The following is a 72,089-nucleotide window of genomic DNA, read 5'->3' on the forward strand; positions in this document are numbered from 1 at the left end:
AAACCATTCACAATGTAGAATACCCTTTTCACGTAAATTATACATAGTTCGATACAAAATTGAACTAATTCTATCTTTATTACCACTAACTAATCTACCCCAAAAATTCAACATACTGCTCTTGCTAAAATAAGTTGAAATGATATCACTTGTATGATTATTTTTTGACGTTAGCGATACGCGTGTACGCGGGAATTTGTCACTATGCGGACACCTCAGATTACACAGTATTAAAAAATGTTTTGTTTTTTTAAAATGTGTTGCGGAACTGACTTGATAGTACGCGTGCATCATCACAATTAAGGTAGCACACCAGTAATGCAAACCTCCACTTTAAACTATTCAATATTAATGCTTTAGCTATGTTGTTAAGCACAGGACTACAAATCTGTATAGGGTTTCAAGGTAAAGGTTCGAATCCATCAAGAAGCACCAATATTGTTTGCCCTTTTTTCTTCTTTGTTTTCATTAGCTTTCAGTTTTTACAAGAGCTTATAATGTTGTTTTTATTTAAAAGAAAAGTGAGCATGTGAATAAACAATACTGAATATCATAAAAAACATTCAAACATATCAAATTAAAGTTGATAAACATCTTTTTCTTTGATATGATCAATTCAAGAAGCAATGACAGTTGCTTACACAAAACAACATACACAAAATCAATAATCTTAAATAATACTTTTTGCTGATCTAAACAAATAACTAAATCCAAATAACAACAAAAATATAATTTATAACATTATTTTATAAATTCAAATCCGTTCAGTCAGTCAAACGCCCCGAACCTGACGAACTATTTAGCGCCTAAAACCAACCGTGCACAACTTATATCACGACCCTACTGGGGGGGGGGCAATACTCAAATTAAGTTAATCTTATGGTCATACTTCATTGACTTCATTCACTCTATTGGTCAGATAATTATTACAAGTAATCCGATTAGCTACATCGATCTTAGGTCCAATTAAGACTTACGTGTATATTGAATACCAGCCCTAGACATAACAACGAACTAAGGAAAATATCCTTTTTTCAAACGTAAAAAATTAAATCACCATCGTTAACATTCCACTGTTTTTGTTCCCGTACACATCTCAGTACTGTAGGGGCGAAATTTTAAAACCTTCGTAATGGGCTTCGTCAGTAAACACAACAAATTCAATCATTATATAAGTAATGTTATAGTTAGATGACATGTAGCAAAATCTAAATGATTAAAAAAATATGATCTGAGTGAACGTAGCGAACTAGCCCTAAATAATTATTAAAATTTTACTTCCGGTCATCTAAATGACTTAGAATAAAACCGCAAAATTTGACGCAGTAATTGTGTATCGATTGGATGGCAGTAGGCTGACTTAAAACACCCACAAAAGTTGAAAATTATAATGATTAAACCAAGATAAAGTTTTGAATGATTACGCCTAGTACTTAATGATTGCCTATCTGCAATTTCATTGGCTACTCATGAAGTTTGTATCCTAACAAACCATTAAATAAATGTATGCTAGTATACAAACTTCATTTACCGCAAACGAGGCTTGTAGCTGCTTCAAATAATTTATAGTTTTACAAATTTCATAACCAACTATTTACAATACTTTCATTCGGGCCAGTAACATTATGTCGAACGTGAATAAGTAAATAATGTGAATAAGTAACTTGAGGGAGCGGAACGCAGCGAAACGATCGTGGTGTATATTTCACGAAAAAACGTCTTAAAAGATTCTAACCGACTAAGTTTTAGCCCCTCCAATATTACATTAGCTTTAAAATTAAGGATTGCGCCTGTCAAAAAACCTGTCAATCACTGAATGACGGGGAGTGCGATAGCGTTGACACTGATATTGCGCCTTTGCAATATGCATGTTGTAGAGTAAGCGTGGCCATATGCGCATGCACCGTTATAAAAAATGACTTAAACAGGAAGAGTCGTTACGATAATAAGTAACGATTCTTAACAATTAAGAAACTAAAGATATTTTTTTATATCATCCCTGACTGGCTGAAATTGGTGGGCAACACTGACAAACATAGGCGTTTTTGAAATAACTCTGATGACTCAACCAACAATATGTATTTAAATGAAACATCACACAATGTACTATTCTTCCATCAGTTTTATATTCTAACTTAATATACACTTAATGATTGTCATGTAATAATTTCGTACTTTTCTCAGTATTTCCAAATACTACGTAAACTGATTGGCTATGAACTGGTCAAGAGTAAAGCGACAATGGTCTTACCCCCGGTTGACCTCATGTGAGGCTTGCTTGCTATTAAATGGTCTTGAGTACAGCGACAATGGTCTTATCTCCAGTTGACCTCACACGAGGCTTGCTGGCTATTTATCGGTCTTTAGTATAGCGACAATGGTCTCACCTCTGGCTCACCTTTCACGAGGCTTGCTGGCTATTAGCTGGTGTTAAACATAGCGACAATGGTCTAACCTCTGGCTGACCTCACGTTAGGCTTCCTGGCTATTAATTGGTCTTTAGTATAGCGACAATGGTCTTATCTCCAGTTGACCTCACACGCTGCTTGCTGGCTATTTATCGTTCTTTAGTATAGCGACAATGGTCTTACTTCTGGCTGACCTCAAACGAGGCTTGTTGGCTTTTAATTGGTCTTGAGTATAGCGACAATGGTTTTACCTCTGGTTGACCTCACGCGAGGCTTGCTGGCTATTAATTGGTCTTAAGTATAGCGACAATGGTCTGACCTCCGGCTGACCTCACACGAGGCTTGCTGGCTATTAATTGGTCTTTAGTATAGCGACAATGGTCTGACCTCTGGCTCACCTTTCACGAGGCTTGCTGGCTATTAGCTGGTATTAAACATAGCGACAATGGTCTAACCTCTGGCTGACCTCACGTTAGGCTTCCTGACTATTAATTGGTCTTTAGTATAGCAACAATGGTCTTATCTCCAGTTGACCTCACACGCTGCTTGCTGGCTATTTATCGTTCTTTAGTATAGCGACAATGGTCTTACCTCTGGCTGACCTCACACGAGGCTTGCTGGCTATTAATTGGTCTTGAGTATAGCGACAATGGTCTGACCTCCGGCTGACCTCACATAAGACTTGCTGGCTATTAATTGGTCTTAAGTATAGCGACAATGGTCTTACCTCCGGCTGACCTCACACAAGGCTTGCTGGCTATTAATTGGTCTTGAGTATAGCGACAATGGTCTTACCTCCGGCTGACCTCACGTGAGGCTTGCTGGCTATTAATTGGTATTGAATACAGCGACAATGGTCTTACCTCCGGCTGACCTCACATGAGACTTGCTGGCTATTAATTGGTCTATAGTATAGCGACAATGGTCTTACCTTCGGCTGACCTCACATGAGGCTTGCTGGCTATTAATTGGTCTTGAATACAGCGACAATGGTCTTACCTCTGGCTGACCTCACACGAGGCTTGCTAGCTATTAATTGGTCTTGAGTATAGCGACAACGGTCTTACCTTCGGCTGACCTCACGTGAGGCTTGCTGGCTATTTATTGGTATTGGGTATAGCGACAACGGTCTTACCTTCGGCTGACCTCACGTGAGGCTTGCTGGCTATTAATTGGTATTGAGTATAGCGACAATGGTCTGACCTCCGGCTGACCTCACGTGAGGCTTGCTGGCTATTAATTGGTCTTGAGTATAGCGACAATGGTCTTACCTCCGGCTGACCTCACATAAGACTTGCTGGCTATTAATTGGTCTTGAGTATAGCGACAATGGTCTTACCTCCGGCTGACCTCACATAAGACTTGCTGGCTATTAATTGGTATTGAATATAGCGACAATGGTCTTACCTCCGGCTGACCTCACACAAGGCTTGCTGGCTATTAATTGGTCTTGAGTATAGCGACAACGGCCTTACCATCGGCTGCCCTCACGTGAGGCTTGCTGGCTATTAATTGGTCTTGGGTATAGCGACAATGGTCTCACTCTGGCTGACCTCACGTGAGGCTTGCTGGCTATTAATTGGTCTTGAGTATAGCGACAACGGTCTTACCTTCGGCTGACCTCACGTGAGGCTTGCTGGCTATTAATTGGTCTTGAGTATAGCGACAACGGTTTTACATTCGACTGACCTCACGTGAGGCTTGCTGGCTATTAATTGGTCTTGGGTATAGCGACAACGGTGTTACCTTTGGCTGACCTCAAACGAGGCTTGCTGGCTTTTAATTGGTCTTGAGTATAGCGACAACGGTCTTACCTTCGGCTGACCTCACGTGAGAGTTGCTCGCTATTAATTGGTCTTGAGTATAGCGACAATGGTCTTACCTCCGGCTGACCTCACGTGAGGCTTGCTGGCTATTAATTGGTCTTGAGTATAGCGACAACGGTCTTACCTTCGGCTGACCTCACGTGAAGCTTGCTGGCTATTAATTGGTCTTGGGTATAGCGACAACGGTCTTACCTTTGGCTGACCTCACACGAGGCTTCCTGGATATTAATTGGTCTTGAGTATAGCGACAAGGGTCTTACCTTCGGCTGACCTCACGTGAAGCTTGCTGGCTATTAATTGGTCTTGGGTATAGCGACAACGGTCTTACCTTCGGCTGACCTCACGTGAGGCTTGCTGGCTATTTATTGGTCTTGAGTATAGCGACATTGGTCTCACTCTGGCTGACCTCACGTGAGGCTTGCTGGCTATTAATTGGTCTGGGTTATAGCGACAACGTTGTTACCTTTTGCTGACCTCACGTGAGGCTTGCTGGCTATTAATTAGTCTTGGGTATAGCGACAACGGTCTTACCTTCGGCTGACCTCACGTGAAGCTTGCTGGCTATTAATTGGTCTTGAGTATAGCGACAACGGTCTTACCTTCGGCTGACCTCACGTGAGGCTTGCTGGCTATTAATTGGTCTTGAGTATAGCGACAATGGTCTTACCTTCGGCTGACCTCACGTGAGGCTTGCTGGCTATTAATTGGTCTTGAGTATAGCGACAATGGTCTTACCTCCGGCTGACCTCATGTGAGGCTTGCTGGCTATTAATTGGTCTTGAGTATAGCGACAACGGTCTTACCTTCGGCTGACCTCACGTGAAGCTTGCTGGCTATTAATTGGTCTTGGGTATAGCGACAACGGTCTTACCCCCGGTTAACCTCACGTGAGGCTTGCTGGCTATTAACTGGTCTTGAGTATAGCGACAACGGTCTTACTCCCGGTTAACCTCACGTGAGGCTTGCTGGCTATTAACTGGTCTTGAGTATAGCGACAGCGGTCTTACTCCCGGTTAACCTCACGTGAGGCTTGCTGGCTATTAACTGGTCTTGAGTATAGCGACAGCGGTCTTACCTTCGGCTGACCTCACGTGAGGCATGCTGGCTATTAATGTGTCTTGGGTATAGCGACAACGGTCTTACCTTCGGCTGACCTCACGTGAAGCTTGCTGGCTATTAATTGGTCTTGGGTATAGCGACAATGGTCTCACAACTGTGTTACCCTCTCTCTTTTCGTCATACACACTATTTTTGATATAACATAATATATGACAATTAACTCCTACATCCTATGTATTTAGACACTTTCGTTTAATAAATTAAACAAATGCTACAAGTAAAAGAGTGACGTATTTCTAAAGCTGCCTTTCTACAAATTAATATAATGTGGCAGGTAATCTTACCTTATGAACTAACAGGGAAACGGTCTAATGTCTTTATTTTTATCAAGTATTCATATAAAGCTTTACAAATCTGTATAGTTTTTGACTTTTTGCATTCACAAAATCTAAACCTGCACAATCACGTAACGTACTACGTTCTGTTAAAAACACCGACTGCTCAAAACAAGAATAAGAACTTCGAATAAAATTATGATAAATGCAGATAACACATAAAAACATACATTTTAGATTAAATGATGTTCGATGCAGGATTAATATTTACAGCTTATTTACCACACACACGAACGTTTAATTTGGTCAGGTTATACTACAATACTTTTTTCATTGTCACATTTGGATTAATATATATAGTCGTAGGATTTAACTTTTCAATGCATATGTTAAGATGTGACCGTATGTGCTCATCTCTTTGGAATTAAACTCGATATCATTTATAATAACAATTGTTTTCGACAATTATTCATCCTTTTTGGAAAACTAAAACAGTATTATTTATATTGGTAAATCCTTTTTTGGAGTAAGAGTAAATCTTAAATGAAACAAGTGTGAATATATTAGATATGCATGATCTTGTGTCCAACATAAAACATCACATTTCTTCCAGTCAGTTTCTATTAATACAGTGCGAACTATAACACATTAGATGATCATAATATTAAGAAAAAAATATCTGGTGTGTTAAGTATGCAGTACCACTTACCCCCTATCAACCCCACCCATCCCCTAAAAAATAGAAGCGATAATATCATGTCGGTATGGCCCCACTCACAGAGCACTGTGGGTAGTATTAACAGTCAGTCACGCAGAACTATGGCTAATATTAACAGTCAATCATGCAGGACTGCGGCTAGTATTAACAGTCAGTCACACAGGACTGCGGCTAGTATTAACAGTCAGTCACACAGGACTGCGGCTAGTATTAACAGTCAGTCACACAGGACTACGGCTAGTATTAACAGTCAGTCACAGAGCACTGCGGCTAGTATTAACAGTCAGTCACACAGGACTGCGGCTAGTATTAACAGTCAGTCACACAGGACTGCGGCTAGTATTAACAGTCAGTCACACAGGACTGCGGCTAGTATTAACAGTCAGTCACAGAGCACTGTGGCTAGTATTAACAGTCAGTCACACAGGACTGCGGCTAGTATTAACAGTCAGTCACAGAGCACTGTGGCTAGTATTAACAGTCAGTCACACTGTGGGTAGTATTAACAGTCAGTCACACTGGACTACGGCTAGTATTAACAGTCAGTCACACTGCGGCTAGTATTAACAGTCAGTCACACTGGACTACTGCTAGTATTAACAGTTAGTCACAGAGCACTGTGGGTAGTATTAACAGTCAGTCACACTGTGGCTAGTATTAACAGTCAGTCACACTGTGGCTAGTATTAACAGTCAGTCACACTGTGGCTAGTATTAACAGTCAGTCACAATGTGGCTAGTATTAACAGTCAGTCACACTGTGGCTAGTATTGACAGTCAGTCACGCAGGATAATAGATAGTATTAACAGGCTGTCACACAAGACGGCGGGTAGTATTAACAATCAGTCACACAGCACTGCGGCTAGTATTAATAGTCAGTCATACAGCACTGCGGCTAGTATTAATAATCAGTCACATTGGACGGTGGATAGTATTAACAGTCAGTCACAAAGGACTGTTGCTAGTATTAAAAGTCAGTCACACAGGAATGCGGGTAGTATAAACAGTCCGTCACGCAGGACTGCAGATAGTATTTGCATTCAGTCACACAGGACTGTGGCTAGTATTAACAGTCAGTCACACAGGACTACGGCTAGTATTAACAGTCAGTCACGCAGGACTGCGGCTAGTATTAACAGTAAGTCACGCAGCACTGCGGCTAGTATTAAAAGGCTGTCACACAGGACTTCGGCTAGTATTAACAGTCTGTCACACAGGACTGCGGCTAGTATAAACAGTCAGTCACACATCACTGCGGCTAGTATAAACAGGCTGTCACACAGCACTGCGGCTAGTATTAACAGTGAGTCACACAGCACTGCGGCTAGTATGAAAAGGCTGTCACACAGGACTTAGGCTAATATTAACAGTCTGTCACACAGGAATGCGGCTAGTATTAACAGTCAGTAACGCAGCATGCGGCTAGTATTTACAGTCAGTAACGCAGGACTGTGGCTAGTATAAACAGTCAGTCGCGCAGGACAGTGTCTAATATTAACATTCAGTCGCGAAGGACTGCGGCTAGTATTAACAGTCACGCACACATGACTGCGGCTAGTATTAACAGTCAGTCACGCAGGACTGCGGCTAGTATTAACAGTCAGTCACGCAGGACTGCGGCTAGTATTAACAGTCAGTCGCACAGAACTGTGGCTAGAATTAATCGTCAGGTACACTTGACTGTGGCTAGTATTAACCGTCAGTCACACTGGACTGTTGCTAGTATTAACAGTCAGCCACACAGGACAGCTGCTGGTATATACCGTCAGTCACACAGGACTATGGCTAGTATTAACAGTCAGTCACACTGGACTGCGGCAAGGTTTGTATTAACAGTCAGTCACACAGGACTGCTGATAGTATTAACAGTCAGTCACACAGGACTGCGGCTAGTATTAACAGTCAGTCATACTGGACTACGGCTAGTATTAACAGTCAGTCACAGAGCACTGTGGGTAGTATTAACAGTCAGTCACACAAGACTGTGGCTAGTATTAACAGTCAGTCACACTGGACTGCGGCTAGTATTAACAGTCAGTCACACAAGACTACGGCTAGTATTAACAGTCAGTCACAGAGGACTGCGGCTAGTATTAACAGTCAGTCACACAGGACTGCGGCTAGTATTAACAGTCAGTCACACAGGACTGCGGCTAGTATTAACAGTCAGTCACACAGGACTGCGGCTAGTATTAACAGTCAGTCACACAGGACTGCGGCTAGTATAAACAGTCAGTCATACTGGACTACGGCTAGTATTAACAGGTTGTCACACATGACTGCGGCTAGTATAATAAGTCAGTCACACAGGACTGCGGCTAGTATTAACAGTCAGTCACACTGGACTGCGGCTAGTATTAACAGTCAGTCACACAGGACTACGGCTAGTATTAACAGTCAGTCACAGAGCACTGCGGCTAGTATTAACAGTCAGTCACACAGGACTGTGGCTAGTATTAACAGTCAGTCACACAGGACTGCGGCTAGTATTAACAGTCAGTCACACAGGACTACGGCTAGTATTAACAGTCAGTCACACAGGACTGTGGCTAGTATTAACAGTCAGTCACACAGGACTGCGGCTAGTATTAACAGTCAGTCACACTGCGACGAGTATTAACAGTCAGTCACTCAGGACTGCGGCTAGTATTAGCAGTCAGTCACACATGACTGTGGCTAGTATTAACAGTCAGTCACACTGTGGCTAGTATTAACAGTCAGTCACGCAGGACAATAGGTAGTATTAACAGGCTGTCACACAGGACGGCGGCTAGTATTATCAGTCAGTCACACAGCACTGCGGCTAGTTTTTACACTCAGTCACACAGGACTGTGGCTAGTGTTAACCGTAAGTCACACAGGACTTAGGCTAGTATTACACTACTATTAGTGTATTATTTCAAATTAATATTAACAGGCGGTCACACAGGACGGCGGCTAGTATTATCAGTCAGTCACACAGCACTGCGGCTAGTTTTTACACTCAGTCACACAAGACTGTGGCTAGTGTTAACCGTAAGTCACACAGGACTTAGGCTAATATTACACTACTATTAGTGTATTATTTCAAATTAATATTAACAGGCGGTCACACAGCACTGCGGTTAGTATAATCAGCCAGTAACACAGCACTGCGGCTAGTATAATCAGCCAGTAACACAGGACTGTGGCTAGTATTTTTACGTTCAGTCCCACATAACTGTGGCTAGTATAAACAGTCAGTCACACAGGATTGCTGCTAGTCAGTCACAGAGAACAGTGGCTAGTATTAACAGTTAGTCACCCAAGCCTCCGGTAACTATTGACAGTCAGTCACACAGAACTGTGGCTAGTATTAACAGTCAGTCACACAGAACTTTGGCTAGTATTAACACTCAGTCACACAGAACTGTGGCTAGTATTAACAGACGTCACACAGGACGGCGGCTAGTATTAACAGACGTCACACAGGACGGCGGCTAATATTAACAGGCTGTCACACAGGACTGCGGGTAGTATTAACAGTCAGTAAAACAGAAATGTGGCTAGAATTAGCAGTCAGTCACACTTGACCGCGGCTAGTATTAACAGGCTGTCACATAGGACTGCGGCTAGTATTATCAGTCAGTAACACAGGACGGCGGCTAGTATTAACAGGCTGTCACACAGGACTGCGGGTAGTATTAACAGTCAGTAAAACAGAAATGTGGCTAGAATTAGCAGTCAGTCACATTTGACCGCGGCTAGTATTAACAGGCTGTCACATAGGACTGCGGCTAGTATTATCAGTTACTCAAATAGAACTGCGGCTTGTATTAACAGGTTGTCACATAGGACTGCGGCTAGTATAAATAGGCTATCACACACCACTGCAGCTAGTATTAACAGTCAGTCACACTGGACTGCGGCTAGTATTAGCAGTCAGTCACAGAGCACTGTGGGTAGTATTAACAGTCAGTCACAGAGCACTGTGGGTAGTATTAACAGTCAGTCACAGAGCACTGTGGCTAGTATTTATAAGCTGTCACACAGGACGGCGACTAGTATTAACAGGCTGTCACATAGGACTGCAGCTAGTATTAACAGTCAGTAACACAAAACTGTAGCTAAAATTAACAGTCATTCACACAGGACTGCAGCTAGTATTAACAGGCTGTCACATAGGGATGCAGCTAGTATTATCAGTCAGTCACACAGCACTGCGGCTAGTGTTAACCGTCAGTAGCACAGGACTAAGTCTAGTATTACACTACTATTAGTGTATTATTTTAAATTAATATTACAGGCAGTCACAAAGGACTGCGGCTAGTATAATCAGCCAGTCGCAAAGGACTGTGGCTAGTATTAACGTTCAGTCCCACATAACTGTGGCTAGTATTTACAGTCAGTCACACAGAACTTTGGCTAGTATTAACAGTCAGTCACACATAACTGTGGCTAGTATTAACAGGCTGTCACCCAGGACGGCGGCTTGTATTAACAGGCTGTCACATAGGACTGTGGCTAGAATTAACAGTCTGTAAAACAGAAAATGTGGCTAGAATTAGCAGTCAGTTAGACGGGACTGCGGCTAGTATTAACAAACTGTCAAATAGGACTGCTGCTAGTATTATCAGTCAGTAACACAGGACTTCGGCTAGTATTAACAGTCAGTAACACAGGACTGCGGCTAATATTAACAGTTACTCACATAGGACTGCGGCTTGTATTAACAGGCTGTAACATCGGATTACGGCTAGTATAAATAGGCTATCACACAGCACTGCAGCTAGTTTTAACAATCAGTCACACTGGACTTTGGCTAGTATTGACAGTCAGTCACACAGAACTGTGGCTAGTATTAACAGTCAGTAACACAGAACTGTGGGTAGTATTTATAGGCTGTCACACAGGACGGCGGCTAGTATTAATAGGCTGTCACATAGGACTGCGGCTAGTATTAACAGTCAGTAACACAGAACTGTGGCTAAAATTAACAGTCAGTCACACAGGACTGCAGCTAGTATTATCAGTCAGTAACACAGGACTTCGGCTAGTATGAACAGTCAGTTACACAGGACTGCGGCTAGTATTAACAGTTACTCATATAGAACTGCGGCTTGTATTAACAGGCTGTCACATAGGACTGCGGCTAGTATAAATAGGCTATCACACATCACTACAGCTAGTTTTAACAGTCAGTCACACTGCACTATGGCTAGTATTGACAGTCAGTCACACAGAACTGTGGCTTGTATTAACAGTCAGTTACAAGGAACTGTGGCTAGTATTAACAGTCAGTCGCGAAGGACTGCGGCTTGTATTAACAGTCAGACACACAGGACTGTGGCTAGTATTAACAGTCAGTCATACAGAACTGTGGCTAGTATTTATAGGCTGTCACACAGGACGGCGGCTAGTATTAGCAGGCTGTCACATAGGACTGCGGCTAGTATTAACAGTCAGTCATACAGAACTGTGGCTAGTATTTATAGGCTGTCACACAGGACGGCGGCTAGTATTAGCAAGCTGTCACATAGGACTGCAGCTAGTATTAACTGTCAGTAACACAGAACTGCAGCTAAAATTAACAGTCATTCGCACAGGACTGCAGTTAGTATTAACAGTCAGTAACACAGAACTGTGGCTAAAATTAACAGTCAGTCACACAGGACTGCAGCTAGTATTAACAGGCTGTCACATAGGGATGCGGCTAGTATTATCAGTCAGTCACATAACACTGCGGCTGGTATTAAACGTCAGCCACACATCAATGCGCTAGTGTTAACCGTAAGTCACACAGGACTAAGGCTAGTATTACACTACTATTAGTGTTTTATTTTAAATTAATATTAACAGGCAGTCACAAAGGACTGCGGCTAGTATTATCAGTCAGTCACACAGCACTGCGGCTAGTATTAACAGGCAGTCACAAAGCACTGCGGCTAATATTAACAGGCAGTCACAAAGCACTGCGGCTAGTATTAGCAGTCAGTCACACAGCACTGCGGCTAGTATTAACAGTCAGTCACACAGGACTGCGGCTAGTATTAACAGTCAGTCACACAGGACTGTGGCTAGTATTAACAGTCAGTAACACAGAACTGTGGCTAAAATTAACAGCCAGTCACACAGGACTGTGGCTAGTATTAACAATCAGTCCTACATAACTGCTGCTAGTATTGACAATCAGTCACAGAGAATAGTAGCTAGTATTAACAGTCAGTCACACTGGTCTGTGGCTAGTTTTTACAGTCAGTCACACATGACTGCGGTTAGTATTAACAGTCGGTCACACTGTATCTAGTACTTACAGTCAGCAACGCAGGATTGCGGCTAGTTTTAACAGTCAGTCACACTGTAGCTAGTTTTAACAATCGGTCACACAAAATAGTGGCTAGTATTAATAGGCTGTCACACTGTGGCTAGTATTAACAGTCAGTCACACAGGATAGTGGCTATTATTAACAATCAGTCACACAGGACTGCGGCTAGTATAAACAGTCAATAACGCAGGATTGCGGCAAGTATTATTATTCAGTCACACAGCACTGCGGCTAGTATTAACAATCAGTCACACAGGACTGCGGTTACTATAATAAGTCACTCATGCAGGACTGCAGCTAGTATTAACAGTCAGTCACACAGGACTGCGGCTAGTATTAACAATCAGTCACACAGGACTACGGCTAGTATAAACAGTCAGTTACGCTGGACTATGGCTAGTATTAACAGTCAGTCACGCAGAACTGCGGCTAGTGTTGACATTCAGTCACACTTGACTATGGCTAGTATTAACAGCCAGTCACGCAGGACTGCGGCAAGTATTAACACTCAGTCACGCAGGACTGCGGCTAGTATTAACATCAACAGTCAGTCACGCAGGACTGCGGCAAGTATTAACAGTCAGTCACGCAGGACTGCGGCCAGTATTTACACCAACAGTCAGTCACGCAGGACTGTGTCAAGTATTGACAGTCAGTCACGCTGGACTGCGGCCAGTATTAATAGTCAATCACGCAAAAACTGCGGCTAGTATTAACAGTCAGTTACACAGGACTGCGGCTAGTATTAACAGTCAGTTACACAGGACTGCGGCTAGTATTAACAGTCAGTCACTGAGGACTGCGGCTAGTATTAACAGTCAGTCACGCAGGACTGCGGCTAGTATTAACAGTCAGTCACTGAGGACTGCGGCTAGTATTAACAGTCAGTCACGCAGGACTGGGCCTGGTATTAACTGTCAGTGACGCAGGACTGCGGCTAATATTAACTGTCAGTCACGCAGGACTGCGGCTAGAATTAACAGTCAGTCACGCAGGACTGCAGCTAGTATTAACAGTCACTCACGCAGGACTGCAGCTAGTATTAACATTCAGTACCGCAGGACTGCTGCTAGTATGACCATTCAGTCCCGCAGGACTGCGGCTAGTATGAACAGTCAGTCCCGCAGACCTGGGGCTAGTATGACCATTCAGTCCCGCAGGACTGCGGCTACTATGAACAGTCAGTCCCCCAGGACTGCAGCTAGTATGACCATTCAGTCCCGCAGGACTGCACCTAGTATTAACATTCAAGCCCGCAGGACTGCGGCTAGTATGAACATTCAGTACTGCAGGACTGTGGCTAGTATGACCATTCAGTCCCGCAGGATTGCGGCTAGCATTAACAGTCAGTCTCGCAGGACTGCGGCTAGTATTAACTGTCAGTCACGCAGGACTGCGGCTAGTATGACCATTCAGTACTGCAGGACTGCAGCTAGTATTAACAGTCAGTCACGCAGGACTGCGGCTAGTATTAACAGTCAGTCACACAGGACTGCGGCTAGTATTAACAGTCAGTCACGCAGGACTGTGGCTAGTATTAACAGTAAGTCACACAGGACTGCGGCTAGTATTAACAATCAGTCACACAGGACTGCGGCTAGTATTAACAGGACTGCGGCTAGTATTAACAGTCAGTCATGCAGGACTGCGGCTAGTATTAACAGTCAGTCACGCAGGACTGCGGCTAGTATTAACAGTCAGTCACACAGGACTGCGGCTAGTATTAACAGTCAGTCACGCAGGACTGCGGCTAGTATTAACAGTCAGTCACGCAGGACTGCACCTAGTATTAACTGTCAGTCACGCAGGACCGCGGCTAGTATTAACTGTCAGTCACGCAGGACTGCGGCTAGTATTAACAGTCAGTCATGCAGGACTGCGGCTAGTATTAACAGTCAGTCACGCAGGACTGCGGCTAGTATTAACAGTCAGTCACGCAGGACTGCGGCTAGTATTAACAGTCAGTCACGCAGGACTGCGGCTAGTATTAACAGTCAGTCACGCAGGACTGCGGCTAGTATTAACAGTCAGTCACACAGGACTGCGGCTAGTATTAACAGTCAGTCACACAGGACTGCGGCTAGTCTAAACAGTCAGTCACGCAGGACTGCGCCTAGTATAAACAGTTAGTAACGCAGGACTGCGGCTAGTATTAACAGTCAGTCACGCAGGACTGCGGCTAGTATTAACTGTCAGTCACGCAGGACTGCGGCTATTATTAAAAGCCAGTCTATGAATTTTTGGGCTGCATGCCATACAATGCTTTCCTCGCATTTTCAATTCAAACCGTTCATAATAACCACGTGGTTTACGCTTTCGGCGCGTTCAATAAATTCATCATTATAAAGTTATACAAGAGGTAGTATGATCCGTATTTTTGTAAATGCCACACAGTTCGTTAGATTTTCTGAGGTTTACAATATATCCATCTTCCTCTCTGTATGTAAAGCGAAGTAACTGCAATCAGAACTATGTCGTCTGTGAAGGATGGATTACGTACCTTTACGGTCTTAACTGTAGTGAATAAAGATTACTCATACTCCTACTTTTCACATTCTTTACAGATGACGTTTACTCACTCACGCGAACAAAGCATTTAAGATTATCATACTAACTTATCATTAATATTATTTTCCATTATTTAGTAAGTAGTTTAAGGTTTATTACTCAAAATGTATGTTTGATTTACATGTGTATGTATTGATTTTGAATAAGATTGTCATTTTAAAGCTGTACTCTCACAGATTGAATGGTTTGACAACTTTTTTAATTGTTTGTCTCTTGGAACGAGGCAATTTTTGCGGAAATCCATGGAAACGAGTTATATAAGACTGCTGACAAAAAAAATAGATTGCAGATTTTTTATATTTAGGTTCAAAAATTGATGTTTTATGCATTTTTCTTAAACCGTTAGTAACGGTTTAAGCCATAACACATTAATTTTCGAACATAAATATGAAAATCTGCAATTGTTTTTTTTGTCAACAGTCTTATATCAGTGGATTGCAGATATTTACGCAAAAAATTGCTCATTCCAAGACAAAAAAAACTAAAAAGTTGTCAAAACGGTAAATCTGTGAGAGTGCAGCTTTAATAATCAGGTCCATGTTTTCGTTGAAACTTTTACCGTTGCCGAGAGGCCTTAGAAAATGTGTTATTCGGCTTCGAATGATGACTAAAATCAAAGATTACTTTTTTCACCATTTTTAACAAACAAAGGGAAGTTAATGCCGCTTTAAGAGTCCCGCTTTCGTTTTATAACCGGAGTTTGATAAGGTGATTAGTTTCATCAACCACTTCAATAAACCTGTTCCAAAATAATTTATTAACAGTGCTCCATCAGGTGGCGGTTTTGTGAAGTGGTTTGTCAAAGTGTTTTAAAGATGCTTTATTACTCCCAAATAAGATTTACCACTATTAATATAATTATTTAAATATACCAGAAAGGGTGAATAATGTCGAAAACGATGATTCTTATGAAGGATACCGAGTTTAATTTGAAAGAAAAGTTCAGAAAACACGGTATTTTTACCTTATGAGACGATAGTAGATCACTGTAAATCTTTTAGCATTCACCAATCATTTAATATTTTTGGCTTTTCAGCTATTAAATTTAAGGTTACAATCTTGTTATCAGTAATTAATATTTTCCATAAATGCATTATTTAGTAAGTAGTAAAAGATTTATCACCCAAAATTAATGTTTGTAATAAATGTGTATGTATTGATTTTGAATAAGAGTGTCAATATAAGAAACTAAACACTCAATCAAACTCTAGTAAAAGACCAACGGCGCCATATTTAATTTCATATGATGAATAAACAGTAAAGTTATCTTTGTTTTAAGTCTTCACTTAAAACATAATATTGCCTTCCTAAGTAACATTTATGACGTAATTTATCACGTGATATACACACACTGAGTACTGTTCTCAGCGATGTGATACCTATACGCCAAATTTGTGCTCCGCTAGAGCACCGGCGAGACAACTCAGCTGTGACAGGCTTTTAAGGTTGACGTTACGTTAAATGCGTATACATGCACGTTTATACTGCAGTGGCGTTTACGTTAAAATAGTTCAGTCGTGACATGTACTCGAGAGTACTTAACAACATTAGGTTATGAGCGAGTTGGAAGTTGTATGTTTAGCAGTGACGTTATGGACTAGTTAAATCATACTACGGTATGGATAAATCCAATTGTGAGAAGGGAAATTATACGATTTAATCGTACAGATTTCTGTAAATAACGTGACCAAATAAAATGCGTGTTTGTGTGTGAATATAAGGGAAACACATTATTGTTAGACTTTTATCATGGCTGTATGATTTAATGATTCATGAGGGATTTTATGTGACAGTTGCATCAGGTTTAATATTTTGTCAAACAATTACCTCCACAGATCGTTGCAATATTTAGTGATTCATGTGTGAATATGTCAGAAATGCATTATTTTACAACTTTCATTGAACCATTACGTTCACAGTTGTAAGTTGTATTGAGTGATGCGTGTGTTTTATCAGGGCCTGTAAGTGAGGAGCGGGCTCATAACTATATTTATGCTAAAAGTTTATTCGATAAACGGAGAAAAAGTAAAACAATACTTTTTTACATCCAAGATGGCGGCTTTTTGTTTACAATTCCAATGTTACGGTGAAGTTCGTTTATCCGCCCTTTATTATTGTATTACGTGATAAATTTTCATAACTTCGTTAGTTGGATGGAGAAACTTACGAAAAAACAACATTAACAACAACAACGAAAGTGATGTTAAAGGGAAGTGCGTATTAGAGCACAGTAATTAGTGAATGTTTTCGGTGCATTAATCGCCGGTGTAAAAAAAGCTTTGGTGAGTTTGAATAAACAGGTGAGTTATGTTTGGAGTTGATTGATGATTTATCTATTAAGTTGTATACGTATGTATTTTACGAGTTAAACATTGTTTTGTATGAGATCATCACTGATCGGCCATTTTTTGAAAATAAAAAAGTATAAATCTAAACGATGAAATGGATACCAGTACAATATGTTGAGGCTTGAAAACAGTGTAAACGTATGCACTGGTCAGTTGTAAGCACGGTCCCAATGTCCGGGGGTTATACCGGGGAAAACGGGGAAAATGGGCCGTGTTTTTTTTCCTTTCAGGTGGTACCGCAGTGCCGAGTGAGTGCGGTGGTTTTGTTTTCGCGCCGAAAATAGCGGGGAATTGGCCTTACCTAGGATATCCCCGGGGTGCGGGGGCATTTGGCGGGGATTTTACTAGCAGTTTGTCCACGCAGGGTGGGGATTTTACCTGGGATTGGCTGGATCGAAAGTCAAAGTCCCCGCTATTCCCTGGGCCTGCGAGGAGTGGGGGGTGGGGGACTTGGTTACAATTAAGTGGTGCATTATCAACACCAATTTGTCAAAAAATTAGTGAATGAGAATGCAATTGAAAATCAGTGCATAAACTTTGATACATCGCGGCCATACACAAAGTCCTTTACATGTCAACACTATATAAGTTACTCACTGCAAAGTATAGTTGTAATGTTGATTTACTTATATGAACATGTAACAAAAAACAACAACTGAAAGCTTACGTGTAATGAAATATGTTCTGTTCTGTTCTGAATCGTGAAATTAACAGAAATGCTTACAACAGGTTGAAGCTTAATCAAACACTCAACCAATAACCATAATTGTTCTTGAAGGGACTAGTCACCAACTAGATGGTTCAAAAATCGGCAATTCAATATATCCTGCTGGCCCCAATTTCTCGAAACTTCTTAAGTCCCTTATAACTTATTAAGCTAATCTCACTATTTTGTTGTTCTATAAAATGTGTTATATTTACTTCTTCAAGATTTTTTTTAGAAATTATGTGGGAATAATCTGTATGATTATAAGAATAAATCATTTTTCAGTTATCGAAATTTAATTGAAGTATGTACTTCGGCTAATTGAAATAAGCAACTTAAGCCTTAAGAAGTTTCGAGAAATTGGGGCCTGAAAATTATTGTTAATACGAGCTAATTTTAGGCCGATAATACATCATTTTTATTTTCATGATTTAAATATTTTTTGTCGCTGTTAACCCGTTTAAAAATAGCGCATAATAATTTTCCAGCTTATAGTGTCTATATTTAGCATACGAAAGTCACGCGATCAGTACAGATACATATACCGATGTTTTTTTTAATCAGTGGGATGTACGTGGTAGACAGACATAGTCCATTTTCGAATTTAAAAAAAAGATTCGAAAAAACATCGAAAGATATATCGTCAGCGATGTGATACATCAGAAATTAAGATTCAATTCGTTGAACATAACCATATTCAGGGGGGTACACGTATTCAGAATCTGATATGCAAGATGGCGGCGAAACCATGACGAAATAGGATTTTTGGAACCTGTTTTCGCCTGGTAAGTGGTATAAAGTATATATTTCAAAAATATCATGACGCGCATTCGGCTCTACAATTACCATGCCTCACTCGGCTTTTTATTTCATGCGTCTAGGTTACGGAATAAAAAAGGTAATGAAGGAAAACCTTCGGCCAGTCTGTTGTTTACAAATGTGGGAAGCGTGGAATTTGATACTTTTTATGACGTTTAAGTTCCAAAAACACATATTTTTGCAATGGTTTCTGCTTTAACATTATTTAAATGTGGTATTTTAATTTCCTGACAGTTCCTTTGCTGTACAAGAGCCTTCATGGTAATTTTATTTTGGTTTAACCACCTAAATGTGTGCTGAAAATAGTTCAACCACCTTTTGGCATCTGCACTGAAAGACACTTATTAATGAAAACAAACTGTGTGACAAATTAAACTTGTGACAAACGTTCCATAATATTATGACAAACTATTTTCAGCACACATTTAGGTGGTTAAACCAAAATAAAATTACCATGAAGGCTCTTGTACAGCAAAGGAACTGTCAGGAAATTAAAATACCACATTTAAATAATGTTAAAGCAGAAACCATTGCAAAAATATGTGTTTTTGGAACTTAAACGTCATAAAAAGTATCAAATTCCACGCTTCCCACATTTGTAAACAACAGACTGGCCGAAGGTTTTCCTTCAATAACTTTTTGATTCCGTAACCTAGACGCATGAAATAAAAAGCCGAGTGAGGCATGGTAACTGTAGAGCCGAATGCGCGTCATGATATTTTTGAAATATATACTTTATACCACTTACCAGGCGAAAACAGGTTCCAAAAATCCTATTATGTCATGGTTTCGCCGCCATCTTGCATATCAAGCTCCAAAACCTCACGTAAACCCTTGCAGATTCTGAATACGTGTACCCCCCTGATATTAGTTTTATATAAGTTTTGATATTTTTTTTCTTGCAGTTGTATCATCTGGTGTCTAGTCCCTTTAATAGCTTAATGGTTGACATTTGTCCAAGCATATGACCAGTAAAATGCGATGCTTGTAAAGGAAGGCTCACTTACAGTCCTAACATATTTTTATTTTATTTTGTTCATTTATTCAGCCGTTGTGGCCTTGTTCTTTATGTGATAAATAAAAACTTTATATTCGAACCTGTGGGTCGTAAAACACAAATTCAACACATAATCTTGATACTAACATTATTCATTTCTGTACGACTCATTTTTCTTAACAAATAGTACACATTTACATGTCTGTATCATTTTGCAACCGCCCTTATAATTTATCTTTGAATACAGATACCAATGGAAGGTTATTGCTTTAAAACGAAGTCATAAAATGAATTATACGACTATACCCCCAGCAGAGCAGTTGAAAAAGCGTCTTCTTACGGTTGTAAGCGAGAATTTCGAGAATCCCACCAGCCGATACATTGTATTTAGAATTTTTATAGGCCATGATATTAATATAATGTTTATCTTTCAGAAAAATATTTCTTTTTATCTATTTAAAAATCTGTTGTTGTTTTTTTATTCATGCATTTATTTGATCACCGTAATATATGCACTACACTTATCGTCGTGTTGACTTTCCCTCTTGAAGTTGTACCTCTTGATTGTGAGAGTCAACATTTCAATGCAAATACTGATTTCGAAGCATGCATGAAATGCGAATATTGGAAATTATAATGTGACTTTACTCATGGCAACATACTTCCAACAGATGCTGACTGTTGTTCTATTGATCGATAGTGAAGGTTAAATGTGCGGCTTGTGTAAAAATTGCTTTTAAGTGTAAGAGCACAAACATATGTTGATTTGTAGATGGAACTTTAAAATGTTAAAGGTAGGTGAACAGTGAAAATCTGATCAACATTCAATTTAAAGGATAGCGGTCGGGCACGTAAGCAAATGCTTTTGTTTTGCTTTCCCGTTCGTTCGTAGCGCATACAAGCGGGGAACCAAAGCTATTCGTATTCATTTGGAACACCGCGGTCAATTTCCATCGAAAACAACAACGGATGTATATGGACTGTTTACCGTGTCAGAAATCTTAACATTTAACTACACTCTAAGTAGCTCGCATATTGATTTCAATTTAACCGTTAAGCGTTATGACTTAACTCTTTGGATCTTAATTATTCATGCAATAGTCCCTTCACTGGCAATCAATTTAAACTTAGTTCGACAAAATACATATTAAACACTACAAAGAAGAAATACTATTATTTAAACTTTTACGAACTACGTCTACTGATGTACAGGCATACAACCGAGGTTGTTTTCAATGGAAAATGGCCGAGGAGTTCCGAATGCTTTCATTAAGGCTAACGGTGGCCTGTGTACCAATTGTAGGTTATCTTTACGATTATTGAAGTGTAGGGGACATCATTATCGTTTGTGAGTGTGTGTGTGGGCGTGTGTGTGTAAAATGCGTGCATTCATGAATGTGCGAGTGTTTCGGCTGTGTCTGTGTGTGTGCGCGCACGTATTCGTGCGGATGTGCGTGCGTGCGCGTGCTCGCGCGCGTGTGTGTGTGTGCGTGCGTTCGTGTCTGTGCTTAACCCAACCAACTAGAGCAAAGCATAGACCTGTTACAGTATTTAAAGATAAACAGGTATGCGTTTATTTGTACACTATATGAAAAAAATGAGACAAAAAATATGGCTTATGACTAAGCAAACTGAATTGTTTTGTTTATCCGTTCTATCGTAGCGCATAAATTATACAAGCGAGCTAAATCATTACCTGAATTCAGGACAGTTCAGTCGCTCACACGTTAGCAGACATTTTTGTTATGTATCCCTAATCTATCGTGTCACAAACGATTCAAGCAGAGAACCAATTCGCAAACGTTAGCTACCGAGAGCGTTAGCAACTGTTATCCCTAACTGACACAGGGCTGTTTCATTGACCGCTTCAAGGTAGAAAAAATATACTCATATGCATTGTGTGTCTATCCATGTTGTTTTGGGACGTTGGATGACTCATGGTAAGTGTCCATTAGGACCTAGCCTTGTGCCCCCAAACAGGGTGTCCGTACGTTAAGTGTCCATTAGGACTTAGCCTTGTGCCTCCAAACAGGGTGTCCGTACGTTAAGTGTCCATAAGGACCTAGCCTTGTGCCTCCAAACAGGGTGTCCGTACGTTAAGTGTCCATTAGGACCTAGCCTTGTGCCTCCAAACAGGGTGTCCGTACGTTAAGTGTCCATTAGGACCTAGCCTTGTGCCCCCAAACAGGGTGTCCGTACGTTAAGTGTCCATTAGGACCTAGCCTTGTGCCCCCAAACAGGGTGTCCGTACGTTAAGTGTCCATTAGGACCTAGCCTTGTGCCCCCAAACAGGGTGTCCGTACGTTAAGTGTCCATTAGGACTTAGCCTTGTGCCCCCAAACAGGGTGTCCGTACGTTAAGTGTCCATTAGGACCTAGCCTTGTGCCTCCAAACAGGGTGTCCGTACGTTAAGTGTCCATTAGGACCTAGCCTTGTGCCCCCAAACAGGGTGTCCGTACGTTAAGTGTCCATTAGGACCTAGCCTTGTGCCTCCAAACAGGGTGTCCGTACGTTAAGTGTCCACTAGGACCTAGCCTTGTGCCTCCAAACAGGGTGTCCGTACGTTAAGTGTCCACTAGGACCTAGCCTTGTGCCTCCAAACAGGGTGTCCGTACGTTAAGTGTCCACTAGGACCTAGCCTTGTGCCTCCAAACAGGGTGTCCGTACGTTAAGTGTCCATTAGGACCTAGCCTTGTGCCCCCAAACAGGGTGTCCGTACGTTAAGTGTCCACTAGGACCTAGCCTTGTGCCCCCAAACAGGGTGTCCGTACGTTAAGTGTCCACTAGGACCTAGCCTTGTGCCCCCAAACAGGGTGTCCGTACGTTAAGTGCCCACTAGGACTTAGCCTTGTGCCTCCAAACAGGGTGTCCGTACGTTAAGTGTCCACTAGGACTTAGCCTTGTGCCCCCAAACAGGGTGTCCGTACGTTAAGTGTCCATAAGGACCTAGCCTTGTGCCCCCAAACAGGGTGTCCGTACGTTAAGTGTCCACTAGGACCTAGCCTTGTGCCCCCAAACAGGGTGTCCGTACGTTAAGTGTCCACTAGGACCTAGCCTTGTGCCCCCAAACAGGGTGTCCGTACGTTAAGTGTCCACTAGGACTTAGCCTTGTGCCCCCAAACAGGGTGTCCGTACGTTAAGTGTCCACTAGGACTTAGCCTTGTGCCCCCAAACAGGGTGTCCGTACGTTAAGTGTCCATTAAGACCTAGCCTTGTGCCCCCAAACAGGGTGTCCTTACGTTAAGTGTCCATTAGGACCTAGCCTTGTGCCCCCAAACAGGGTGTCCGTACGTTAAGTGTCCACTAGGACCTAGCCTTGTGCCCCCAAACAGGGTGTCCGTACGTTAAGTGTCCATTAGGACCTAGCCTTGTGCCCCCAAACAGGGTGTCCGTACGTTAAGTGTCCATTAGGACCTAGCCTTGTGCCCCCAAACAGGGTGTCCGTACGTTAAGTGTCCATTAGGACCTAGCCTTGTGCCCCCAAACAGGGTGTCCGTACGTTAAGTGTCCATTAGGACCTAGCCTTATGCCCCCAAACAGGGTGTCCGTACGTTAAGTGTCCATTAGGACCTAGCCTTGTGCCCCAAACAGGGTGTCCGTACGTTAAGTGTCCATTAGGACCTAGCCTTGTGCCCCCAAACAGGGTGTCCGTACGTTAAGTGTCCATTAGGACCTAGCCTTGTGCCCCCAAACAGGGTGTCCGTACGTTAAGTGTCCATTAGGACCTAGCCTTGTGCCCCCAAACAGGGTGTCCGTACGTTAAGTGTCCATTAGGACCTAGCCTTGTGCCCCCAAACAGGGTGTCCGTACGTTAAGTGTCCATTAGGACCTAGCCTTGTGCCCCCAAACAGGGTGTCCGTACGTTAAGTGTCCATTAGGACCTAGCCTTGTGCCCCCAAACAGGGTGTCCGTACGTTAAGTGTCCATAAGGACCTAGCCTTGTGCCTCCAAACAGGGTGTCCGTACGTTAAGTGTCCATTAGGACCTAGGCTTGTGCCCCCAAACAGGGTGTCCGTACGTTAAGTGTCCATTAGGACTTAGCCTTGTGCCTCCAAACAGGGTGATTGCTATATGCTTGGTTATTTTGTAACTCCCAGAAGTTTTCATGTTATTTATGTATATGCGTACAAGTGCTTATTTATGTCGTGAACTTTTATTAGGGTCATTTACAAGCTGTTCACAACTAGTTTTGATATATTGGAAATTCTCCAAGCGAGGAACAGACGTGGAGAAAACAAATACAACTAGTCATTACCATGCCAAATAAAACGTTATTTAAACAATATGAAAGTGCTTTAGAAACAATTATCGGTATGGTATTTATTATTAGTGTTTTACACGAGGGATACAGTAAATGTCAAACCATTAGATTCATTCCATGAATTCCTCTGACAGATTTCTGTTTATGCAGATTACTCTCTGTGGTAAATTAAGCAGTTGTTAAAAAAATTAAAAAAACATTGTGTGTGTGCTAAAATATGTTGTTTAAAACCCTTGAAGCTTTAAACAGAATGTTACTCTAACACAATTCTCCAATGATGCCAAAAACGTTCTTACATAAAGCCCCCCCCCCCCCCCATAAATTCTACCTACCGTACTTACCTGTTTTGTTTTTTTTTAAATTGATGTAAAACCTAAACACACCAATTTGTTTTTGTCCCTACGCATGGTAAACTGTTTTATAGGGTAAGGTGGATCTACTTACCGATCTGCATTTATAAGGTGTCAAACTCGATGTAAAAACGATAAAAAATCGTTGGGTTGTAAAGAATATTCTCTGCGATTTGAACGTTTTGAAAATTTGAAACGTATAAGTAACGTGTAAACGACGAATATTCCGAAACGTTTAAAATATCTATATGAATTGTAATTATTTTGAACCAATAAGATGGAAGTATATTTCAAACAACAGTCGATCCCCGTTGGCTCGAACTCGCTTGGCTCGAACTCCTTATTGGCTGGAGCTTGATATAAAGGACCGATTTCTTTATACTGAATCTAAGCATTTCCGCTTGGCTCGATTTTTGCGAGGCTCGAGGTATTTTCGCCAGTCCCTGTGAGTTCGAGCTAACGGGATTCGACTGTATTTGAATATTTTAATTCCTAGCTGCAGTAGGTTTAATAAAAATGATGGGACAAGTATGAGGTTAGGGGTATACTTACTGGTTTAAGCCCCCAGGAGACTTCCACTGAACTCTTGTTCGTGGACCGTTCCAAGCGGTAATCCAATCATTTAAAGCTGCACTCTCACAGATTTACCATGTTTGCAACTTTTTTTATTTTTTGTCTTGGAAAGATCATATTTTTGCGTTAATATCTGCAAACTAATGATATAAGATTGCTGACAATAGATCAGATCGCAGATTTTTTATATTTCCGTTCGAAAATTAATGTGTAATGGCTTGAATTACTAACGGTTGAAGAAAAATGCATAAAACATCATTTTTTAGACTTAAATATAAAAATCTGCGATCTAATTTTTCGTCAGCAGACTTATATAACTAGTTTCCATGAATTTTTGCAAAAATTGGCTCGTTCCTAGACAAAAAAAAGTTGTAAAAATTGTAAATCTTTGAGAGTGCAGCTTTAACGGTAAAGCAATTTGATAAGGGTATTGTTTGTTTGTGGTGTTTGTGATGTACAGTCGAACCCCGTTGGCTCGACTTCCTAGGGACCGGCGAAAATACCTCGAGCCTCGGAGAGTTCGAGCCAAGAGGCAATTTTTACCTTCAGTATTGAAAACTCGGTCCTTTATAACCAGTTCGAGCCAACGAGTAAATCGAGCCAAGTGAGTTCGAGCCACCGAGGTTAGCCTGTATGTTGTTCTTGTGTGTGTTTTTTCTGTGTATGCACTACGTTTGTGTCTATATTACATTGTCGTTTGAGCCCTTGCATTGTACCTCTTAACATGGCTTATTTTTGAATTTTCGATCACTGGGCTTGTCCCGGTATATTTCATTGTATTTTTAAACGTTAAATTTCCATAACTTCCTCCAGATAAACAATAACTTATCCGTAAAATTCTTGCAAAGAGATTCGAAGGCAGCTTAAATGACGTCAAACGTTTACAAATAGCTGGCTCGACACATTTAGGCCGTTCATTGAAAACAGCACTTAAAGCTACAGATTGAACGTTTTGACCACCTTTTTTATGTATTTTTTTTGTCTTGGAACGAGCCAATTTTTACGAAAATCCATGGAAACCAGTTATATAAAACTGCTGACAAAAATTAGAACGCAGATTTTTATATTTAAGTTAAAAAAATGATGTTTTGTGCAATTTTCTTTAACCGAAAGAAACGGTTTTAGCCATAAAACATTAATTTTCGAATGTAAATATGAAAATCTACGATCTGATTTTTTGTCAGCAATCATATATCATCGGTTTGCAGTTTTTTATGCGGACCAAATCGAAATGTGTCCAGAGTTAGTTGTTTTAACCAAAACATATCTTATATGAATCATCAGACAAAGGTTGATAATTTTGACCCTGAGTTCACAATTTGTTGAACCATTATCACAATGTAATTGGACTATGTAAATATATGGCGGCCATCTTCGACTTTGGCGGCCATTGCAGATCAAATCGAAATGTGTCTAGAGTTAGTTTTTTAACCAAAACATATCTTATATGAATCATCAGACAAAGGTTAATAATTTTGACCCATAATTTACAATGTGTTGAACCATATCACGGTGTTATTGGGATATTTAAACATACTGTACTGAAGCCAGTCTAAAGCTTAAGATAACGATTTAAAAGGTTTTGTTTGACTAGGAAGATAACAGAAACGGCCTAATATTGACTTAATGTTTGTAGCCGATCCTCTGTTATATTGGTGTGTGTAGTAAATGATGGACTTTTGGATTTATAAATTATCTAGATGTGACAATATGACCCTGATTTCGTGTAGTGTACGGACGTATATTACGTTTATGTGTGAAAGTGTAAGAGGTATATTTTTTAGCTGTGTCATTTATAAGCTATCTAAATATGTTCAAGGTTTCTCATAAGTACTACTGTTTTTAAAGAACATCCTTCTTTATTTATAGCCTCTTATAGAAAACAACAAAAGGAATACCATTTCAAAATATTTTGTTCAAGTGACATCCTTATTCAAAATCAATATAAAGCCAAGTATAACAAACATAATTTTTGAGTGATAAACCTTCAACTACTTAGTCAATAATGCATTTATGGAAAATATTAATTTCTGATAACAAGACTGTAACTTGTTTTAATAACTTAAAACGCAAACATATTAAATGATTGGTGAGTGCTTAAAGATGTACTGTGATCTACTATCGTCTCATATGTTAGAAATACCATGTTTTCTGCACCTTTCTTTCAAATCAAACTCGGTATCCTTCATAAAAACCATTTATTTCGACATTTATTCGTCCTTTTTGGTGTATTGAAAGAATTGAATTAGATGTGGTAAAACTTATTTGGGAATACGTGTGCATCTTTAAGCCTACGATCTTTCTGAAACGGTGTCCTAGCGGTTAATACATAATAAACTCTCTTTTTTTTATTCTAATTAGTTTTTCTCAAAGTATTATATGTTTAAAATTCGTATCAAGGAAAGAAACTCTTTTCGATTTCAATATAAAATACAACAGAAGGCGTGCACGTTGATCTAATTATGATATGGAGCATAATATAGATGAATTTAATTAAGGCAATTATAATTGATTCAGATCAGGACGCAAATTTATTTTAGCACAAAACTTTACATCGACATCGAGGAAATAACTTGTTATTACCAAGAATCGGTTAAATTACAAAACATTTTCATGGCCATGGGCGTACATGATAATACACCAGTACGCCCGGGCGTTCGAATCATTTCTGGGGCGTCCGAAATGCCAAGAGCTGAAATATCAAACTCAGGAATAACACTCGAATGCTAAGGGTGTCTAATTTATGTTTGTGGTAATTTTAATGAATGTAGGCGTTTAGAAGCTACAGAATGCTTGAATTCGGTTCTTTCATTTGTGGTTTCTTCAAAATGATCAAATGGGACAGGAGAACCTTTCCGCTCCCACCTCGTATAAAATATTGATAACAAACTGATTAAAGAAATTTTCATGTCAACACCACGCTTATGAGAACAAAGCGAAAATATCAAAACGCTTCAGGCCCTGTCGGCGATTGTAATTGAAACTCATATTGAAACAAATATAGATAAAAACACCTGTATAAGCAGAAATTATTTTACTAAACTGAAAAATAAGAAAAAGGTCAATTCCGTGTGGCGACCACTGACTGCCATTTACGTAAAATTGTTAAATTACTAAAATTTGGACAGAATCGAGAAGGAAGCTTAAAGAGGTGTCTCTATTTTGGATCTCCTTCGAGCTACTTATGCACACAGTCGAGTCCCGCTGGCTCGAACTCCTAAGACCTGGCGAAAATACCTTGAGCCTCGAAAAATTCGAGCTAAAAGGGGGTGCTTACATTCAGTGAAAAAATCGCTCATTTTCCTTCATATTCGAGCCATTGTGGAATTCGAGCCAAGCGAGTTCGAGCCAACGGGGTTCGACTGTATGTGAGTAAACATAACATAACATTTATTCAGCATTAAATGATATAACATTCATAGCCGAAATGCAAAACATATGAAATAAACCATATGAAACAAATCATCGTAAACGAAGATAAGATATGTACAATGCTTGTGTAAGGTGAATGTATAGCGCGAGATTTTCCGTTTGTAATATTACATTGCAACGTTTTATATCCTGTTGGCAGGTTATACACCGTGTTTATTGTTTGTACGTGTTTACAGTATCCCGTTCCCAAAGATACCGAACACAATATACTTGTTATCGTCTTGTTTAAATATAAATAGAGGGGATTGTAAAGTGAAAGTATGAGATTTATTAAGTAGCGTAAACAGGCGCGTAGCTGCATATACGCGAGTACGCGGCTGAATCCACATGGTTCTGGCGCAAATACATATATATCAGCCAAAGTTGCATTATTCGTACTTTACTACATGATTCTTAAACTGTCCATTTTACTAAATAAAGCATCTCAGAACGCCAAGAATGCACTAGATTGCACCATGGTTTTCAAAATCTTCCGAGGGGGCATGCCCCGATCCTCCATAGCACATTATTGAATCCACATGAATAGTGGGCTAGCTACGCTCCTGGTAAATGCTTTCAAAATTGTTTTGACTCGCCTCGTTTAAGGAATGTTTCATGTTCTCGTAACAAAGAATGTGCTATCTTGATATTGTAAATCTGTATGAACTGTTTAATAAAGTTGGTATTTTATGACCACTTATAAGACAAAATTAAATGACCATTTATGATTTACCGTACTAACGTAAATTCGTGTTCAAACCTCCTTTCATTGCAACTAATTTATTAATGATGTAGGTAAGAGCGCATACATTGCGCAAGCGGATCCAGGCAGGGGCGGACCTGCCTCCCCCAAATCGCCCATGTTTACTTTTAATTACAAAATAGGAGAAAAAAGAAATTTTAGAGAGTGTGGGCAGGGGGGGGGGGAGGGTACCCCCATTACCCCCCCCAAGACTTCGGACAAAATAAATTAAGTTTTGAGGGAGGGGCGCCCGTCAAAAGGTTACACCCATAAGATACGCCCCCTTAAATAAAATATCTGGAACCGCCCCTGCATTGGTATCTTTTGAGTGACATATAACCCCCTCCACCCACACCATATTTTTCAAGTTGGAGTTGTATTCAAGTTTGGTTTATCAAAACCCATACCATAATTTATACGCATAAGAGTTGTAAATTAAAACGTAGCAAATATTATATTATATATTACCAAAAAAACATGGAATAAATAACACATTAACTCAACAGAACATGTTCTGAAGTCAAAACCAAACATCAAATAATATGTTAGTTTATTTATATTTATATTAACTGTAAGTGAATACTAGAAAATTTAATACAGTCGAAACCCGTTGGCTAGATTTTGTTTGGCTCAATATCCTCGTTGGCTCGAACTCGATATTAAGGAACGATTTTGTATTACTCTTTGTAAGCATTCCCGCTTGGCTCGATATTCGCGAGGCTCGAGGTACTTTGGCAGGTCACTTGGATATCGAGCCAATGGGGTTCGACTGTTTAAAGTAATTTACTGAAGAACCCTTTAAAAAAATTGAATTCTTCTTCTTTATGTTATTTTCAGGGATACAAGAAAAATACAAGGTTATAACTTGGCACTATTTTCAGTTAGTCTATATAGACACCGTCCACATGGTATGGAACGCTAGAATGGCATCTGTTTGTTCTAAGCTTTGCTTTGTCATCAAAATGACTCATATGAGGTGTACTAGGAAATACTCTGTTCTAATCAATAGAAGATGCGAAATTCTAGTTGCGGTGCGTGATCATTAAATGCTAAGTATCAGGATGTGGTCCAGGGTGCGCTCCCTTTATGGGTATTTAAAATCAATACATACAAATTTATTATAAACATTGATTTTGAGTGATTAACCTTTATCTACTAACTAAATAATGCATTTAAGGAAAATATTAATTACTGATAACAAGATTGAAACCGTGTATGTAATAGCAGAAAACGCACAATTATAAAATGACTGGTGAATGCTTACATACTTACTGCGATCTACTATCGTCTCATGAGATAGAAATACTGTGTTTTCTGCACATTACTTTCAAATTTAAATACAGTATTCTTCATGAGAACCATTGTTTTCGATATTCATTTATCCTTCTTGGTAAATTTGAGCAATTGTTTTAATTGTGGTATTACTTATTTAATACATCTTTAAATGCAATAAGGCATTCCATTCCCACCATTTAAAGCTGCACTTTTTTTATTATCTTGAAACGAGCTTATTAACGCGAAAATGCATGGACACCAGTGATATAAGACTGCTGACAAAAAAGGGGTCGCAGATTTTCATATTTAAGTTCAATAATTGATGTTTATTATATTTTTTGGTTCGGAATTATAAGGTTATTTATATTTAAAAAAAAAAAATGATTGAGTTTGAAAATCCGGTGCCAGTGTACTTGACATGCAGTCCTGTAACTGCACTCAGAGAGAAAAAATTCTCAGAGCTATACCAGAACCAGGTTGCCTTCTGGCCTGATGCAGTATGGATTTCTGTAATCATTAACGGTTCTGGACTTCAAACTGAGATAATGTGCTTAGGAGAAACGCGACATATCCATTTTATTGTTTTAATCAATTAGGTTTGAACTGAATTTAAAGGAAATGCATGGTTTTCATTTACGTGAAGCGCAAGAATTTTGATTGCTAAATTTCCTTAGAATGGCATTTTTTCCCAATCTGAAGTGTTGCCTGTTTTCATGTTTAGGGAAATTTATTAGTAGTGTGCATCCTTGTTAATTTACGCGTGAACTATTTTATGAACTTGCTACGTCATCTGTACATGTTAAAAGGACCATAAACATTAAAAAAAAAATCAAATGAAAAATATATTTTGAAGAAAATGAAAACTATTTATAAAAAAAAAACAACAACAAAAAACAACAAAACAAAGAAACAAACTTATCAAGATGAAATTTAAGACTTGAGCTTAGGTTCAATAAAATAGTAATCAAAATAAAAAGGGATAAGTTTGAAATCAAAGAAACAAGCAAAAAATATCTGCAGCTAGCCGGATTTGAAGCCGGTTTAATCTGGGACTGCATTCGGGAGAACATATCCATTTCACCTCTGGTACTTTGAGAGGGTTTGGTGTAAGATATAAACACAATTGAAAAATTGTCAACATTGAAAATAAATCTTTTTAATAGTTGAATGTTAATCTCATTGCTTTGAAAAAAACTGTAGTGGTTTTTTTCAAAACAAAGTTATCATATTTTTTGGTTATCATCCGGCTTCTTTTCTATGAGATGGTTGAGTAATGAGAAGGTTTCAAGACGCCTTATTCAACCTTAAATATAAACAATGCACTCGCTTAAGCCAAAACCAGTCCGTTTTAAGCGACTTGATGGTTTACAAACGACATGCAAAATCAAATTTATCGCAGCGGTGACCTCCCTTTGCTGACGTCACGCCAATCACGTGACGATCCTTAAAAAAATCGAGAATACTTCATTGAAAAGTGTTTTTTTTTCTCTCATTTGAAACGAATGTTGATTTTTTAACCTCGAAATCAACTATCATTTATAGCGGTGTGTTAAATGTTATTTAAGAAAAGTAAGTATCTTAAATACACTTATTTTTAGTGGTGGCAGAGGTCGTCTCTGCTCGTCAACTTTTGCACATACTTAAAGTGGTAATTTTATGTTCATACACGTGGAAAGCGTTTTCATGAGTCTCAATCACCATCAGAGACTTCTACATAATTATATCAGTACCTAAACAAGAAAGAAACAGCGTGCTAGGGGCGTTGCTGGTCCTCTATTCATGTGGACTCATAATTGTGCTAGTGGGCCCTGGGGCATGACCTCGGAAAATTTTGAAAACCATGGTGCAATCTGGGGCATTCTGTGCGTTCTGATGTGCTTTATTTAGGACTGGAAAATGGGCAGTTTTAGAATCATGTAGTCAAGTACGCAAACTGCAACTTTGGCTGTTTTTTTTTTTAATTTGTTTGATATAATCATGTGGATTCAGCCGCGTACTCGCATATAGGCAGCCACGCGCCTGCGTGTGTAGTGTTTTAGGAACTCACGTTCTACGCTTAAATTAAATGACCGCATTTTCTTTCACAACACATATGGATATGCCGCTCTCGCCTGATTTATAGTTGAATATTTTTCGAAGATTGCGAAAAGTTCGTTCACCTTTTCATCGGTTATCAAATAAAATAAAATGAGGTAGGCACTCTACGAAATTGTTACAAATAATAAACCTTTTTAGATAGAATAATGTCACGTAACCGTCGTTACGTATCAACTTTAAAGTGTCACGTAACATAAAAGTTACGTATGAAACACTTTAAAGTAATAACAAAAATCAATAATAGAATTCAAAGTTTGTGACCGCCCACGGTCATCACCCACGAACATTACCATAGACGTCAACAGTGTCGACTAGGGACAATTTCAGTGACTTTTCGAAAGTGTTGACTTCATTTATTATTATTTCGGTTTTAGTGTATTGTGTTTGTTTCTATTGATTATTTTTCATATTTGGTTTCGGGTATAATTTATTTGCATGTATTTTTGTTTTCTTCATTGTTCATATCAAAAACAAAACAAACCGTCCCTTCATATTCACTAATTCTTTTTAATATTGTTTCCGATCATCTACTTATCATTAATCAATTATAGTTGACAGGTTTTTCTCGAGTTAAAATCTGTTGACACCTAATCATTAGCAAGTGTCATCATCCTCACGAGCAATTAAACTTTGACACCAATTAACCCTGCGGGTTTAAGTAATGATAGTTTCTCCGATCTTTACCGAAGTAATTATCACCTATTTATGACACTTCCTAAAAATAAGATGAGGGCGGAAACGCGTTCTTCAACGTTTGTTAGATTTAAATTGACGTCAACGCTTATTAGATTTAAATTGGCGCTTGTTAAATTGATAACAAAATATTGGAACAAATTATGGGGATAAAAGGTATAACGCAAGGGTTATTGGTGGCAAAACAAAACATTAATTTTTTTTTCTCTGGTTTCAGATATCGAAATGAAATTAAATTAAAATATATTAAGTAAGATGAAATAATCCCCATGATGAAATATTTCTTTTAAGAAAAATCGGACGAATGTCACGTAACCGTCGTTACGTATCAACTTTAAAGTGTCACGTAACATAAAAGTTACGTATGAAACACTTTAAAGTAATAACAAAAATCAATAATAGAATTCAAAGTTTATTTGTATCAAAAAGTAAATACTTCATCATGGTGATCAAATGTAGATTCACTTAGATGCTGACAGTTCGTGATAGCCGCTGGCTATTAGACCAATTAGCGTGACAGTTCATGACTGTAGAATACATCTTTTTGTATATAACAAGAAATTAGATATGCATACCTGTCACAAACTAGACGAGATCAGCAGTATATATGAACGCATGTTACTCATTTAGTTTAGGTTAGGTTTTGGGCATTAACTGGACATATAGCCCGTATGATACTTAAGAAGGTACCTAACAAAATAAAGACTTAGAACACTTGAACAGTTGTTGGTTGTTTACTGAACGAACTATCACGAAAGTTAAGTGAGCGTTGGCATTACGCGACAATAAAACCTACATTTGCAGCCAATGAAATAGCAGATAGGCATTCATTAAGTTCTAGGCTTTATCATACAGAATTTCAATTTTCGCGGGTTTTCAAATAAAGGTCCGCCCACTGCCACTAATCCGATACCAATCCCTACGTTGACAATGCGACAGCCAATGAGATTGTATTCTAAGTTGTTCCGCTCAGTCTTATTCATTTAGATTTTAATGCATGTTATTTAACTATAACTACTTTTATTATGATAAGTTTTTAATGTTTTATTTCAGGGAGGTGATAAAGGCGGGAAATGACTGATCACATGGCAAACTTGCGTCATATGACGTCACACGTACGTACGTTGTTCGTGATTGTGTTCGCCGTTGCCGTGACGATGCTGTTGCTAACAAGAAGCGTTACTCAACACTTCTCCGGTAATTTAAAATATGAAAAATGGTTTGTCACTGAATAAAATTTATTGAAGAAATGAACGCTTTAAATATACAGTCGAACCCCATTCGCTCAAATTCTCAAGGACCGACAAAATACATCGAGCCTTGGAAAATTCGAGCTAAGCGGGAAATCTTACCTTTATTATAAATACACCGGTCCTTTACACCCAGTTCGAGCCAACGAAAAGTTTGAGCCAAGCGAGTTCGAATCAACGTGGTTCGACTGTATTAAAATGCGGATTGTGCCTTAACATCACGGATTAGAAATTGTGAAATGGAATTGGTAAAGTAAAATAGAATATCACGCAATTCCGGGATTAATTGTTAATATTATTCCGACATAATAAATTCTAGTGTAACTTAGACGTACCAGTCACGCTATTTACAGAAACGTACATTTACAACTAAAAGTGATTTTAGATTGACTGTCTTTTAGTCACGTGCTTTACATATACGTTCTTTTGCCAACTGCTTCAAACAGATATAATTTTACAAACTCAGTATAAACAGACGCACTTTTAATCACGTGGTTTACAAAAACTTAATTCACTAACGTGATTTCAGCAGAATTAATTAAACAAAGTCATTTACAGGGACCTAATGGTACCCACGTAAATTTAAAAAGACAGTCTTTTACCCACGTGCTTAACAGGGACCAACATTTACCCACGTGATTTAAATAGCCGTACTTTTACTGATGCGACTGATATAGATCTACTTTTACTGATGTGATTGACATAAACCTACTTTAACTGATGGGATTGACATAGACCTACTTTTACGGATGTGATAACATAGACTTACTTTTACCGATGTGATTGACATAGACCTACTTTTACGGATGTGATAACATAGACCTATTTTTACCAATGTGATTAACATAGACCTACTTTTACGGATGTGATAACATAGAATTACATTTACCGATGTGATTGACATAGACCTACTTTTACGGATGTGATTGCCATAAGCCTATTTTTACCGATGTGATTGACATAGACCTACATTTACGGATGTGATTGCCATAGACCTACTTTTACCGATGTAATTTACAAAGACCTACTTTTACTGATGTGATTGACATAGACCTACTTTTACTGATGTGATTGACATAGACCTACTTTTACTGATGTGATTGACATAGACCTACTTTTACTGATGTGATTGACATAGACCTACTTTTACCGATGTGATTGACATAGACCTACTTTTACGGATGTGATTGCCATAGACCTACTTTTACCGATGTAATTTACAAAGACCTACTTTTACTGATGTGATTGACATAGACCTACTTTTACTGATGTGATTGACATAGACCTACTTTTACTGATGTGATTTACATAGACCTACTTTTACTGATGTGATTTACATAGACCTACTTTTACTGATGTGATTGCCATATACCTACTTTTACTGATGTGATTGACATAGACCTACTTTTACTGATGTGATTGACATATACCTACTTTTACTGATGTGATTGCCATATACCTACTTTTACTGATGTGATTGACATAGACCTACTTTTACTGACGTGATTGCCATATACCTACTTTTACTGATGTGATTGACATAGACCTACTTTTACTGATGTGATTGACATAGACCTACTTTTACTGATGTGATTGACATAGACCTACTTTTACTGATGTGATTTACATAGACCTACTTTTACCGATGCGATTGACATAGACCTACTTTTACTGATGTGATTGACATAGACCTACTTTTAGTGATGTGATTTACATAGACCTACTTTTACCGATGTGATTGACATAGACCTACTTTTACTGATGTGATTGACATAGACCTACTTTTACGGATGTGATTGCCATAAGCCTACTTTTACTGATGTGATTGACATAGACCTACTTTTACTGATGTGATTGACATAGACCTACTTTTACTGATGTGATTGACATAGACCTACTTTTACTGATGTGATTGACATAAAGCTACTTTTACTGATGTGATTGACATAGACCTACTGTTACTGATGTGATTGACATAGACCTACTTTTACTGATGTGATTGACATAGACCTACTTTTACTGATGTGATTGCCATAGACCTACTTTTACTGATGTGATTGACATAGACCTTCTTTTACTGATGTGATTGACATAGACCTACTTTTACTGATGTGATTGACATAGACCTACTTTTACTGATGTGATTGACATAGACCTACTTTTACTGATGTGATTGACATAGACCTACTTTTACTGATGTGATTGACATAGACCTACTTTTACTGATGTGATTGACATAGACCTTCTTTTACTGATGTGATTGACATAGACCTACTTTTACTGATGTGATTGACATAGACCTTATTTTACTGATGTTATTGACATAGACCTACTTTTACTGATGTGATTGACATAGACCTACGTTTACGGATGTGATTGCCATAAGCCTACTTTTACTGATGGGATTGACATAGACCTACTTTTACTGATGTGATTGACATAGACCTACTTTTACTGATGTGATTGACATAAACTTACTTTTACTGATGTAATTTACATAGACCTACTTTAACCGATGCTATTGAAATAGACCTACTTTACCGATGTGATTGACATAGACCTACTTTTACTGATGTGATTGACATAGACCTACTTTTACTGATGTGATTGACCTAATCCTTATTTTACTGATGTGATTGACATAGACCTTATTTTACTGATGTGATTTACATAGACCTACTTTTACTGATGTGATTGACATAGACCTACTTTTACTGATGTGATTGACATAGACCTTATTTTACTGATATGATTGACATAGACCTACTTTTACTGATGTGATTGACATAGACCTTCTTTTACTGATGTGATTGACATAGACCTACTTTTACTGATGTGATTGACATAGACCTTCTTTTACTGATGTGATTGACATAGACCTTATTTTACTGATGTGATTTACATAGACCTACTTTTACTGATGTGATTGACATAGACCTACTTTTACTGATGTGATTGACATAGACCTTCTTTTACTGATGTGATTGACATAGACCTACTTTTACTGATGTGATTGACATAGACCTACTTTTACTGATGTGATTGACATAGACCTACTTTTACTGATGTGATTTACATAGACCTACTTTTACTGATGTGATTGACATAGACCTACTTTTACTGATGTGATTGCCATATACCTTCTTTTACTGATGTGACTGACATAGACCTACTTTTACTGATGTGATTGACATAGACCTACTTTTACTGATGTGATTGACATAGACCTACTTTTACTGATGTGATTGACATAGACCTACTTTTACTGATGTGATTGACATAGACCTACTTTTACTGATGTGATTGACATAGACCTACTTTTACTGATGTGATTGACATAGACCTACTTTTACTGATGTGATTGACATAGACCTACTTTTACGGATGTGATTGCCATAGACCTACTTTTACCGATGTAATTTACAAAGACCTACTTTTACTGATGTGATTGACATAGACCTACTTTTACTGATGTGATTGACATAGACCTACTTTTACTGATGTGATTTACATAGACCTACTTTTACTGATGTGATTGACAATGAACTACTTTTTACCAACGTGATTTACAGAGATCTGATTTTACCCACCGAATTTTCGTTAATATCCATACCCTGCTCAGTTTTTATTTCTTAGTTTTCAATTCTTAGTCATGCTTTGAATTAATGGTTTTTTAGTTGCTATTTGCTTAAAGGGACACTCTTATTCAAATCAATACTCACCTATGTATAACAAAAAATATTTTGACCTATAAATCTTTAACTACTTACTCAATAATGCATTTATTTAAACTATTTATTACTGATAACAAGATTATAACCGTATACCTTATAGCTGAAAATGCATATAATTTCAATGACTGGTGAGTCCTAAAAGATTAACAGTGATCAACTATAGTCACATGCAACAGAAATACCTTGTGTTCTGCACATTTCTTTAAAATTTAACACGGTATCTTTCATAACAACCATTGTTTTCGATATTTAATCATCTTTTTTGATAAATTAAAACACTTGTATTCATTGTGGTACATCTTATTTGGGAGTAAGTGTGCATCTTAAATCGGTCTTTTCTGAAATGCTAACTTATAAGCAATTAAGCAAACAATATTTGTATTAACCGGCAAAATATTGATCATAATTATTTATATTTGTAGGTCTTGAGGTGCGGGGAATGGCTCGAGAAAGAGTTGCGAGCCGTATACATCATGTCAATAACACTGGTAAATTTGTCATTTGCATACATTTATATGATAACGTTTGAAACGAAAACAGAGAGAAAAAACGACAGATATTATCGATTATATATTATGTTTTATGTTAGTTTTGTTTGAGGTCGTCAATCCAGATGCTGTTTTAAAAACGTCTTTCACAATTTTTGTAATATGAATATGAAAATGATTATCAATATACTTATAATATATTAATGCAATAGTCAGTTGCAACCACGCCCCCAGGTCCGGGGAATAGCGGGAACTTTGACCTTCGGTCCAGGCAATCCCGGGTGAAATCCCCGTCCTGCGGAGACAAACAGCTGGTAAAATCCCCGCACACCGGGGACATCCTTGGTAAGGCCCATATCCCGCTATTTTCAGCGCGAAAACAAAACAGCCGCATTCACTCGGCACTGCGGGGCCACCTGGAAGGTAAAAACACGGCCCAATTCCCCCGCTATCCACGGTATAACCCCAGACCTGGGGGATGGGGCGTGGTAACCATTGACTGGTGCATGATAAAGTCATATTAAGAATTATTTCCAATTTTAAATCTACTTTTATGTCATTGATTTATTTCAGGAATCGTTCAGACTAATACCTCAGGAAATCAGACGAACATTTACAATGATGTCATGAAAATACGTCTGCTCTGTGTAATTCTAACCATGCCGAAAGATCTCCACACAAAAGTTGCAACTGTAAACAAAACTTGGGCAACGCGCTGTGACCGACATTTTTACGTCATCAATTCCCGTATAAAACGTCACGACTTTTTAAACATAAACAATATACCAGAAAGCAGAAACAATTTGGTGCATAAAATTCAAGAAGTGTATAAAAGAGTTTACGAACGATACATGAACGATTTTGATTATATTTTAAAAGCAGACGATGATACTTACGTCATTGTGGAGAACTTAAAATATTTATTATGGCATCATGATGCTCAAAAGGCCGGTTACCTAGGATTTCATTTTAATAAGTTCGTAAAATCTGGTTACATGAGTGGAGGTGCGGGCTACGTCATCAGTAATCGTGGTCTTCGTCAGATGGTGGAAGAGGGGTTTAATAAAGGACTGTGTAAAATCGTAAAACGGGAGGAGGATCAGGAAAACTCAGAAGATATTGAAACTGGGAGATGTTTAGAGGCAGCTGGTAGGATAATTTAAGCTCTAATATCTATCCTTAAAAATACGGATACGTTATATTAAGTGTGAGTAATAATACAAAGCAATAACACACATCCAGTATATTTTTAAAGTAATTGTATCTTTGCTCGTTGTGATATTAAGCATTTCTCGGTGATTCAGTTCAAATACCATACGAATAAAAACAATGTCGTTTTAATGAAATAAGACAAACATCATCAACATATTTTACCACTCCAACATTAATTGGAGTATCTCAGGGTGAGGGATCACGTGACTTAAGGGGTTCTCACATGGAACACCACGGGATAAAGCTCACTCTGTCAATTCTTAATCATTAAGATTTTACTTCATGTCATCTTAGTATAACATAAAAAAGGTTTTTATTTATTCAAGGTGTCCCTGTGTGGAGCTCCCTGGACGCAGAAGGCCGAGAAACATTCCATCCATACACATTGGAGCGCCACCTAGCCGGGGACCTTCCGGGATACCTGTACAGCTGGGCAAAGCATCCTATTCAGAAAGTATGTACAGTAAAATTGTACAACATCATTGATGTACACTGTTAGCTATAAAGACGATGTTAAATGTTATATCCATAATGATATACAGTCCATTCTCGCTATGTCGAACTTTGTTATCTCAATGTTCCGATTATGACGACTTTTTTCGAAGGTCTTTGGCTGGATAATGCTAGTTACACCGTTAAAACAGAGCAAAACATCACAATCATAGTTGCAATCTACACATAAAGTCGAAAACATTTTGTAACACTCCTAAGCTGGAACAAAACATTAAAACAAGTACTGAAGTTATATTTTACACAGGGCGGTCAGTTAAGTTGTTTTTGTCTGTTTTTATTTAAAACACGAGGTAACATCATAATGCAACAAGTTCGCTTTAAAAACTAGTGTCGGGCGTTTTCGGTAAAATATTCGGGCCACTACCCGTAAACATGTTTGAATGTAGACTAAAATTGGTCTTATTGAAGTACAGGTAGATAAGCAGTTGGCGTCTGATTTTGGAATAAATTAACATAAAAAAGCCAGTGGTCGGGGACCTGCCCCGAATTCAATCACAGCGTTCCGTCGCTCTCGTTAGCTAAGGCCAAAAAAAATATGGTTTGGTTAGGGTGACATCCTTTTCGAAAATAGGTTGGGTAGGTAGGCTTCTTATATTTTTAATTAGGCTTTATATAAGAACGTTAATTTCATCATTGGAGAATGGTGTTAAAGTGACAAAAATTCAAAATCGATACACAAGTATAACAAACATAAATTTTGAGTGATAAACCTTTAACAATTTACTAAATAATGTATTTATGGAAAATATTAATTACTGACAACAAGATAGTAACCGTGTATTAAATAGCTGAAAACACAAACATATTAAATGATTGGTGAATGCTAAAAGATTTACTGTGATTTTAGAAGTAGAAATACCGTGTTTTATGCACATTTCTTTCAAAATAAACTCGGTATCCTTCATAAGAACCATTGTTTTTGACATTTATTCATCCTTTTTGAAATAATATAACAAAAGTTTTAATTGTTGTAAATCTTACGTGGGAATAAGAGTGCATCTTTAAAGTAATGTTCTGTACAAATCGTTCAATGTTTTAAACATTGAGCACACTTTTCTTCAACAGGGTCGGCGCCTATTTCGTAGGTAGGATCGTATAACCCGAACCAAATGTATTTTTGGATTTTTTTCAGTTTTTTTTATTATTATACTGTTTTATTTTGGTTCCCTGTTTCATTACGGCGCGAACACTACAGGCGGGGAACCAAATCACAAAAGTTGGCCGCAAACTCATTAAGTTTGACTTGACTTAACTCAAGGGTAGCTTGACATAATTTATCATGGGCAAACATGACGTATTGAAAGTGGATAAATTTGTGTAGCCTTTGAGCATTCTTGTTATATTCATTTTGCTAAATTACGACAGTACTGAATTGTATGGCCTTTAAAATCAGAACAGGGCCAACTTTCTCGAAGTGCCTGATAACAAAAACGAGTTAAGCATACAAATTTTGATTTTGTATAAATTTTGTAATATTTTCTCTTTACAGAGTTTTGAGGTTTTCAAAGGAAATACTATTTGAGATAGAAAAGATTAAAAACTTTTTGTTTAATAAACTCAAATTTAAGTAAGTAATTTTGCTAAGGTATTTATAAGATATTTAAGTTCGTTATGCTTAAGATTTTTTTCAGAAATTGGGGCTAGGTCATTAAAATTATTTTGTCCAGATTAAAAAAGATGTTAGCATAATGCATTAAACATGTACGAGGGTGCGGTTTCTCTGATCTTTTTAATTCATATGCATTATCATGTTATTAAAATATATAAAACAACATATCGTCACCTTAGTGCAATAACTCAATAACTGCATATAGATATAGAAGCAGATAGTGCGTTGTTGCACTAAGGTGACGATATACGATACAATACATTTAAAGTTATCCTTTTGATGATTAACGATACAGTTTAAAGATAATTTTAGTATCCCTTTCTTCTTATTCTATTTACCGTATATATACCATCTGAAAGCTGCAGTTAATCAGCGATTTACAAACATGGCTTTTTTTGTTTTTGTCTCGGAACTAGCTGATTTTGGTCTCAATGCATTCAATTCAGTCATGTTAGATGACTCACTATAAATTCATCTCAATTGTTAGGAACGCTTTTAGCCGTAAATATCAATTTTCGTACGTGAATATGAAAATGTCTAATCTGATTTTTTTTAGCAGTCTTGTATCACTGGTTTTTGGACATTTACGCAAATATAGGGTTATTCCAAAATTCCAAAAATGAAATAAAAAAAAACTCGCCAAAACGGCCAATCTGTGAGAGTGCAGATCTAAAGCTATGCATTTGTCACTAATTGACATGTCGACACCATTTCTAAAAACACGTAACTGAAGTTAATGATGGCTGAATCGACGATACACTTCATTATACACGTTTTATAGAATCAGTGACTACTTCAGAAATTAAGAAAAGTTGTTTTCCTGGGCCTGATAGCTCATAGCACATCTTAATTAATTTTCAATGCCTAGGTCACTTTCCTTTGCTAGATAATATACTGGTCATATATTGTAATACTTAATAAAATGTAAACTACTGTATTTTCAATCATTTTATGTAATATTAAAAATTAAAGCTTCCGCAAAAATAAATTACGTTGGACCCCCTGGTTTACATAAGGAATAATTAAGATGTTTGATAAATACCAGCCCTGACACGTATATTTTGTTTCCATTTCCAGGGAAAAGAGTGCTGCTCAAGATACACAATCAGTTTCCACTATGTCCCACCAGATGCCATGATATATCTCGACCACGTGTTGTACCAAATGACTGTTTTTGGTGTCCATGGCAACCAAGACTTCCCTGTGTCCGTGTTCAGTGAAGGGCATATTACGTGACCATAATATTAAATCTTAAACCAGTTAATCTATTCACATAACGCGATAACTTGGGCGCCGACCACCACACAAGCGGGCATTACGGAACGTGATTTCAATGATTGCATTTAATAATCACAACAATATATCATTTGATTCATTTTCTTGCCCTTGGTATGAACGTTCTTGTAAAAAAATCCATATTGCAAATGAAAAGACATTTTATTCTATGTTTTGAACTGAGCTATAATCAAACCATTCCAATTTGGACATTCTGTTTTTTAAATGCTATCCACGAAATGTTTTCGTCTGAATTATGTTCTTGATCGAACCCTTTCTTATTACAGAAATCGCAATTAAAGATACTTCATATTTGTTTATGCAGGAGGTCCAACGTACATTATTGTTAAAAAATCCGCCATTTTGTTCCGCATCGAACATGTCCCTCACTTAAGATTCCGCAAAAACAGTTAACGTTGGACCCCCTGTTATGACTCCAGAAGAGTTCACTTATATCAGATATAAACGCTTTGCCAGAAAAACATTTATGATCTCGTTTGTCACTGTTGCTTCGAACCTTTCACCCCGGGTGAAGAGACGACTGACATTCTGAACACCTCGGCCATTTTCCATCGAAAACAACCTCGGATGTTTATGGACGGTTTACTATGTTAGAAATCTTCGACAAAACCTTTCACAAAATGGCCGTCTGATATGACGGAGCACTGTCAAAACATTACTTGGGAAACGGGTTTGTTTGATGAAACTAATCACTTTATCAAACTCCGATAATAAAACGAAGGCGGGGCTCTTTAAACGGAATAGACCACCCTTTATTTCTTATAAAGCTGCACTGCAGATTTTCAGTTTTTACAACTTTTTATTTTTTGTCTTGGAAAGAGCAATTTTTTGCATAAATATCTGCAAACCAATGACAAAGAATGCTGACAAAAGACCATATCGCAGATTTTCATATTTCCGTTCGAAAATTAATGTTTTATGGCTTAAACTGTTACTAACGGTTAAAGAAAAATGCACAAAACATAAAATTTTGAACTCAAATATAAAAATCCGCGATCTTGTTTTTTTTGTCAGCAGTCTTATAACTGGCATCTATGCATTTTCGCAAAAATTGGCTCATTCCAAGACAAAAATTAAAAAAAGTTGTCAAAACCTTTAATCTATGAGAGTGCAGCTTCAAAATGGCGTAATAAAATAAATTTTATCTTTGTTTTAAGTCTTCATTCGAACAAAATGTTTCCTTCCGATGAAGCACGTTTGTCCTTATTAATCACGTGGCCCCAATTTCTCGAAACTTCTTAAGTCCCTTATAACAGGATTAAGCTAATCTCACTATTTTTGTTGTTCTATAAAATGTGTTAAATTTACTTCTACAAGAATTTTAAGAAATTATGTAGGAATAATCTGTATGATTATCAGAATAAACCATTTTTGAATTATCAAAATCCATTTTCAGTATGTATTTTGGCTAATTGAAATAAGCGACTTAAGCCTGTTAAGCTTAAGAAGTTTCGAGAAATTGGGGTCAGGTATACACACACTGTTTATTTAGCGAAAGAAGTGAAAAAATAACACTAACAATAATTTTAATGTATGCTTTTTCGGAATAACCCTTAAGCCGGATACTACCGGAAAATACCAAATATCAAACAATCTTTTCTGTTTTTAGATAGGTTTGAAAAACAAGAGGCCCATGAAGGCCTATGCTCTACTGACATGGCTCTTGTGGTCATTTTCAATCCAGAGCATGCATGTATGAGTAATAGGTAACAAACATACAGTTTGCGTTTTGTGTTTAAGTTAGCTGAAAACGCTGTGCGTTCAACATTTGAGGACAGAACGTGTTGTAAGCGGATTAAATGCGTGAACTGTTTTAATATGTGCCAAGTCAGGGTCATCCAAGGAAAAAAAATAATTGTTAATAAAACTGCACTCATGGTCAAAATGTCACTGTTATAGCTTCAAAAATAAGAAAGTAGGTCAAAAGGTCACAATCAAGGTCATCCGAGGACAACATTGATGCTCGTTTGCAAAACTGTACATATGGTCCAAATTGCATTGCTGTAGCTTCAAAATTAAAAAGTAGGTCAAAAGGTCACAATCAAGGTCATCCGAGGACAACATTGATGCTCGTTTGCAAAACTGTACATATGGTCCAAATTGCATTGCTGTAGCTTCAATATTGAAAAGTAGGTCGAAAGGTCACAGTCAAGGTAATCCGAGGACAACATTAATGCTCGTTCGCAATACTGTACACATGGTCCAAGTTACATTGCTGTAGCTTTAAAAATAAAAAAAGGAGGTCGAAAGGCCCCCAGCTTTGGCACCGGGGGCATAACTTCAACTGTTTTGCTGGATGGTATCATATGATGATCCACAACAATAACAAAGGTATACGCCTTGTGGTTTAAACAAAAATATTTTAAAATTTTACTTATATAAGTCTCTAGAAAACTTGTGGCCCCCGGGACAGGGCCAGTTTTGACCCCAGGGGCATAATTTGAACAACCATGGTAGCGGACCACTAAATTATGCCTTATTCAAACTAGCAAGGGTCTGCCCAGCGGTTCAGACAAAAAGATTTTAACCATTTCCCAATTTAAGTATACCAAACCTGTGAACCCAAGGGCGTGGCCAGAAATGACCAAAGGGGCATAATTTGAACAAACATTTACACGCTATTGTGTTTAGATGGATGCACGAACGACAGACACTTCTGGTCTTTGGCCAATAGAGCTAAAATGGCCTTGGGTTAATAGAGCTAAAATCAATCAACCCCTTTAAACTGTAATTTTGATCTCTTTCTACAAGGGCAATGGAGAGTACAACATAAAATCAACTGCACAACCGAAAAACAAGTTGTCTCTCTTTAATTCTGGACTTGGCTATACATGAAGATTCGGCTAAAAAGAGCATTTTTTATACTTCCAATGGCCAAAATGTAGTAGTGCATGGGCGGATCTGGCTAGTTTTCGAAAGGATGGATATCTAAATACTGTACAAGTTTCATCGAGATACAATCAAAACTGAAGACTGTATCGTGTTCACAAGTAACTGTTTACAGACGCACTAACGCACGCACATACGACGTACACATTACCATCGCATAAACTAAGAGCTAAAAATCTGACCAATCGGATAATAGCATTGCAGGCAGTCTTGAGTATAATACCGGCATTGGTTTATTGCTACGACAGTGGTGGTGTGTAAGCTTATTTATACTCGCACCATTAGGCGAGTGTTCTAATAAGGTTGTTAGTCGTTTTATGTTTTTGGGAGCATAGTGCACAGGCAGAATGTAACCCTGGTTAGAGCTACCTTTATTCTTTAAGTATAGCACTGTCACACGGGACCCCAATTTAAAGTCCGATAAGTATTTATTAAGTGGTGCGGTGGGGAATCTAACCTGCGACCCCTGGATTGACAGTCAAGTGTGTTAACAGTAGACCATAGATCCGCCACTTTGCTATGACCATTATCATTGTTCTTTATATTGCCATATCTGTTTTGTTACCACAGGGTGAGTAATCATGTGACTTATGCCCCAGTCATTTGTTAACCACGGTCTCAAAAGTACGGGGATATACCGGGGATAGCGGGGAAAATAGGCCGTGTTTTTACATTCCACGCCCCCCCCCCCCAGTGCCGAGTGAATGCAGTGGTTTTGTTTTTGCACCGAAAATAGCGGGGAATGTGCCTTACCCCGGTATCCCGGGATTTTACCAGTGGGTGGGGATATCACCCGAGAATGGCTGGACCGAAAATCCCCGCTATTCCCTGGACAGGGTGGGGGGAGGACGTGGTAACAATTGACTGGTGCATTAAAAGGGTTCCCACATGGCTCACCACGGGTCACAACCAATGTTCACAAACACTTAATATACGTTAGTTTCTAAATAAATTTTGACAGAAAAAAAATAAAATCTTAGCCTATAAAAGGCTTTGCAACTTCTTGCTGGTACGCGTATAAAATGTTTCGATGTGTTTGTATTTTGATGATGCAATCTGTTTTGACGACATTTTTTACAACACTGCAACGTTAAAATTTTGACCAAGAATTGCTTTATTAAGATATGTGAACCGTGATGAGCAATGTAAAAACCCCTGTAAGTCATGTGATTACTCATCCTGACTATGTGTTGAACTATATATGAATAAAATGTGCCTTACTTATTTATTTGTAGAGTCCAAGGCATGTTGCCTTGTTGAAATTGAAAATAAACTGTACACGTTTATGTATTCTAAATTCAGCGTTCTCTGTTTGATTGGGTTCCAAGGATTCGATAAAAAAGACAACACGTCATAACACAACTTTGTTTTTAATGAAGTTTAATAAAATAATTGTTTATTCAAACTGGTATACAATTGATACATAATTTCAATGGATACTCATTCATTTATAAGAGTATAAAGTTTATAAACAACCTTAATGGATAATTGTTTATTTCTGAAGGAATACATATTACCCACAGTTTTTGTTCATTCATTATGGTATTAAGTTATACACAGTGTCGATGGATATTTGGCATTTTACAAAATATATAAAAAGTATAAAAATTAAGCACAGTTCCCATGGACAACTGTTAAATAAATAAGGTATAAATATAAACACAGTTTCACGGATATTTGTTTACTTATGAGGGTACCAAGTTTATAATCAGTCACAGTGGATAAATGTTTATTTCTGAAGGTGAAAATAGTATACACTGCTTTCCCGGATATTTGTTGAATAAAGAGAGTATAAAGTTTAATAATATAAGATATTTGTTTACTTATTAGGGGTTTCTAAACAATCACACTAGCAAGGTGGGTAAAATAAGCTGATTTTTAAAAAAATACAAAATTAACATCTAGGCAAATATGTTAGTAAAACACTTGAAATAAATCAACATTGTTGCGACCTCCAAACATTCATTAATATTACACAGTATAAATTATGTATTTATAACCATACCATGCTATTTTATCTAATCAAGACATTAAATCCTGCATCGGTAGAATGATCGAAGCCCTTCTATAACTACCATATGGGTAAATTATAACGCTATTCAGTTATAATACTCGCCGTTGATTGAAAGCGGTCTTAGACAACACGGTCTTAGACACAAACGCCACCCTCGTGATTAAAATAATTTACTTACAAAAACGTAACATAACCGTTAATAAATAGTTTTAGGTTAAAAACGCTCCAATTTATCCTCACGGTAGTAATAGAATGATTTCGCACAGTCTTTTTCTTAAAGATTCACTCTTACTCCCAAATAAGGTTTACCACAAGTATAACAAGTGTTTTAACTTACTAATAAGGATGACCAACTGTCGATAACAATGGTTCATATAAAGGATACCGAGTTTAATTTCAAAGAAAGGTGCAGAAAACACTGTATTTCTACCTTATGACACGATAGAAGATCACAGTAAATCTTTTAGCATTCACCAATCATTTATTTTTTTTTTTGCGTTTTCAACTTTTCAATACACGGTTACAGTCATATTATCAGCAATTTATATTTGCCATAAATGCATCATTTAGTTAGTAGTTAAAGGTTTATCACTCAAAATTTATGTTTATTATACAAGTGTATTTATCGCCTTTGAATAAGTATAATTTGTATACACACCGCCACAGTCTTATATGCTTCATTTCACGCTCTAACGTCATAAATGTATATAGATACACGAACTCCTGTGATGACTAACTCCTGGTTAATGACCTTTGAAATGTTGCCACAATCCAGTATGTTTATTTATCACTCTAGATTTATACATGTATGCAGTTACGCAATATCTTGTGAAGGCTAACTGCTGAGTTATGGCCCTTTAAATCTTGATTTAAACATAAGTATTTATTGCTGGTGAATTATGAGAGTCCGAGTGCACCTCAAAAGTACGTTCGTATGATCTTTACATGTCTCATAGAATGCTATGTTTAACACTCTGTCCTATTATATTTATTCATCGATTCAACGTGATCATGTATCGCCGCCACGAAATGACAGTTCCCAAGCACCCCAGTCAGGGTAAGTCCATCCACGACGTTGCTTTTGGGTATCACTTGCATCAACAACATTTACCATCTTCGGATCGGGCTCTGTTTCTAACAGCTTCAGCGCTTTCTTTCTAAATACAAACGGCGTGTGCTCTAAAACATAGTTCTCTATCTCCGCAAGCATCACAGTCTTACCACAATATTCTCGAAATATTGTGTTTGCCAACTCCTCTTCGCTTTGTGCATTTCCAAGTTGAAGCGGAATTTCCTCAACCAGTACCTTAAAGTCAGACATTTTGAACTCTCCTTTACACTGGGTACAAGTGTTTAGCGTTTCTTTCATTGCCTCTAACGCCTTAGGGTGATTAGCAAAGTGAATAAGATGGTATATGACATTATTACTGCCTCCTCTCATCTCATAAAATAGTGCATACGCCGATCCAGTGCGCTTTTTCATATGATTTATATAACTCTTGGTGCAGGATTTCGGATTTTCGGCTGTACTACCATCTGCGTTGTCTCTTACGATTCTCACAAACTCGGCAAGATTTCCGCTTGGCCTGTCAATCCCATACAGTTCTGCAACAGACCCTGGATTTTTTCGACAAAATCTATTTACAAATCCGCTCATAAACGAAATCAGAACTTCACTTTCCGTGTCAACAAATTTCTGCACATGTTGCATTGGGGTATGACTGTAACCGAAAGGATCAAGAATAGTCAGTGTTCTTGACTTATATAATCTTTCACGCTGGAATTCACCGAACGTTTCTCTTTCAATACTTATTGTAATAGGAAACTGGGGATGCCTCACCCGTATGATGACACTTTTGTCGCGTTCGGAGGTTTCTAAATCCGCGTCTGAACGGAAAAATGAACCCAGGTACAATTGTATATTCCTTCTCAAGGCTTGAAAGTTTTTCTGTTTATTCTCTACGAGATAAATATATGTTATTCCAATGTCACCTAACTCCGCCCCTCTGACCTCTTCACCCTCTTCGGTAAGTTCGTCCATAAATCGACGGATAGCAGTTTCGTGAAGATTTGTCCATGTGGTTCCCATCGTTTGTTTATTTTTTCTGTCGATAAAATTGCAGTAAAACTGCAAAACTACCATGATCATAATCAATGGAGAGCCATAGCTTTCTATTTTATTTCCCCATTCACTCCCATATCTCCCTTCACCAGCGAATCCATCAATTAGCACAACGTTCAAATTAGAATTTAATATCTTTGCTACATACGCCTGAAGGTATTTCTTATATATCACTCGTTTAAGCCATCCATGAGGCTTGTCTTCCTTGAAGAAATCAGCCATCGTGAACGGTTTACGAAACTCTGAACAAGACCTCAAAATTCTGCTTAAATATATACAAATGAAGTGGTTTTCCATGCCTATAAATATTTTACAGGTTTTTGAAGCCTGGAATCCCACTTCATCACTCACGATCACACAAAAAGCTTCTATATACACATGGAGTGATTTCCCAGGCCTATAAATACTTTATGTGCGTCACAGGTTTTCCAGCCTGGAATCCCACTTCATCACTCTATACATATGGAGTGGTTTCCCAGGTCTATAAATACTTTCTATGCGTAACAGGTTTTTCAAGCCTGGAATCCCACTTCATCACACACTTGCGGTCACACAAAATGCTTCTATATACACATGGAGTGGTTTCCCAGGCCTATAAATACTTTATGTTCGTCACAGGTTTTGCCACCCTAGAATCCCACTTCATCATACTGTACACATGGAGTGGTTTTCCAGGCCTATAAATACTTTCGATGCGTAGTAGGTTTTTTAAGCCTGGAATCCCACTTCATCACTCACGATCACACAAAAAGCTTCTATATACACATGGAGTGGTTTCCCAGGCCTATAAATACTTTATGTGCGTCACAGGTTTTGCCACCCTAGAATCCCACTTCATCATACTGTACACATGGAGTGGTTTCCCAGGTCTATAAATACTTTCTATGCGTAACAGGTATTTCAAGCCTGGAATCCCACTTCATCACTCACTTGCGGTCACACAAAATGCTTCTATATACACATGGAGTGGTTACTTGGCATATAAATACTTTATGTGCGTCACAGGTTTTGCCACCCTAGAATCCCACTGCATCATACTGTACACATGAAGTGGTTTTCCAGGCCTATAAATACTTTCTATGCGTAACAGGTTTTTAAAGGTTGGAATCCCACTTCATAACTCACTTAAAGTCACATAAAATGCTTATATATATATTTACACATGAAGTGGTTTCCCAGGTCTATAAATACTTTCCATGCGTAACAGGTTTTTCCAGCCTCGAATTCCACTGCATTACTCACTTCAGGTCACACAAAATACATTTCTTTTCTGGCGGATTTACTGTATTTTTTAAGCGGCCGTTCCTGTTTTTTTACCAATACATCAACACACACACACATACATATATATTACTACTACTACTACTACTAGTATTATAATTATTATTATTATAATTATCATTTTTATTATTATTAAATATACCATAAAAGTATAAATGATAGGTCCGTCCGAATATTTTGACGAAGTTAAATACCAAAAGTTTTTTTGTTGAAGCATTAGAGCGTCATATAATACATTCAATTGTTTTTGTGATATGCCTAAATCAGAGGACTGTTAATATGATGAAATTAATCATTACCAAGAGTGGTATTTCCTTTAAATTACACTTTGTAGAAAGAGTACAGTTAGATTAGTTCGGGATTTCTGATCTAAATACAAATTGTATATGAAAAACGATTCAAATTTCGCCCGATTATGTTTGGTAACTGGATAATAAAGAAACAGAATCTACTTTTTTATCTATTCCGCCCAGTCGATCGAATATTATTTTAGGCAAAAAGAAAATAATCTCACACTTGTCCACCAACCAAACACATTATACATGCGCTTAGCCGTAACTTCCTTATTAACCCGTGGGATCCCAAGACATAATTTTGAATCGATCAGATAGAGATTTCAGAAAATCAACTTTCGGTTTGAATGTTTCATGTTTTCATTATTGAAAGCGCTGCAATGTAAATCAAAGCCCTGAACGTGCCGAGAGACTGGGGGAATGGTAGAGAAGGTGTCGAGGCTTGCAAGGAGTTGAAGTGATTGCGAGATAAGGTTAACATCAAGTGAACTTATATCAAAACTGAACATGACTTAATTGTAAGAACTGTTTATGTTTGTAAGTTGCATCTCACAATCACACTCTCTAAAGCTTGATGTCAGCAAATCAGTCTCGACAACCACTATACTATTCCTCAAGTCTCTTCAATGCTCTTATTTACGGATAACAATAGCGAATATGTAAACAGCAAGGAGTCGGCACTGAAGACATCCATTACGAAACATGTCGCTTCAACAACATTTACAGGCGATCTATCACTTGTTTACACTTTTATGCACTGCAGTGCTTCTTCATATTAAGGGGCTAGACACCAGATGGTCTTAAAATCGGCAAATACAGTATTTCCACAAAACAATTCTTCAATTTTCGAGGCGAGCTAGTGGGAGGCGTAAAATGAATCACTTTACATGGTTAAAATTAAGAACGCAACAATCATGTTGCTGTCTCATCCTCGTTAAAAATAGCGCATATGGTTTCCCAGTTTAAATGATATCTTTTTATGAATACCGATACATTTCCGACGCTATTTTTTAAACTTAGCGGGATTTATGTGGTAGACAACCATAGCCAATTTCGAATTGGAAAACTGCGCAAAAGCTGAGAAAGGTACTTTTGTTGTAGGCGATGTGATACAACAGAAAATAAGATTCAATGCGTGGTGCACAACGATGTAAAATGTATGTAAGTTTTTGACATTTTTCTTTTTTTTTCTTGCAATTGTATCATCTGGTGTCTAGTCGCTTTAAGATTAAGAGGTATACCAGTATTCCGTTACACTCGAAAACCAAGTGCATATGTGCATATTGCTTCGCCACACTTCCAAAATGTGACAGAGTTTACAACACCAAATTTAACTCAGACAGTTGTGAATGTTAACAACATCAAATCAAGTACTATGGATACTATAAGTTCACTAAATGAACCCCTTCGTTACTCTCGACACCCACTATACCAATCACAAGTTTCCCACCACTCTCAGTGCTTTGATCGTAGGAGAACAGTCAAGTAAACCCGTTTCTGTTTTTGTTTTTGTATCAAAACTCTTTCGAGAAGTCCTCAATACATATAAACATCCAAAATTAGCTCCAGGACCAAGACTCACATGACATTTTAAGCATAAAATGTTGCTGTTCTACACAACTTTGCACTCATTGCAAGTTCTCGCAGTCAAATTTTCACATTTTGTGTACTCATAGGAATGGAGACAACTTCATTAAAGAAAATGGAAAAATATTAATTATGAAATCCATAAAATGGCAATTTTATCAACCGGACAAGATAAATGTATTTAATAGTACAAATTCGCCAGAAATAGTGAAATGCATGCCATGTCTTGCCCAAAATGACAATTTTTAAACAAAGCAGTTTGTACCTAAGGTCATTTATGCATTGTCAATGTCAAGGCATGTAGATACCAACAAGATCCACCCGCAATTCAACTCAACACTGACTAAAACATGAAGCTGAAGCGCGCTCATAGTTTGATAGTTAAACATGGGAGCAGGCAACTCATCATATTTTTATAGCAATTGACAAGGAGCCATACTTTGTACACTGCAGTCAAAACATTCAAGTGTATTTATTTTTTTATTCATGTATGGTAATAACATTTTGAAAATAAATTAATCAATCTCGAAGCATTGCCCATTTTGAGTTTTACATCAGTCGATACAATTTGTACAGTATTGTATTATGCAGCGACTAATCTCTTATAATAGCAAATTTCGTTTTGCCTTGTGTCAGAAGGTATACATATTACCCACATTTCTTGTGTATAATTGTTCATTCATTATGCTATTAAGTTATACACAATGTCGATGGATATTTGATATTTGATAAAATTGTAAGTATAAAACACAGTTTCCGTGGATAATTGTTTTATTAATAAGGTATAAATAGAAACACAGTTTCACGAATAATTGTTTACTTATGAGGGTATCAAGTTATCAACAGTCAGTGTTTATTTCTGGAAGGTAAAACAAGTATACACTGTTCCCGCGGATATCTGCTGATTAATGAGAGTATAAAGTTTATAAACAGTTCCCGTGGTTATTTGTTTTCTTATAAGGGGTTAACATTTCTACACAATCACTCTTAAAAGGTGGGTAAATTAATCCGATTTTTACAAAATACAAAAATAACATCTAAGCAAATATGTTAGTAAAACACTTAAAATAAAACAACTTTATGAAGACATCCAAAAATTTATAAATATTTACATATATACATCGTAACTTCATAATAATACCATGTCTGAGTATGTTCTCATCTACACAATAACTTTTCCGTCGGTAGAATGGTCGAAACCCTTCTATAATTATCATATGGGTGAATTACAACGCTATTTATACTTATGGTTACAGGGTTTTGACTATATGTTTCATATAGACACTAACCTGGTTTTTCACTTAAGAGCAGTCCAAATTGACATATCATGTAACTGACTTCTGTCGAACAATCCAAGACTCAACTTAATCACAAAATAACATAAGGTTGACCAATGCAGTGTCCGACAAAATTAAGCAGAAATAAATGACCCTGAGGTAAAGACGGAAAAAGGCTTCTCGCAACCAATTTACACATTTCCACATGGAATAATATTTCCAATATTTACACTATTGGCAAAACAGTTTCATGTTATGTTAAATTATATTCAAAAAGAACAATAATTGCTTGTGAAATATGAGTGTCTGAGTGTGCCGCAAAAGTACGATCGTATCATCTTACATGCCTCATACAATACTGTGTCCAAATATATTTATAATCACTTCACCGTAATCATGTATCGCTGCCACGAAATGTTAGTTTCCAGTCACCCCAGTCAGGGTAAGACCATCTGCGACGTTCTTTTGTGCTATTTCTCGCATCAACAACATTTATTATCTTTGGATCGGTCTGTTTTTCCAACAGCTTCAGTGCTTTCTTTCTAAAAACAAACGGCGTGTGCTCTAAAACATAGTTCTCTATCTCCGCAAGCATCACAGTCTTTCCACAATATTCTTGAAATATTGTGTTTGCAAGCTCCTCTTCGTTTTGCATATTTCCAAGTTCAAGCGGAATTCCCTCAACTAGTACTCTATAGTCAGACATTTTGAACTCGCCTTCATACTGAGTACAAGTGTTAAATGTTTCTTTCATTGCCTCTAACGCCTTAGGGTGGTTTGCAAAGTGAATAAGATGGTATATGACATCATTACTGCGTCCTCTCATCTCGTAGAATTGTGAGTACGCCGATCCAGTGCGCTTTTTCATATGATTTATATAACTCTTGGTGCAGGATTTCGGATTTTCGGCTGGATTACCATCTGCGTTGTTTCTTACGATTCTCACGAACTCGGCAAGATACATATCTTGCCTTTCAATGCCGTACAATTTTGCAACAGCCTCAAGATTCCGTCTACAAAATCTATTTACGAATCCGCTCATAAACGAAATCAGCACTTCACTTTCCGTGTCAACAAATTTCTGCACATGTTGCATTGGGGTATGGCTGTAACCGAATGGATCAACAATAGTCAGCGTTTTTGAATCAGGAACTCGTTCGCGGTGGAATTCACCGAACGTTTTTCTTTCAATACTTATTGTAATAGGAAACTGGGGATGCCTCACCCGTATGATGACACTTTGGTCACTTTCGGTTTCTAATTCCACGTCTGAAGGGAAAATTTTACCCAGGTACAATTGTATATTGCGTTTCAAGGCTTGAAAGTGTTTCTGATCTTTCTCTACGAGGTAAATGTATGTTATTCCAATGTCACCTAACTCCGCCCCTCTGACCTCTTCATCCTCTTCGGTAGGTTCGTCCATAAATCGACGGATAGCAGTTTCATGTAGATTTGTCCATGTGGTTCCAATCGTTTGATTATTTTTTATGTCGATAAAATTGCAGTAAAACTGCAAGACTACCATGATCATAATCAATGGAGAGCCATAGCTTTCTATTTCATTTCTCCATTCACTCCCATATCTCCCTTCACCAGCGAATCCATCAATTAGCACAACGTTCAAATTAAAATTTAATATCTTTGCTACATACGCCTGAAGGTATTTCTTATATATCACTCGTTTAAGCCATCCATGAGGTGTGTCTCCCATGAAGAAATCAGCCATCGCGAATGGTTTACGAACTCAGAACAATACTTCAAAATTCTGCCTTTATATATACACATGAAGTGGTTTCCCATGCCTATAAATAGTTTCTGAGCCTAACAGGGTTTTCAAGCCTGGAATCCCACTTCCTTATCACTTCAGGTCACACAAAATACATTTCTTTTCTGGCGGATTTACTGTATTTTTTAAGCGGCCGTTCCTGTTTTTTTACCAATACATCAACACACACGCACGCACGCACGCACGCACGCACGCACACACACACACACACAATATATATATATATATATGTGTGTGTGTGTGCGTGTGCGTGCGTGCGTGCGTGCGTGCGTGCGTGTGTGTGTGTGTGTGCATTACAAGTATAAATAACAGGTCAATTTGAAAATTTTGACAAAGTTAAATACATATTCACATTGCAGGAAGATAACGTACAGTTATATCTGTGCGGGATTTCTGATCTAAATATAAATTGTATAAGACAAACGATTCAGATTTTGCCCGCTTATGTTTGGTATCTCTTAACTTAATAAACACATGCTATTTTTTTATCTATTCCGTCCAGTCGATCGAATATTATAATAGGCAAAAAGAAAATAATCTCACACTTGTCTATCAACAAAACACATTAATCATACGCGTGGCCTTAAATTCCGTATCAACACGTGGGATCCCAAGTCGTTCTTAATCCGTCTGAGATTTCTAAAAATAAACGTTTGGTTTATTTAGATAGTGATTGTTTCATGTTTACTTATCGAAACCGCTGCAATGTAAATAAAACCATAACTGACCTCACACATTGCCTATCATAATCTATAAACATTTTAAGTTGAAAGATTCGAATTTCAGTTACTTATTATGAATAATTTAATTAAATAATACGTGTTCAGCATGTTATAACAAGTTATGAAGTGCAAACATTTGCCCTCACTGCAAGACCAATAAAGTTGCGAAATCCGCGGAAGAAATATTAACTTTCGCTTTCGCATATATATTTTGTTTGTTTGTGGAAGAGTTACACGCGTAATATGTGCAAGCTGTACTGAAATAAACAATCTCTTACCTTGCATTGATCAGTTTAATCCCAGGCTCAAACAAACCCGTTATCTGATTTGAAAACATTAAATCAATCGAGATCCCAGTGATTTTTGAAATACTTTGGGGAAGGTGAAGAATTCTGATATCTAAACAACTCAAAATAGTAAGAGGTCTTTAATTTTCAGGCAGCTGTTTATTTCTTTTGTCTTAATAAATTGGTACACAAACTCCAACAAGCCTTGGTCGGTTAAAACAAAATGGAGGGTACATACCTGTCAATTGTGTGAAAATAGTTGTTATGCTGTAATTATTTCCGCATGGTTATTTAACAGTTTGGGATACCACATATTGCATAAAGTGGTGAACTCAATTAGGATGATTGCACATTCAGTCCTAGATGTCTGATTTGTTTTCAACTACGATCCTTATACTATAAATATACCTATGAAATTCCCAAACTTAAAATAAATAGGTGCTGGGATACCCGATGGGTTTTCACAACGCTTAATAATAGAAAGAAAGGTTTCTTCGTTATTGGAATGACAATTGTAACCGAACTGTCTTATTTAACGAGTGATGGTAGTCGCACGGGCGGCTACACGAACCCTCAGGTTCGACACAGGGCAAAGGCATGGAGGTTGGGAGTGGAAAACGACTGAGATGTGTTTAATTTCATACAATCTAATCAAAATTCAAATCATTTAAATAGCAATAATAATGTATCAAAGTTTACTATCTAAATAGGTAACTTAAAGTGTCTTAGCCACACCTAGCTGCTCAGGCAAGCTATAATGTAAACTTTAGACTGTCAATTCGAAATAATTTCGCTGAGTGTTATAAATTGACAATCAAAAGTACAATATCTTAAAATAAAACAAAACTCTAAAGTAAATTATTTCTAACTCTATAAAATTGGTTAACACTAAATATTCAAATCTCAGAACATTAAATACTTTTAATTTGAACACCCATTGTTAAACAATTTGAATGGTCCACAGGGAATCCATGCACTTATTTAACAAAGCTGATGAATTCAAGGGCAATAATGTCAGGTGCGTCCATGCTTCCCGGTTCATTGTTTTGAGTGGAAAACGTCCTCGATTCGGTGAGTATTACCACTGTTTTCTATATGTTTCAACGATAATTTTTAGAAACGACCTTGTGCACCGAATGAAGAGCAATTGCTCGTTTACGAAAACGCTTGTTTTAGATCAAAATAATGTCTGTATTAAAATATCTCGTGAAAACAATGCAGGTTCTTACTAGGCTTCCCGACTCACTCAATGCATTTTTTGCTTCAAAACAACTATTTAATACCGTTCTCTTGCGTACAAACCCAACCCGATGCTTTGTTTTGGACAATAACAGTATTGCTATTGTTTTGTCGAATGCAGACAGCCAATTTTGGAGTTAAATCGGCTCATTTACGAAAATGCTTGCTGGTTCATTCTGTACATTTTTAGAACCTAGGTTCATCCCAAATTTGAAAGATCTTTGGCATATTAAATAACGAATAGTTACCAATGGTCATCAAACTTGACATTGAGGCTGGGCCTGACCAGTAGATGCCCCCTATTGATTTTGGGGGTCGTCGGGTCAAAAGTCAAGGTCACAATTACTTTGAAGGTAAACTTTAGCAATTCATTGACCTATGGGCATCATACTAGACTGAAGGTTGGCCCTGACTAGTAGATGACCCCCATTGATTAAAGGGGTCATCGGGCCAGAGTGCTAGGTCACGTTGACCTTTAACGCACAAAAGTCAACAAAGCGTCTCCCTGTGATATCTTTACAATGCCTGAACCTATGATCATCAAACTCGACAATGCCTGCACCCATGGCCGTCAAACTTGACTTGGGGGTTGGACCTGACCTGTAAATGACCCCTTTTGATTTTAAGGGTCATGGGGTCAAAGGTCACAGTGACCTTGAACACAATTTTTTTATCTGTGTAATAACTTGATCATGCCTTCACCCATGACCCTCAAACTTGACAATTAGGTGTTGGTTGACCAGTTGATGACTCCTATGGATTTTGAGGTCAAGGCCATGGTCATAAGTTAACTCATATTCATCATTAAAATTTCGTCATATTTACTTATTCCCTGCTGCGAAGAGCATACATTTTTATCTGCAATTATCAGTCATTATCTGAACATGATTAAAAACTGTACCTAATATCCTCACACGTTGAATGGTCATAATCTTAAAACTGCCTCAAAGGCATCCAATATCAATGACATATCAGCTGTCATTTCGGTCCATGCATATTTCATTCAATTGTCCAAATACTCCTGACAATATGGCCATTGGGGGGGCATAATATTTGACAAACATCTCTTGTTTATATTTGAAATACCCTTCCCCCATTTCAGATTTGTCGATAAAAACCACATCACCCGAGAGATAAGAAGAATCCTTTATTTCATTTATTTTTCAACATTTTGGTAAAAATGTGGTATCAGAGTAACAAGAAATATATTTGCTTTCAGAAATAAAACATTATTGATCACATCACCAACAAATATAATCATACTATACTGAATTAGCCATATGGTATTTAAATTTTAACATACTGTTTTGACCGCGTAAAATTGGAACATCGATGTTTAAAAGCAAAAATAACAAGTTCTAGAAATACTCATGACCTGTTCTTTATTTATAATTATCTTTAATCTTTTGGGAACATTATGCCAAAATATCAAAATGTTTACCGTCTCATAAAAAAAAAGTTAGTAATTCCTAACCACTTATTTCAGCCGTGCCGGCAAGTTATAAAAAACTTTACAAGCTTATATGTATGTGTAAAATTGTATTTGATTACTTTTTAATGAAAAATACAATATTAACTTTTGTAAAAAATGTGAGCTAATGAAAAAAATAAATAAATTAAAAAAAATATTTGTGCTTCTGGCTGGAAACAATTGAATATCTCAGTCTAAATAATCTCAAAATGGAAATCACATCAAAGCAAACTGCCCTGACATGACTATCAATATCACTTAAACTTACAGCAACGCGAACAGCTCTGACGTGAATATCGATAACAGTTAGCATCACTTCAAAGCATACAAATCTGACATAAATATCGATAACACTTAAACTCACATCAAAGAGTACAACTCTGACACGACTATTGAGAACACATAAAATCACATCAAACCTCATAGCTCTGGCATGACTATAGATCATACTTAAAATATATCAAACTGAACTCACATCAAAGCATACAGCTCTGGCATGACAATCAATAACACATAAACTATATCAAACTGCAATCACAGCAAAGCTCACAGCTCTGGCATGAATATTGTCACTATAACAAACCAAAAACATCGACACGTACATCAACCACAGTTTACAACATGATCAATATGTAGTAATTACGGAATAAATAACAGAACATTGCTTAATATTTACACCTCAACTTCTATTCTTTAAATGAACTGCCTTTCGGCAATTGCGTTCATCAATCGATGAACGCAACATCTTCGGATATGTTCGGATCGTAATTCATTGCATACCAATATACATGAAAGCTATTGATCTTGTTATTGGTTGTATTGTGTCTGCAGGTCCCGTAAAATATAGATCAACATTTTTAAAAGTGTTAGTTTATTATATTTTAAATATATTGGTACTAGAAGTGTTTCAATTTTACGTTTTAAAGTGATTTCAAGTGGTTGATCTTTTCCCGCGTTATTGTGACGTCATTTGAAAAAATGTTTCCGGTTATAGTCGGGTCGTTCTATTTACAGAATGGGTAAGAACGGATTACTGAAAGGTTTTCTTAAATGAAACGAATTATTTTTTTTAACAATTCTTGAATGAAATAATGATCTCTTGGTGTAAATATAAGGAATGAATTGCGTGGTTGTTGTCATTATCGGGGATATGAACGCAATTGGGTTGGTCAAAGTACGCGTGGAGTCCTTCGGACTTCATTCCTTAATGAATTCCTTCCTTAATTCATTCCTTAAATAAAACATAGCAGGAGTATTGCATATCAGAACATAGTTTACACATCATGGCAACATATAACAAGCAAATTCGTTGAATTGATATCCCCCGCCTGAGAAATGGACCGTTATAAACGTTGGATATAAGTTTGAGTTTGTTTGGAATTATTTGAAATAAAAGTTTTGTATATAGAGTTACATTTGTAATAGTTTCTATGAATATGAATGATTTCAAAGTGAAAGTTCAGATATGTCGGAAGTGATAACAGTAAATAGTGGAAAATGACTTTTTAAGGTATCTGTTGATCATGTTCACTGTGTGTTATTTTTAAGCTCATTATATGAGCTTCATGTTGGTAATTATTGATTATAACCTATCATAATCGATTATAATGGAAGTTGATGGAAGTAAATCACATATATTTATTATCATGTGTTGAGTCATACATGTATGAACATAATCCGACCAATCACTACCATGAAATAGTTTCGGACGAGCTCATTAAGGAAAACATTCTGATCACGTTTCATGAATATTAAACCATACATAATGCCTCTAATGTATTCCAAAGATTTTTCTAAGATTTGAGCTAGTGACCTAGTTTTTGACCCCATGTGACCCACTTTTACAAGCGGTCCATAGTTCATGAAGGGGTACATCCTGACCAAGTTTAAACAAAATCTGACCAATCATTACCATGATATGGTTCCTGACAAGATATTTCTAAGATTTGACCTTGTGACCTAATTTTCAATCATAGGTGACCCAGTTTTATATACGTCCAAGAGTTCATTAAGGAAAACATTTTGATTAAGTTTCATGAATATTAGACCATGTATAATGCCCCTAGTTTGTACCAAAGATTTTTCTAAGATTTGAGCTAATGACCTAGTTTTTGACCCCATGTGACCCACTTTAACACGCGTTCCATATTTCTTAAGGGGTACATCCTGACCAAGTTTTAACAAAATCTGACAAATCATTACCATGATATGGTTCCTGACAAGATTTTTGTAAGATTTGACCTAGTGACCTCATTTTCAATCATATGTGACCCAGTGTTATAAACTTCCAAGAGTTCATCAAGGAAAACATTTTGATTAAGTTTCATGAATATTAGACCATGTATAATGCCTCTAGTTTGTACCAAATATTTTTCTTAGATTTGACATAGTGACCTAGTTTTTGACCCCATGTGACCCACTTTTACAAGTGGTCGAGATTTGATGAAGGGGAACATTCTTACCAAGTTTGAACATTTTCTGATCAATGCTTACAAAGATATGGCCCCGGACGGACGGAAAGACGGACGGACGGACAGATGGACAACGTCAAAACAATATCCCCCTCCGAAAACCTTCGGTTCGGCGGGTGATAATAAGACAACTGTAAATCTCAATTAGTTATTTAAATAACATTATGTTTAGCAAAGGACAACATTGTTTCATTAACGTCGACAAGCGTTACAACAAGATAACAGAATTTGAACGTGAGCATAGACACAAGATGTTGGATTCCTATCCAATAAAAAATAACATCTACACAACATCATCAACTTAAGAAATGTACAGTTCGAATGAAATCAGCAATGAACATAAAGTTCGAACAGGTAGCAGTATACTTTGTAATGTTTAATACACAATACCGTCTCATTCCTTTACGATATTTAAATTCTGGTATATCACTAACAATTAATTTTTATGAAGTGTTCCCACTACAGATGCAGGCGTTTTCCCTGAATCGAGCCAAATAAATATTCTTAAATATCTTGGGCTAAGTGTTTGTAAATGCCGTATCATTAATTAATTAATTGGAAAAAGGTATGGTCGACCATGAACATACGGTATGTCCACGGTCGACCATACCTTTTTCCAATTAATTAATTAACTAGTTTCATCGGTTACAACATTATCTGTACAAGCTTCGGCAGACGGGCCACTGGTACCCGGTGGTACTTCGGCGCGCAATTGATACAAACGTAAGTCATCAAGTATCCCTTCACTGATTGAAAACGGCATGGCATAATTTATTTAAAACAAGCTACCTAAAGTAATCTTTCTCATATCTTCTAACCAAAATAAGCACATTTCCCAATGAATAATTTACAAACAAAACTAAATTAAAATTAAATTAACCAGATTTGCATATACAGTTATTAATAGCAAGCTGGTGCTTAACTTTGAATGTAAAATTAAATGGTAAAGTATAACTTAAATTTTATATGAAATTAAAGGAAATATAAATTGTAAATTATACTTATAAGTAAAATTTAGATAAATGTAATAAACTTTTATAGTATAAGATAAACGGAAAAATATGGTTACATGTACCAACAATCAGTTTTCATTATAGACTTCCGTTATAGTGTGTTGGTAGAGCCCGTAACAACAATATTGCAATTCACATTGCCATATCACTTTAGTTGACTTTGCAGGTAATACTGTGACATGACTTTGCTTTTATAGCCCATACATAAGTATGTGTATGGCACAAGTCATCTTGCCATGTTGACAATTTTATGAATTCTAAATAAACTCCCCAGGATAAAATGGGTTCTGATGATTTTATTAGAAAATCAAAACAATATTACTTTATTTTGAATCGGTTTTAAATAATTCTTTATTCATGAAGGTTTAAAGTTAACACACAACTCTCTTGGACAACTGTTAACTTATTTATAAGGATATTAAGGTCTCTCTAGCAAAGTGGGTAAAATGAATTGATTTCTACAAAATCAACGATGTGTCAGTAAAATAAATATGAACTAAAAAGGCTCCTTACGGCATTCAAATATTTAAAATTCTACTATGTTTGAGTGTGCTTCCTCTGTTTGCATCTACACATTAAGTCCCATATCGAAACAGTTAACAAGTAAAATGATTTGATCATTGTATAACGCTACCAAAAGTGAATAACTTTATTTGAGAGGGTTGCAGTTGGCGTAACTGTTTTGAACTGTGTTGTCAAGGACAACGTGCACTCAGTAGCATGCGGTATAAGTTAATAGCATTGTAATTAAGTAACAGGGTAGTTATAAAACGGTTATGCCCATTCTTTAACTAAACGTGTAAGCACCACCTCACAATCCAATGTTCTATTTGACACTCAAAGAGTTATACATGAATGCATTTGAACGAGCACTGCTGAATATAATTCCAGGATTTTGGCCCTTTAAATTCTGACCCAAGCTCATCTGTTATATTCTACAACCTAGAGTTATACATGTATGTAGTAACCCGAACTCTTGTCAATCTTGTGAAGGTGACCTCCTGAGTTAAGGAGCTTTTAAATCCTGATTTAAATTTGACAAATATTCATTGCTGGTAAATTATATCTAGTGTCAGAGTGTGCCACAAAAGTATGTTCGTATCATTACAGGGATCGAATTTAGCGGTCGCTAACTCGCAAAATGCGAGTAAGAATCGAAAAATGCGAGTAGAAAATCCTGGCACTCGAATATTTTTGCGACCGCGAATAAAATCGTCGAATTCGCTCAAACTCTCCTTTGCGCTTTAAAAACTCATTTCCGCAAGTTTACCGCATTATAGATAATCACGTGACCCGGTATATGGACGCTTGTCGCTGTGTACAAATGTAATTATCGGATATTTAAGTAAGCGCCTCGAAGATAATCACGTGACCGTGTATGGACGCTTGTCGCTATGCTTAAATGTTATTATCGGTTATTTAAGCAAGCGCCTAGGAGATAACTGTTTTCGTCTGGTTTGTGATTCGCAACTGCCAAAAAAGAAGAGGAAATTAACCAAGTTTTGTTATGCGAAAATGCCTGGAAAGGTGAACAGGCTGACAGCGACGCGGGGATTGACCGAAAAGCCCTCCAATAAAACCAAACCTAGCGAAAAGTCATGAATTGTCGGTACTTTGTCACAAACCAAAAATTCTCGGTCCGATTCTACGGCATCTGTCAGAACCGTCAAAAAATAGGAAACGGAGTTGAACTCCAAACTTTTGTATGCAACAAAAGAAAATAATGGCAATGTTGATTTCAAAGTGTAGTGTAATGTTTGTAAAGAATTCGCCAGAGATAAAACATCAAATGTAGGCATTACAGTATTTTATTTTTTATTTACTAAGCAACAGCTAGTTCGCACCCTGCCCATCTTACTGGCTAGATCCTCCATGTCACGTGTGCAACATGCCTTCAAGAGAAAAACATCTACTCTGTATAGGATTCGAGCCTATGAACACCTGCTTGCAAGTCTGGTCCTCTACCCAACATGACTTACCAGGCACTTGGCTACTCAGACGCATTGAATGGCTAAGAATAATGACTGTTACACTCCTCCCCACTTAACATTATGAAAGTATAAACTTAGTTGGGGAGGAGTGTAGTCACTTACTACTAATGATTCAAGGGTTTTGAGTAACCAGGAGCTTAGTTAGCCCAGTTGGGTATATGACTTAATCTATGTAAGAATTAAAAACAAAATGTAAAGGTTTATAGTTTATTCTTATCTCAGTGCACTTGATAAACAATGTACATAATGCTACAACAAAACTACTTGTTTATTTGGCAACTTACATGAAGTAAAACAGCCTTTAAATAACTGCTAGTGGAACCCACCATTTTGCTAGTTGAAAAAAATGGCACTAGCAAACACTTGCTAGTGGCAAAAAAAGTTAAATTCGATCCCTGAATCATCTAAACATTTCTCATACAACCCATTGTTAAACACAATGTCATATTAATTTATTAATCAATTCAACATGATCATGCCTCCTCGCTACGAAATGTAAGTTTCCAATTACCCCAGGCAGGGTAAGTTAGTTTGCTACGGGCACGTTTCTTTGTGATATTTTTCACATTAACAACATGAATTATCTTCGGATCGGGACCTGTTTCCAACAGCTTCAGTGCGCTTTTTCTAAAAACAAACGGCGTGTGCTCTGTAACATAGTTATGTATCTTCCCAAGCCTCACAGTCTTTCCACAATATTCTCGAAAAATTGTGTTTGCCAGCTCCTCTTCGTCCTGCGTATTTCCAAGTTGGAGTGGAACTCCCTCATTCAGTACCTTATAGTCAGACATTTTGAATGTTCCTTCATACTGAGTACAAGTGTTAAATGTTTCTTTCATTGCCTCTAACGCCTTAGGGTGATTTGTAAAGTGAATGAGATGGTATATAACACTATTTCGTTCCCCTCTCATCTCAAAGAATTGTGCATACTTCGATTGTGTGCGTTCTTTCATGAATTTTATATAACTCTTGGTGCAGGATTTCGCATTTTTTGATGGTTTACCGACTGCGTTGTCTCTAATGATTCTAGCAAACTTGTAAAGATTTCCTTTTTGAATTTCAAAGGACTGTTCAACAATGCCATACAGTTCTGCAACACTTTGAACAGTCCTTTTACAAAATCTATTTACGAATCCGCTCATAAACGAAATCAGAACTTCATTACTGTTGTCAAGAAAATCCTGTACATGTTGCATTGGGGTACAGCTGTAACCGAAGGGATCAAGAATAGTCAGAGTCCTTGAATTAGGAATCACTTCACGCTTGAATTTACTAAACGCTTTTCTTTGAAGAGTAAGCGTAATAGGAAACTGAGAATTAATAACCTTGATGACCACAGTTTGGTCGGTACCGGAGATAATAAAATCCTTATCTGAACGGAAAAACGATTGCAAATATGTTTCTATATTGCTTCTCAAGGCGTTAAAGTGTTTCGTTTTTTTCTCTACGAGGTAGATATGTGTTTTTCTACTGCCAGTTATTCCACAAATAGCAGTGCCAGTTATTCCACAAATAGCAGTGCCACTTATTCCACAAATAGCAGCGTCATGGAGTCTTTCCCATGACTTTGTGGATCCTTTAATTTTCCGGTCAATATAGTTGCAGTAAAACTGCAACACCACCATCAGTATGATCAATGGGGAACCATAGCTTTCTATTTCTCGTCCCCATTTACTCCCATATATCCCTTCACCAGCGAATCCATCAATGATCACAACGTTCAAGTTAGAATTTAACACCTTCGCTACATACGCCTGTAGGTATTTCTTGTATATCACTCTTTTAAGCCACCCATGAGGCTTGTCTCCATTGAAGAAATCAGCCATAGCCAACGGTTAACGAAACTCTGAACAAGACTTCCCAGGCCTATAAATACTTTCTGTGCCTAGCAGGTTTCTCAAGCCTGGAATCCCACTTCATTACAGTCGACGTGTAGGGTATGGGTTTAGATAATGTCCAAGTGGATTAGGGTTGAAGTGGATAAAACACCAATGACAACTTCTTTTCATCATATGCGTATTTCATGATATATCGTCTAACAATCACAACCGTGAAGATGTTTTATCTTTTCTATAATAACATACTGAAAATAGACAATGGAATAACAATAAATACATAGTTATAATTATACATTGCATGTTTATACTTTAACTATTAAACATGTCACTTCAGATTATCTAATACACAATACTGAAGGCGTAATACGTCTAGTGGCCCTTACAATAGATACAAGGCAGTCCAAAGGACGGCTTTATCCCCCGCCATTGTTTTTTAGTATATTTTGTTTTTCTCGCAACCTGACTGGTACGTTGAATCTGACCAAAATTGTACACAACCACTTGTCAAGAGTGGGAATATAGGAAATACAAGTTGTTTGATCAGTAACTTAAATATTCTTGGATATTTGAACATATTATAAAAGGATATTTGTTTTTCATATTGTGTGTAGTGTAGGTAAGATCAATGTCAAGGTCATTTTGGCTAAAAATAGGAAGGAAAATGAGTCCTTGATTTATAACATCCATGAAATAGCAAGCCTTAAGTATTTTTGATAAAGTGATACATATATATTGTTGTGACGTCATAACATTGTTTTACTGCTTTTAAAGAGAAAACACATGTTATAAATATATTATCACATTTGTGTCCATTATTTGTTTTTTTAAATATTAAGCTAAGCAGCTTGTTGCACATAATGAAAATGCTTTGTAGAGTGCGCTAAGTATCAGTCTGTGCAACTTGTTTAACACTTTCAAGTAACATTTATATCTTCTATTAGCATTGTCATAATATGGACCCAAAACGTACTGATGATTACTGGCACAAATTACAATTGGTTGGAGTTCTTGGATCAGTTCAGTTATTGTTGCTAAAAGTACATGAAATGTATAAGGTCAATAAATCCAGTAAGAATTGACATGCCTTAACTGCTAAATGTAAAAAGCATGTGTACTATGACCTTTAAATGTCATATGTGACCTTGACCATTAAACAAGAGCTATCATAAACAGCGCGCTCGACTACGCTGCTTTGACATAGAAGTGAATACAATAACGATGTAATATGTGCCTGTCAAAAGCAATAAAACAATCAAATTAGAAAGTGAACAAGAATCGCGATGTGACAAAACCAGGTTTTTAATGATTGGCAGAAGAGATTCAGTTTCAACTGCTTTATTCTATTTTTTGTTACAATGACCTTGATCCTAAGGGCCCCAAACACAATCCAATGGAAGTCCTCCATATACTTTTCCTACATATCAAGTTTGGTCACAGTATATCAACCATAACTGAAACAGTAATTTATTTTTAGTAACAGTGACCTTGACCCTAGGGGGCCAAAAGGCAATCCACGAAAGCTCTGCATAAACTTGTCCTATATAACAAGTTTGGTCACACTATGTCAACCCTTACTTGAGTTATTCAGTACTAACCATATTTCTATTTTTAGCAACAGTGACCTTGACCTAGACCATAACTCTCGGGGCCCAAAACACAATCTTAGGAAAGATTTCTATAAACTCTTCCTATATACCAAGTTTGGTCACAATATGTAGACCCTTACTTAAGTTATTCAATACCAACCCTTTTTCTATTAATAGTAACCTTGACCTTGATCCCAGGGGCCTCAAACGCATTCCCATAAAAAGTCTCTTTAAGCTCTTCGTATATACCAAGTTTGGTCTCTTTATGTTAAACCTAGTTAAAATTATTCGATACATAAGGTGACTTTGACGCTGCCCTCCTACCAGCCCCCCCGAACAATGACGTAAGTCATCCAAATAACTTGTTTTCCCAATATGAAAATGTGGTAAAGAATATAAAAATGTGCCTTTCAAAAGACATTAAAAGAAAAAAAATCATTCAAGGGCCATAATTTGTATAAAGGGTTAAAATGGAGTTATGTTCCTTGTTGTTAGATGTTCGCCAATAATTCTGCGAAGTATTAAGTGCATTGAATGAAGGGTATAGAAGTTTTTTTATTAAAATCCCAACTTGCCCTAAAACTTTAACCTGCCCTAAAACTTAAACCGAAGTCAATCAGGGGCCATAACTTGTATTAAGGATAATATGGAGTTATGTAACCTCATTATGTGATGGTCCTGAACAATTGTGTGAAGTATTAAGTCAATTGAATGAAGGTTATAGAAGTTATCAATAAATATCCCAACCTGCCCTAAAACTTTAACCTAAGTTCCATAGTCAATCAGGGGCCATACTTTGTATAAAAGATAATATGGAGTTATCTAACCTCATTATGTGATGGCCCTGAACAACTGTGTGAAGTATTAGGTCAATTGAATGAAGGGTATTGGACTTATAAGTGAAAATCCCACCTTGCCCTAAAACTTTAACCGGACGCATCCAATACAACTAATTGCACCAAATGCAGACTTAAACAATGAAGGACCAATTCACACCACATATCATAATGCTAAAACTCCTAGCTCTAAAAGGTGAAATTCAAGATGTCTCCAAAAAGTGAGAACATCTAACGAAAATCTCCGTGCATGAAAAGACCAATTTCACAACATAATATAATATCAAGGAAACAGTCAAAACGGCAAATTAGCACCGGGTTACACACACCCCTGCTTTGAGATAAATGAAGTTCCGTCATTTACCTGTACTGTTTAACTAAATATATATACTACAGTGAGTACACACTACTCAATCAACAAAAAACTCAAACTTATCATAACATACACTACAGAATAACCTGTCACTATACTATATACTTTAGTTAATCATCATATCTCAGACTACCTCCTTATCATATGGAATAATAATCCACTTTTCCACATCATTTCAAACATTTCCAGCAAATTCAGATAAATACAAATCAGTTATAAGCATCCTTTAACAAAAAGATCATGTTCTTAGCTTTTCTCCCCCGTTAAACAAAATAAGCGTTCACGCTTTCGTTAGATTCAATATACATTTTTATTTCAAGTCTCATTACCAAGTAAATATCAACATGACAATTCCAATGATGAAAAAATAAGTTTAAAACTCAGTCACATTACTTATTTAAAACAGAGTCTACTAGTTTCTGTGCAATCATTGGATCAATATTCTTCAGTATCCCTGAGTTGACTAGTTCTTCCAGGGCTTGAATTCTAGAATCAGTCGGGCGTGTCACCAAAGAATGCATATGGAAATCTTCATATCTAGACGGTGGTTTCCTCTGTCAGGAATATCTTCTTAATGCTGTATTCTGTGCATCTTCTTCATTCTGTTGTCTCTGCACCTATGTTTTTTTTTCCTGCTCCGCTTCTACCTCTACTAGGTCTACCAGAATCTTCGGTCCTTGATCTACTTTTTGATCTGTCGCGTCTTCTGTGGTTTCCGTCGGTTTCTCTACCTGTGTTTCGACCTCCCTCCTTGTCTGGTTCGGTTCCTGTATTTCGATCTCCATCCTTGTCTTGTTCTGTACCTGTATTTGGATAACCGGATACTTCTGCTGTTCTCTTTTCAAAAGTTTCATCTCTATATACTATATTTCCTGGTTCTTTTGTCACTGTCTCCTCATTTCTATTTCCACTTTCACTCAATGTATCTTCGCGTATCACTTTACGCACTGTGTGTTTTGGAGACTCAGTTTCATTAGCCTCGGGCCTGATATCTGGTCTCTGTTCTTCTATAGCTCACAACTTCAATTTTAACAACTATATCCATGTTCGCATCTCCTCTTCTCGCAAGCTGACGGCCGTCCTCATCTCTATATGTAGGCGGTACATAATAGAAGCTTACTTCTTCATCAGAATCTGATTCTTCTTCTGTGATGTCACCTATTTTTTTCTCTTTTACATCTAGATCCACTTGTTCTACTTTCTATACTTATTCTGCCTGTACACCACCATCATTCAATGTCGATGTATCTCCAGGTTTCTCTGTTGTATGGTCCCTATCTACAGCGTCCTCATAATCTACAAGAACAAGATGGTTCCTATGAAATGTCTTCTCCCTCTTGGTCTTCTAGCTTCTTATCTGGAACACAGCAATGTCTTAGTTCTTCTTCTTCTTGCCCTTAGCCTTGTCTTTGTGATGTTTCACTATATCACTTGTTTTCTT

The 72,089-nt window shown here is 37.5% G+C and overlaps 2 protein-coding genes across 5 annotated transcripts; one reads left to right on the forward strand and one right to left on the reverse strand.

The window, feature by feature from the left end:
* Positions 1–16,569: 16,569 nt before the first annotated feature.
* Positions 16,570–44,035, forward strand: LOC128205083 (glycoprotein-N-acetylgalactosamine 3-beta-galactosyltransferase 1-like). Of its 4 annotated transcripts, none has more exons than XM_052906496.1 (6): positions 16,570–17,498; positions 34,524–34,667; positions 38,877–38,942; positions 39,516–40,091; positions 40,481–40,608; positions 43,354–44,035. In XM_052906496.1, the coding sequence occupies exons 2-6, from the start codon at positions 34,544–34,546 to the stop codon at positions 43,510–43,512; spliced, it is 1,053 nt and encodes a 350-aa protein (XP_052762456.1). In that variant the 5' UTR covers positions 16,570–17,498; positions 34,524–34,543; the 3' UTR covers positions 43,513–44,035. The 4 variants fall into 4 exon arrangements, with proteins under 4 accessions (XP_052762456.1, XP_052762459.1, XP_052762457.1 ...); XM_052906499.1 differs by having other exon boundaries at positions 16,570–17,480; XM_052906497.1 differs by lacking the exon at positions 16,570–17,498 and adding an exon at positions 20,733–20,862.
* A 10,190-nt stretch (positions 44,036–54,225) lies between these two features.
* On the reverse strand, positions 54,226–56,804 carry LOC128206205 (uncharacterized). Its single transcript, XM_052908513.1, has one exon. It carries the CDS (start codon positions 56,759–56,761, stop codon positions 55,430–55,432), a length of 1,332 nt encoding a protein of 443 aa, XP_052764473.1. The 5' UTR covers positions 56,762–56,804; the 3' UTR covers positions 54,226–55,429.
* Positions 56,805–72,089: the final 15,285 nt, after the last annotated feature.

The sequence above is a fragment of the Mya arenaria genome, chromosome 10 (assembly GCF_026914265.1).
Source record: "Mya arenaria isolate MELC-2E11 chromosome 10, ASM2691426v1".
Classification (NCBI taxonomy): Eukaryota; Metazoa; Mollusca; class Bivalvia; order Myida; family Myidae; genus Mya; species Mya arenaria.

Bases quoted from the DNA above. Each gene is read 5' to 3' on its own strand.
- LOC128205083 (XM_052906496.1), top strand. From the start codon at position 34,544: ATGACTGATCACATGGCAAACTTGCGTCATATGACGTCACACGTACGT. The intron at 40,092-40,480 runs GTAGGATAATTT...TATTTATTCAAG, and splicing joins GAGATGTTTAGAGGCAGCTG to GTGTCCCTGTGTGGAGCTCC. The intron at 40,609-43,353 runs GTATGTACAGTA...TTCCATTTCCAG, and splicing joins CAAAGCATCCTATTCAGAAA to GGAAAAGAGTGCTGCTCAAG.
- LOC128206205 (XM_052908513.1), bottom strand. From the start codon at position 56,761: ATGGCTGATTTCTTCATGGGAGACACACCTCATGGATGGCTTAAACGA.